At 43.8% G+C, this 71,644-nt stretch overlaps 2 protein-coding genes across 2 annotated transcripts; one reads left to right on the plus strand and one right to left on the minus strand.

The window, feature by feature from the left end:
• Positions 1-3,309: 3,309 nt before the first annotated feature.
• HEPHL1 (hephaestin like 1) lies at positions 3,310-37,050 on the minus strand. Its single transcript, XM_072855071.1, has 20 exons — positions 36,881-37,050; positions 27,285-27,529; positions 26,284-26,496; positions 24,294-24,473; positions 23,010-23,264; positions 21,800-21,968; positions 20,947-21,086; positions 20,644-20,775; positions 17,680-17,891; positions 17,093-17,243; positions 15,643-15,855; positions 13,254-13,467; positions 11,472-11,611; positions 10,600-10,740; positions 7,338-7,444; positions 6,666-6,888; positions 5,779-5,918; positions 5,014-5,173; positions 3,592-3,672; positions 3,310-3,512 (listed from the first exon to the last, which is right to left on the minus strand). Exons 1-20 carry the CDS (start codon positions 37,048-37,050, stop codon positions 3,310-3,312), a joined length of 3,489 nt encoding a protein of 1,162 aa, XP_072711172.1.
• An 18,543-nt stretch (positions 37,051-55,593) lies between these two features.
• Positions 55,594-66,469, plus strand: LOC140648789 (transmembrane 4 L6 family member 1-like). The gene is made up of 5 exons (XM_072855085.1): positions 55,594-55,764; positions 59,283-59,348; positions 64,817-64,962; positions 65,750-65,936; positions 66,449-66,469. Exons 1-5 carry the CDS (start codon positions 55,594-55,596, stop codon positions 66,467-66,469), a joined length of 591 nt encoding a protein of 196 aa, XP_072711186.1.
• Positions 66,470-71,644: the final 5,175 nt, after the last annotated feature.

A 71,644-nucleotide genomic window follows, 5' to 3' on the forward strand; every position in this document is an offset into this window, starting at 1 on the left:
GCCACTCAGCTCTCCCTTTATTAAACCTCTATCCTCTCTGCTTTCAGTTGGCCTTTCTGTTTTTCCAAGCCCCAATCCAAGGAAATCGTTCCTCATATGGAAGCTGTTCTACAACACCGATTCCCTTTCTTGTTCGTTCTGTGTTGTTCCTGTGCTGCTGTGTCCTCTCCCGGATGGGGCCGGGGGATGTGACTCACGCTGCATTCAAGGTGCAGGTGCCCCAGACATATGTACTGGTACTAAGTTTGCTCTGTTCCTCTGGTGTGCTCAGTTCGTAATTCCTACCGATTCCTAATATTCAGTTGCCTTTCTGCCTGCTAAAAAGCGCTTGAGCTAACATTGTCATTACACTATTACAAATGAAATCCCATTTCTGGGTTGCTTAGGCAGTATGATGCACACAGGGCTAGGATTGCTTTTTTCCCACAAGTAGTACTGTAAATGTATCAGTACTAAATGTCATCTTTTTATCACTCATTTTTCATGCTACATGCACTTATGATTGTCGCTCAACTTGGTCACCCTTTTTCACACCACTTACAGAAAATAGTGAAGAGGTCCTTGCAGCACCCCATGTGTGACTTCCACTGTGAAATCTGGCCACTTATTTCTGTCTTTTGACCAGTTATTTAGCCTCTGTGGACCCTTCCTTTCATCCCGTGGTGATTTCATTTCTTTAAGAAGCTTTAACTAAGGACCTTCTCAAGTGTCGTATGGAAATGTATTCATCCAGAATATTCTGGATGAATTCATCCAGGCTATATTCATCCAGGTCTCTTATCTACATGTTGAGTCCTTCAAAACCTCGCCGAGGCACAATTTTCGTTAAGAAAAAAAAAAGTATCTATTCTTCCATGATCCGTTTTGTTCCTTCGGTCACTTGTGGGGTGTTTTAGAACAGTTTCTACAGCTTGCGTTCTGTGGATGTCAGAGCTGCTTGTTCCTCTGGAAAGTTTTGAAAGGTTGATCGTACATTTGTCACCTTTTGAGGTGTTGGTGCTAGGACAGATACCAACCACTACCCGAGTTCATAATCCAGATTCTTCATACCCACGCTCTGGAGAACACACCTGGCCGGGTGACTTGTTCGTTTTCTTCCTTTGTTCATTTTGTTGCTTTGCTCTCCATTCCTGCTGCTCCTCCAGCCCAACACAGATGCTGTCCTTCAACACAGGTGTCAGGGCACGGCTGGCCACGGGGCTGCCTGCGCCAGGCAGGCAACGTGAAATGCAATGCTTTACGCTTTCTGTGGTGCTTCATGCTCTCTGTGGCAGGCTGCGTCGCCTGGGCAAGCAGCGGCGACAATACACATATTTGCCAGCAAAACAAGAACCATCACCAGATCGGCATGACTCAATTATCTATTGCACCAACTATTGCGTCATGTGCCGCGGGATTATAATGTACATTGTATTCCATCATTGACTATCAATAAACTGACTTCTCCCCTATCTATCAGGTGGGAGGGGCCCCGATAGACTGACTAGACAGACAAAAGCTTGTGTCAGGGCATAATAATATGTAAGACTTTGTGGGACTCAGATCATGACGCGTCATCAACCCCGCCTAAATAAATTAATTACCGGTCTTTACCCAGGTGGACGGGCCACCTTTACTTAACCCAGAAAAGAAACATGTATATTTACTATATATGTGTCTGAGGCCCTGAGGCCCTTTGGAGGCTTCGTTCCTGTTTCACAGCCACCATCCAGCTGCGAAGTGTGCCAGATGAAATGAACTGTGCCAGAAGGTTCATACAAATAACTGCATTTTTATTATTGTTGTAATCACTTTGGCTGGCTAGTTTCTACCATCAAAATGTATTTATGATTCTGTTTCTAAAAAGTCAGACACATTAGCTACTCTAAAAGGAAAGTACCAAATAATTTCCTTTATTAACAGTATGTTTAGGTGAAAGGCTTTAATTTTGTATGTATACAGAGAGCAAATGTTCTGCACAGACAGACAGTGGTTTTGCACAGAACAGGAGACCTCAATTTTAACGTTTATAAAACAGAAAGATGAAGAGCATGTGTTTTGCTTAGAGTGGCTTAGAGTATGTGTTTTTGTCAGCTCAAAGGGCAGATTTAGAGAAGGAATCTGGAAGTGTTTATTGCTATGGTGTAACTCCTATTTGGGCTCAGTCTTGCAGTTCTACCTCACGTGTGTGCTCTTAAATGACTGGGAAAAACAAAGAATCAAGAAATAACTGAGAAGCATCCAAGAAACTTCAACATATCAGTTAACTGGACATCAATCCAGGACACCATTAAGCTACAATAAGAGTGATGGCAGCGAAGTTTCCTACATTTGAATATACTTCAGAATACAGAAGTGGAAAAATAAAATAATTTAAAAAACCCAGCAACATGAATTTACATTCAAAATCAAATTTGGATAAACAGTCTCACAGATGTGTTTGTTCTGGAGCTCCTCTGCAAGAGCTGTAGCTGACGTGAGCAGGCAAGAGTGAGCACTATCTAATTAAAAATGAGCTATAAACATTCAAGTATCACTAAACATGGCCTGATTCTGCCTGTCTTCCTCGCAGAGTGCAGAGATCAGCCTCCTGATGGCTTCATTACAGGTAGGGAGTGAGGTGCTACTCGGTGCAAAGAAGAGGTACAGAATCAGGACCACAATGAGCAGCAATTACAAAGTCAACTAACTTTCTCAGAGGTTGCTCAGGGCTAGATTTTTAAAGGTATTAACAAAAGCTGCTAGAAACTAATAGCAGGGGCACTGCTGAACTCCATCAGGTGCTCAAATATATTGGTAGGTCCCTAAATGCCTTTAAAAATCTGTCCCCAGTGCACAGTTTCCTCATTTAACAGGGCAAAAAAAAGAGATTTACTTAAATGTTGGTGAATTCATTGAGCCAGACTTTGGGAAACGGCAGGGACTTCCACATTGACACCTGCTCCTTTAGAAGCCGGCACGCTTAAAACAGTCCCTGGTGGTATTTATTCCCTAGCGTGAACCCCATGTTTTTGCACAGAGCGCATGGATGCCATGCTGCCCGCTTCGTACTCCCGTGGATAAATCCTTTGCAGCCAGTGTGGATGTCGAGAGCTGTGCTGCTCTGCTTGTCTGCCAAATTTGATCTGGGGCAAAGCTCAACTGAACTCTGGAAGAGTGGAAACGGTGATGGGTGGTACGTGGCTCTCGGAGCTGAACCCTACAGCTCACGTTCACTCTTGTGAGTGCTGGCTACAGGGTAGGACTGTCAGCATATGTTTTGCTCCAGTTTTATTAGCAGCATGTCATGACATCCAGTGCAGCTCTGTGAATGATGCAAAAAGCGGGGATCTACAGGGAACCTGTTAGAAGTGCACTTTTGTCATGCAGAGCTGTGTAATGGATCCTGCTTCCTTCGCGGGTGATGAGGCAGAAAAAGGTTAATGCTGTTGACAGCAAAACAAGTCCAATGAAAAAAAAGGCTGCGAGTATCAGGCTGGCTTCTCCAGGACTCAAAGTTTTTCCAAAAAAATTGCCCCCTTTGCTGTCATAATCTGTTAAAAGAGAAGTAGTTAATGAGAAATCTATGCGTTAATCTGAAGAGTTTTAAATGACATTTTAAGAAATCCTTACCCTTTTCAGTGGTCCTATTTTTTGCAGTAGTTTTATCGTATGCTCCAGTTGTGAGTCCTCCTTCTGAAGGAGCTTCCCGCTCTGTGAGGAGAGAGAGAAACCATAGTTAAGTTGAAAACCTTAATAAACACTTTTTTGTCTTCTGGAAAAGTAGCCTTGATTTTATTTAATTCCTTCTACCTTGTTGATCTGAACAGAAATCATTATTAGATCAGCACAGCTATTGCTCTGGGCAGCTCTGTGGCCAATGTCCTTCTCTACAGGCATCTTTGTTACTTCACTAATTGCCATAGTGATAGGATGAGGGATAACAGTTTTAAACTGAAAGAAGGTAGATTTAGATTGGACATAAGGAAGAAATTTTTTATGATGAGAAATTTATTATGTGGTGAGACACTGGAACAGGTTGTCCAGAGCAGTTGTGGATGCCCCATCATTGGAAGTGTTCAAGGCCAGGTTGGATGGGGCTTTGAGCAACCTGATCGAGTGGAAGATGCCCCTGCCCATGGCCGGGGGTTTGGACTAGATGATCTTTAAAGGTCCCTTCCAACCCAAACCATTCCGTGATTCTGTGATTCAGTTCTGCATTTGCTTGTTCATTTGAAGTTTCATGGCCTGAATGAATATGTGTTATAAAATAAATTCACCTTGTCCAAGGAGGGAGTATTTTGGCTACATTTGGCATTACATTTGTCATCTTGCTGCTACAGGGTTACAGGTACAAGGTGTGCCTGCTGGAAGTGTTGCAGCCCCTGTGGAGGAGTGTAGCAAGCACAGCAGGGACCAAGGCAGGAGATGCTGGACCCAGATGTTACGTGAAATTATGTGATGTGGAGAGGCTCACAAAGCACTTCTGACTTCACTCACAAGGTGTGGAAGGGACCAGCACCACTCAAAAAGTTTACGAACTTTTCTTAGTCAAAAGATCAACTATTTCTTGGATGGGATGAAAAATCATTTTCTGGAGCATCTTGTATCTATCTCAGCTGGTCTCTGCCCATGCAGGAAGGAGCTCGAATAGCCCCATGAGCCAGCAGTGATTGCAGGGAGGAACAGCACCGTGCCAGTCTGCAGACCCTCCCGCACATCACGTGGCAGCAAGGGTAAAAAATAGCTTTGCAGTTGTTTTCTGCACCACCTGCAAGTGACTAATGGCTGCCACTGTCTTAGAGGGGCTCTTGTGAAGCACCAAGTGTTTTTAAGTTGCAGAGTGCAGCAAAGATTACTGTCTTTGCCATGTCATTACGGGTGTTTGTCCTGTCCCTAGACAATGCTAACTGGCCATGGCAGTAATTTACAGGTGCTTCCCACCAGCGTGCAGGGTGCAGTGTTGACATTAGCTCTCTTCCTTTCCCCCCTGCCTTCCATCCGATCTGCTGCGATACCACCTCCAAGTCCTAGGACGTGTTTCTGATACTGCACCTGATTTATTGATGGTGTAGGTCGTCTCCATGCCAGCGTGGATGTGATCAGCTACATGGCAGTGCAGAAGCCACGTTCCAGGGTTTTCTGCTACGAGTTCAACTGTCTGGAAAGTCCCAGGGAAGAGGTCATACACGTCTCCTCTGTGGTCCTTGTCTGTCTGTGGCAAGGCAAAACCAGCATCGTAAGAGTCTTGCCTCAAACGCCCCCCACAGGCACTGAAATATTCCAGTTAGACTTTCAGCTCCTCAAGGCAGATCAAATGCCTCTTGTTATATGTTTCTAGTGTGCCTCACACAGTGAAACTGAGGTCTGTGGATATCCCTCATTTAATCAATTACTTAACAACAGGAGACCCCTCCTAAGGACTTCAAGTGCTGGTTGAGCATAGGTGTTTCTTTCAAAGACAGATAGTCCTGCCAGTGTCAAGCTGTCACAACATAAAACCATACTGTAAGCAGGCATAAATCTCTCTGATTTCCTCCCTGTATCTTCCCTTATACCCATGGGTAAATATATATTTTAACCCACCTAGTCTTGTCCTCTAATAGTGCATTTATTCATGTTTCATATCAGGTTCAGAGTGGTAGAAGCTTTGCAAGGATGTCATTCATTTTGTATTTCCTTCACATGCAAAACTCCCATCGATCTCAGCATCAGCCCAGGGCTCCATGCCCAAGCTGCAAAATAAGGCTAGAACCTGGACTTTTTTGCAGAAATTTCCCATCACACTATAAATATTTTATTTTGATTAATTTTACCAACCTTAAAGATGAAGGTCTGTGCATGGAAGTGGACTGTATGTATATCCACTTCATTGCCCATTCCTATCAAATACCAGTTTGTCCTATCACCTTCATTCATCGTTAGACCCAGGAGACTGTTATAAATCTTCCCATTGATTGCTGAAAGAATGACAAAAGAGGACTGATTAATAACGGGCCACGGTACGGGGTGATGATAACCTCCACTTCAGGCACCCTTCACACTTTCTGTCCGGGGAGAAGGGTTGCCCAGGCAGAGAGGGGACCCACACCTGTGGCCTGGGCAAGGGCTCTCCATAGCGACCACTGCCACTGCAGGGAGACAGTCACATTTTTGTTTCAGTTTCCAGATCGTCTAAGTGCACAGCAGCACCTATTTTTCTGTCTTGAAAAGCATCGGATAGGTTTTTTACTGATTGAGATCAAATTCCTGAACAAACAGGATTTATGCTGAGAAGCTACATGGAAAAAGAGGGAATAGAGTTGTTGCCTAAAATGGGTAACATCTGTAGAAAGAGAAGTTTGCTTTGCCAGGGCTGTTCCTGCCCCTGTCCAGTCTGTTCTGCCTGGCTCCTGGGCTCTTTGCTGCTACAGCCACAGTTTTAAAATGTCATCCTTACGCTCCTACAAAACAAGCCTGCAAAGATCGCAGCTACCAAATGATGAGGGAAGTCAGGCAGGGCAGCCTCTTCCCATGAGTATTATATTAAACTGTCTTGTTAGAAAAATATCTTGGCTGAGCCTCATGAAATCTTTTTGTTTCCAGGGTTGCAGCTTATGAAGTTGTCATGTGGTGGGGCAATTGCAGGCTAAGTCCAGTGTCTTCCTAGAAGGGCTGTGAAAGATAAACCTCTGTCCTCTTGGCTGCTGCCACCAAGCCCTACATACCATGCTTGCTGTTGCCTTCTTCAAAGTTCTCAGTGGAATTAAAATCATCAGGATTCTTATGAAGGTATGTTTCAATATTTTCTTTCAAATACCAGGATTGATTTTCATCGAACACCATAAACAGAAGGGTAAATTCACGATCAATGTCTTTCCTTAGACCTCTTTCATCTAGAATTCCTTTTCTGCAAACTACGAGAGGCCCAATCAGACCGCTGTATGTGTCCTGAAATAAAATAAATATATGCGTTACAAATTTTCTAGTTCATTCAGTTATGAAATAGATACAGATTAACTACAGATTAAATAAAGATGAAATTCCATTTTCCTATCAGATGAGAAAAAATCATGACTCTGTCTGATTAGAGATATCTTTCTCTACATGTCCCTATGTTAATGTACTAAAGCAATGTTTTGCCTTCACACAAAATCCCTTCAAATATTCTTTAAGGAGGGAATCACATTACCGTGGTGTATCCCTGAGGATTTCAGTAGATTAAATTACCCAGGCACGTGCAACTGTTACCAAAGACAACAAAGCATCTAGCTCTGTAAATCGTTCCTCTAGCCTGTGGTCCTCGCATAAATGAGAAGCATGATCCTTTCAGAAACATTGTGCAAGGCAGGATGCTTTATCCAGAGCAATGTAATCTTTAATGACCATTTCTTGGTTACCTTTACAAAATTCACTGTTGAATAATAAACCCAAGTGATACAGTTTGGATCTGTTTTACCAGGGCCAGATCTTTCTGGGACGTTCCACCTGTAGGTGTTTATTTCCCCTGAAACAGAGAGAACAATTTTACCAAGAGCAGCTGGGTATTAGAGGCTTTGACTAGTATGTAACTGAGATGTGCTGCCTTCCTCATCAAAAAATGATCTGTATCAAAACTATCTGTGTTTTGCAATGCATGCAGCAATGGGATGTGGGCATGATTCTGCCTTCCGGAAGGTCAGTGAGGTTCCAGTGGTGTAAATGAAGGCAGACAGCCCCCAGAAAAGGATGTCTGCAAATGATGCTGGCAACAGCAGCATCCCCCAGAGGGAAGTCTGGAGATAGGAGTTTTCATCTTTCTCTGTGGGCAAAACTTGTAGCAGATCAATGATCTTGGACGCCGATGCTTAAGGTCAGTTGAAGGTGTCAGGAGCCAAGCTCCGGAAAATATTTCCTGAACTTTCTCAGTTGAAAAGGGCACAGAGATGTGGCAGTTGCCCCTGGGATTTTGCAGATGGTGCTGCAGCAGCATATCAGCTCTGGGCCAGGAGAGGAGAGGTAAGTACGTACCAACCTGCTGACTGGGAGCAACAAGGGCGTCCTTCCCTCTTCTAGCTAAGCCCCTCTCCTCAGCAGTTACTGGAAAACCCCTGTCCCTTCCTGAAAGCCATCACCTCTGCCATGTCCTCCCTGAGCAGAGATTCCCTGACCTCTGATTTGATTTAAAAAACCCAGTCTGGTGGGGCAATTATCTATTCGGGTGAGGATCAATTCTCAACACTGAACACAAACACACGTTCAGATGAACTGCCTGCACTGTGTTTCCCTGCTTTGTTTTTTTGCAAGTACTGCATGGAAGGGTAGGAGACCAAGATGTGGTCAACACCTTGACCTTTTAAGTGGTGGAGAAATGTTGAACAAGGCAATCTCTAGCCCAAAAGTCTTCCAGGGTGACAAAAGCCACGAACAGCTGGGGACACACTACAAGTCAGGGGAAAGCAAGGAATCACAGAACTCTTGGCCATGGTCTTAGTACAGCCACAACCCGACAGCTGCCAACAGCTGTGGGCATCAGGGTAAAGGAGAGTTTTCAGTCTTAAATGGTTGTGAAGTGACTGAGCCTAGTTTTGTGTCACTGAGCCACAACACCGTTTTGATGGATCATGCAATGGTGGGTTTTATTGTAAGACAATAACTACAGAAAAAGAAATGGTGACTCTCAAATATCATGCTGTATGAGAGCAGTCTCACGCATACATTGCAATATCATTTAATCTTATAGGACAAGCACCTTCTGTTCATTACAGCGCGGCTTTACGCCCTTCAGCAGAGATCAGAAAGGCTTTCAAGACACAGCACTATACTAACAGGACAGAAAACATGAACAAGAAAACCCCCAGTCTCAGAGGCATTCATGGCATGGAGACATACACCAGGGAAGAGTTTGTCATCCACCTCTACCTGTCATCATCCCTTTTTAGAGGGCATGATGCGAGAAAAGAGCCTGGTCATGGTCCTTCACCACTTCCTTGCTTTTTACTCCTCACTTCAGGATGTTTGGAGGCTGTAGGTGGAAACATCTCCACTCTACTTAAAACCTGAGATACTTCAGATGGCATCAAAGACCTATCTTTGAAGTGTAAATGAAGCATAACCCCTGAAAAGACTGATAAACAAGAGGAAAATGGATGTTTCCTTCCTTTTTGCTGCTGGGTAAATGGAGGAACGGACAGGGAGAGGACAAAGCTGTGGCAGCTGAGAGCTGTTATGGCTTAGGCTGCTATGGGTCTGCTCTCTGCATCTCTTTGCTATGCCACCCACAGGCTCTTTAGGAGCTGGCAGTGCTCTCAGGAGCACAATTTAGCAGGACATAAATCTGACAGATGACTGGTTCAGGATTTAGTAGAACTAGATGGGCTCTGGGGAGCTTGGGGTGAGCAGTCCAGCCTGGCCTAGGAAGACAGACAGTAAGGGTTTTGAGATGATGGTGGTGGGGACTGAAGTGCCCAGGAATTATTCTTGTTTTGAGGGACTTGTTTTCCATGTTAACTGCTGCTTCCAAACTCCTAAGGAAAAGTCTGTCCTTAAATCTTGCTGAAGAGTCCTTTCCTTTGGCTTACTCTCAAACACAGACACTTTCCCTCATCTAACTCATCCCAAGCCTGCTCCCATGTGGACAGAGGAGACATGACAGTAGTGTTCCCAGTGTTACACCTGGATTGTCAACAAAACAGCATCGACAACATCATGGGGCAAATAACAAAACAAGGGAATCATATAAATCAGCTCCTTTTTCTTCATATATTAACCATAGGTATTCATTCATCAAACTCCAGCAAGGCAGACGCTGGCTCACATTTGGCCATGAATTTGTGTGTGATTGTACTGTATCGATACAGCCACCTACAGAAAAGAGATTTCCACTTCCAGAGAGGTTTAGGACATCAGAATTTCTTTTCATTTAGTTTCACACTGAAGCTCACAAATACCATGAAAAAAATTGCATGGGTGATGGAAATAAAAAAATTGCATGAGTGATGGAAAGAAAAGGTATATACATTTTGGATTGACTACAACGCCTGGGTTTGAGTTTAGCTTCCTACTAGAATATAAAACCCAAGATAAAAATTGAAGTACAAAAAATTTAACAGGCATTTTTCTATATGAAAAATTTCAATTCCATGAGAACTATTTTCCTCACTAGAAACTGAGACTTGTTTGCTACACTTCTTCAAAGACTTTTAAATCACGTGCCAGTGACATTTTGCATGTTATGCATCAGCTCTGAATGCAAATGCCAGTTCTGTGTACATTAAGAGTGAGGCAGAGTTAACATTGCCAACTGCAACTCTACCACTGAATTTCTCAGTTTTTAAGATGTTGTTAGAGCCTCAGTCTGGAGCAAATGCAGCACTGGCTTACGCTTCTCTTGCCATGATTATGGGCCTGCTTCCGCCTTTTTTGGAGGTTGTTCAGTGATTTGCATTACTGTTTCTATCCCTGATAGAACAAAGGTTCATTCTCTGCCCAGACATGCTCACTTGATCAAGAACCTACATGTATAACAACACAGAATTGTATCTGAATAAACGCTGAGCGTATTATGTCTGGAAGAACATATAGGTATGTGTTAGCTTGAAAGAGGTATTATCATTCATGCGTTAAAATGCTTTTATATACGGCCTTTGTAGCTCAAACTGAAAAAAAAAAGAACATCCTTACCAGGGAGAGTAATTGGTGTCTCAGGTTGTTCTTCACAACCCACTTCTTCTATACCATGTGCACTTACTGAATAAGGCCTGCTGGCTTTGTTCTTAAATACGATCAGTACAGAGTCACCAACCTCGGCATGGAGTAACGGCCCTAAATTAAAACAGGAGACACTGCTGATTTATGCTGCTTTTCTGAATTTTAACGGACTTTCAATAGCTTGGCCTAGGAAAGGAACAATGGTCTTTCTCAAAACCCTCAGGCTTTTCTGTTCTTTTAGTGAAGCCATCAAAACTGGTCTGTTATGTTAGCTGATGAAAAGCTCCAATAAATAATCCAATGAAAAGCTCCAATGAAAATATTTTTTCTTTTCAGTCAATGAGAAGAACTGTTCACTCTGGAAACAGGTCTTTGAACAGCTTGTTTTTAAGGAAAACTTTTGTGGATGGTTTTTGTATCCCTCAAAATTTTATTTCTTAAACTGGTAACGGCTTTTTTTTTAACTATTTTTTAATTTTTGCACTGCAAAAAAGGAAATTCCTAGAGAGTGTTGACTACTTTATGACCAGTTGTTGCCCACTTCTCGTCCCATAAAAAACATGAGCTGATGGTTATTTTATGACACGCGCAACATTTTGTCTTGCCCAATTTCAGATACAAATCCAGCTCCTTAATATTGACTTAGTCTACCTACAAGAGCCTCCACCATGTTACATGCTCTGATGTTAAGGTGAATCCTGGAATTGTCATTTTTGCATCCTCCCTGCTAGTACTCCTTAAGAAACTCTTTTTACCATGTTAACAACACTAGGAAAACTCTTTGGTTTTGGAAAGCAATCCTCCCACTTATCAGGCTCAGTCTGTGAGCCATGAGAGCTACTTGCCCAGGATTTCCAAGTGTTCCTCCTCCTCCGTCCTCATTTTGCGCTGTGTGAAGTTGCTGTTTGTGTACTCCCTGTAAACCACTTTCTTGTATTTTGAACCGATCAGATCTTCTGCTTGGCTCAGGAAAACATGCCCATAACTGCAAAATAAAAAAGCAAAAATCAAAAGCTCTAAACCTTACAAATCTAAAGGCTAGTAACTGTTGTGTTATTCACAATAGAAGTGATAAGAATACACGGCTTGGTCCAATGTGCTGATTGATGTGAAGCCCTGCATGCAAGAGATTTTAAACAGCAAACAACAAGGATAATCCTGACTAAATGCACACCCTCTTCAAACAGGTAAAGCTGAGGATATGTTGCACTCACCACAAACTTTTGGAAACACAAATCCTTCACCAGAGCTGTCAGAGCAGAGATAAGTTCAAGGTAAGAGGGGGTTTGGCCACTCTCTCCAGCTGCATCCTCCGCTCCAATAAAGGATACTGCCTGTCCCTGCTAATCTGAATCCTCTTATCACGATGGCTGCTTTCACTATCTTGGCTATTAGTCAGCCACAGGAAGATGATAACCGAAGCCCAACCTTGCAAAAGCAAATGCCATCATCTCAGATAAGAGGGGGCTGCTTTACCCTGCCCTCCTGCTGCTATGTACTGCACAGGGCTGGATGCTTTCCCAGCATGAAGATAAGGTGAGAAATGTATTTTCCCTTCTGCACCTGGCAGAGGATGCTTTTATGTGCCCTCCAGGTTTGTGCAGTCACCCACAGCTTGTTGCTGCTCCTGTGGGATCCCAGAGGGCTGACTCGCCAGCAGAGGACACTCGCCACCAGCTGCGGAGCAAAGCCTTCACCCTCTTCTGGGAGCAGCTCAGTCTCCTGGCAGCTCATCTCCAAGGTGCCCCTGGCAGAGGAGTTGTGAGGTTGGCTCACAACATACTAAATAGAAGCGAAAAATCCCCCAGGAACACCACTTACTGTAGTAATACACTGTGTGCAACAGCAGCCTTTAACAATACTGGAGTTAGTATTTTCTTTAAACATGCTTCATCATCTGTGACTCTTCAGGTATGTTTTCTACCAACTCCATTGTACTCTTCCTCTTTGCAGGGTGCAATTTCCTGGCCACTTTTCTGAGGTTTATTTTTGAAATATGTTCACTGTTCCTTTTTGTTTTCACCAAAGTGGTCGCAGAGACCTCCCTATGCAATATGATCTGGAACACGTATGTTCTGCACATGCTTTTTATTCCTTAGCACAGTGCAGTGTAGATGTGATTCACTTGTGGCTGTTACTGCGTTCTGACTTTTCCAGGGGAGCCATGGGCTACCACGCTGCAGTGAAGCAGGCTCAGCACCTCCCTAATGCAGCTTCACTGCTTGCGGGGGCTCACGTCTGGGACAGGTACCTGGGTTTTTTCTCTGTGAAAACCAGAGCACTGGAATGGGGAGACTGAGGAGGGTGAGGAATGGAGAGGAGGGGGTTGGGGGGCATCATTGTAGGGTTGAGCCAGGGCTGGAACGCACACATGGATTTAGGGACTTGGAAGCCTTCTTGGGTTCAACAGCATTACAAGACGCTCTAAGATGAAAACATTTGAAAATGCTGCCTATGAACTAGTCTAGTCTGAGAGGCTGTCATCTGATAAATAAGTTTTCTCTTATTTTGTTTGGCAAAGAGTGCCTCCTAAAAAGTACGAGGCTGGCTTCATGAAAGGATGCTTCAAAGTTCCCCCTCCATTATGAGTGTGCCCCATGCCCACAAACATTTTTTGCTTTGAGTACCTTTCCTCATTGCTGCTGATGTTGTAAATCTTCGGTGCTGAGCTCTTATTTGAGGCATAGTCCCACTCCACCTCCTCCGCAGCGATGTAGTAGAGCCTCATGGCTCCGTGCTGCTGCTGGGCTCGGGTGGTATTACGGCAGCTGCTGACCTCGTAGAGTTGTTTCATCCCACCGACAAAGTGATCAAAAGTCCTGCAAACCACTTTGAATGTGCCTGGAAAGGAAAGCCATGAGATTTAGGCAATGCAAAAAACTTTAAAAAGCGGCTTGGCAAGTTAGGTCCTGTGCCTTGTACATCTCTGATCTGTCCTGAAACAAACCTAATCTGTGATGCTGTATGGAAAGCCAAGCGAGGGGATACTTACATCACTCAGAGCTTGCTGGCTTTGAAAAATTAAGGGGACTGAAGGAAAAACAAGTTGATAAAATGGATGTGCACCAATAATCTCCTTTAGTCACCACATACTCTATGGTCCCAAGATGTAAGAGGATGGGGATTCAGGCTGACATTCACACACTCAAGAGTAAACATGCACATAAGACACTGCAGGGTTGTGGCCTGTAACTCCTACATTACAACAGTTCTTCAACTAAAAGAAAAATGTGAACGCAGACACAAATGGAGATCCATAAGCCAGCAAGTAACTTTTTGCTCCGTAGCAAACACTAGCCTGCTCCATCTTCACTCAAAAATCTCCATAAATTACTTCTAACTATTTGAGTTAGATTAGCTTAGCCAAGGGAGCTCTGAAAAGCAATTGATTAGATGTCTGGCAGCAGGAACAAACTTGCCAGTAAGCCTTCACCTGTGCTGCCCATGCTGCATACATGCCCACGGGGAGCACGAGAAGACGTAGGAGGAGTGTGCATTGCAAACACTGATAAAGGCATGGAGAAACCAGGTGTGTGTTTCAGAGGTGCTGTTTCCTTGTCCCTGAGCACAGAGCCACTGTGCCAGCCTAGGGTGCATGAGACCCTTCGCTGAGCTCCTGCAGTTGTCCGGTGTAATCAGGCTAATGGAAGCCTCTTAGAGACTTTGCAATACAGATACAGACCCATTATAGAAGAATGCCTCTAACAAACGAGAAGATGCTGCTTATAACCATTTGTTTATGTGCACCTATATGGTATAAAAACAACTGAGTTTAACCGCAACTTTCTGACCCTTTGCCTTCCCTCCACGAAAGGCCAAACCACCATGGGCCATTTTTTTGTAGCTCTGATGGTCAAAGGCCGCAGTGACAGTGGGAGCATCTTTTGGCATGTCCATGGGCAGATTTTAACACTTGTACTCTCCTTCCCATTTACTCAAGCAGAAGCTGACCCCAATGTAGTCCTGTGTAGCTCTGCCTGCTAGCACTCTTGTGAAGGAGGAAAGCACTCTCACAGCTGCTTTGTATGTGAGTCAGTGATGGAAACAAAATCAGACCCACAGCTCTGTCCAGGCTGGACCTCAGTCCATTCCTTGTGCTTCTAGGACAAAAGTGGTGAAAAAAGTAAAATAACATAAATTTAAAGAAAATCACTTGCGTTGGTGATTGTAAAGATCTGATAATTCATTCCATTTCCCTTATTGCCAGTAGAAGGCTAGCTGGCAAAAATTAGTAATCTCCTAGAATATATTGTTTAGTGTGAGTCCTGCAGTGCAGTTTCATGACAGATGGTGGAAATGTATGGGATATGCATAAGGAAAGAATCTGCTGTTTTATAGACACCAGCAACAGAGGTCTAACCTGGCACGTACACAAGGCCAACAGATATTTCTATCAGGTGCTCTGGCCAAGGATGGCCCTTGACATAGCCTTGTACAACTCTCATGGCTCTGTTGATTTAAGCAGAGTTGCACCAATGTAAAGAGAAGTAACGTTGCACTCTTTGTCATGAAGCTTATCTGGTGTCTCCAACAAACCATTCACCCTCTCTGAGTTTGAAGAATGTATCACTGGATTATATACGAGAATAAAAATTATCTTTAATGTATACACTTCTGAAGAAACTCCTAAAGACTAACTATTATTGAAAACCTATTATTGAAGTCCTGAAATACCTTAAATGATGCTGACTATCTACATAGCAGTGAATTTTATCTTTGCTAAAAAAGCCTGTTTTGAGAGTTATGGAAATTCTGTGAGCATCCCCTTAGCTACCCCTCTGCCTGCTGGTCTGCCTATCCCAAGGTCATCAAAGCCTCCGCTCTTTGGTGCACATACATATTTGATTTATAGCACCTTCCCAGAAGAGTAGCCCAGCCTGAATTCTCAGCTACTCCAGGTCCCCACAGTCTCCATGCTTTCAGGCTCCCTTGTGCAGAGCAGAGTGTCTAACCGACTTATTTTGGCTGCCTGATTTCTGCATGTGGCACACCACCAAGATAAGTTCATGAACATACCCACACGGTCTGGCTGCATCAGCGCTGTCCCCGATAAATGAGGAAACAAGGCCAGCCCGTCCCTCGTCGTCCCTCTCAGGTCGATGGTGTTTCCTTGGAAATGAACCCCGTGCATGTCGTAGTGACTGCCCAGCCCGATGAGGTGCCAGGAGACCTTGTCATCCTTGCACATGGCCAGGCCTGGCAGATTACCGAACAAGTAGCCATTGACAGCTGGAGAAGAAGGAAAGAGCCGAGGTGGCACCAGGTCGATAGAAACTCATCACTCATCACTCATCACCTTCCCAGCAAGAGACTCGTGACTCAGCAAGTCGCGGCATTAATTAAAGGGGCATTTTGTGAAGCAAAGGTAGCACTGGATGACACCAAATTAATATCCAAATGCTATTCCTATAAACTCTGAGCTTCTACCTTTTTTTTAGTCTGTAAAATCTTGTAATAGCCCTTTGCAGTGATGTAGCACTTCTCTGAGCTTTTCAGGGTGCCTCACAGACACCAGTTAAGTTTATAAATTAGGTACCTCCTTTCAGCCTGGAGAATGTATAACTGGATCATTAAGGCCATGGAGTGGGCCATAAAGCATCGAAGTGACAAATTCGGTTCTGATAGAGCCTTTTAATGTGATTTTTTACTTTTGATTTCCACTTTTACTTCCAAAAGGTGTATCTCTTTCTTTCACAAGGGTGTTACAAGGCTAAAGTCCCTAATTCTCAAATGCTCTCTGCAATCACTGGGTTAAAGATATTATGGCAGAACAAAACTTTAGTATGAGATACCACCTCATAACAGAAGAATGAAATAGATGTGTCCAGAAAGCCCTAAAGTTCTCTAACAATATATATTCTCAGTGCTCTTCAGAAAACTAAAGCAAAGAGAGGTTATGTGATTTGCTCAAGTCTGTCATGTCAGGAATAACTTGAAGGAGGTCCATGCTGAAGTCAGATACTTACATCCAGAAGTGGTGTTTTAAAATATTATTGGCCATTCCCCTAGTCTTTGCCTCTCCTCTTCCAGAGGTGGTCACTTCCCAAGTGGGAGCTGGCAGAGCGGAGCACCTTCATTGTCTTCATTGTCATGGACCTTCATTGTCTGAATCAGTGCCAAGGCCAGCAGTGAAATTTAAATCACCAGTGAACATGGGCCTCTTCTGCAGTTGGTGCCTGACTCTGGCATTAAGCTGTTTTATAGACCCAAGTGTTGTAGCTAAAAGCTACACTCCGTTCCCTTTCTCCAGGTGTAGTTGGTAGGTGGATGCATTCATTGCTAATGTGACTGGAGTTTCAACATGCACTGCAAGGGCATCAGGAGCTGGCCACAAGCTGACTGACAGCTTTCCACCTCACCCACCAGTGCACTGCAGTCAGCTATGAATGATGATAAAATCTGCCAACTCATCTTCCTAATATGATTGAATAAAAGGTACCATTAACAGATATTAGATATTTCATACCATGCATTTTGTTGGATTCCTTGAAATCTGCATCATTTTCATCTACTTTTGAAGGGTCTCCAGTAAATGCTTCAATATTCTTGTTCAGATACCAGCTGTCATTCTCATCGAAGATTGAAAAGAGGAGGTAAAATTCTCTGTCTATTCCTTTCTGTAGACAAGAGGGAAGCCAAGACATTTAAAAAAGTCTGTGCAGAATTACCCAAGTAAAAATGATTATTTTTTTTTTAACAAAGCTTTCTTTCCCCAAAAAATTGCAGCCGCCTTCTTACTATGTCCTTGTAGAGACAAGGATTGGCACTCTTCCATCAGCCAGAAGGATAAATATAAAGTGTCCATTACTTACTTAGGGTGGGAAGATACATTCATTGCTAATAAGTGCATAGGAACACCTAGGGATGAGCCAGAATACTGGGGAATGACAGTTTCATCTTCCTAACCATCCCCTTAGGTCAGCTTTTACCCTGAGGAATGACATTTGTTTAGTCTCTTAAAACTGATCTGGGAACTGGGCAAATTGGCCCATATGGGAACTCCCCAGTGCACCACCCTGCTGTTAGGGACAAGCAGATGTCCACGTTGGGCACCTGTGTCCCGTCGTGATTCAGTGTGTTCTTCCGACAGACCAGCAAAGGCCCCACGAGGCCAGAGTTGGTGTCCTTGACGGCATCGGTAGCCGAGTAGTACAGATAGGTCAGGCATGGGGGGTCACTTTCTGTTGGACCTCCATTTGCAGGTACCCTCCATTTGTATGTGAAGGTTTCACCTGGCTTAACGTGGGCTCCTGGCTTCATATAGCCTGCAGAAAGAAAATTGAGAAGCACCAAGGTTACAGGAAAGTTTTGTCTTCCTGAATACAAGTGTTATCTGGGAGTCAGACATAGCTGCTGATTTCTGTGGACAAGCTCCCCCTTGCAGCCACAGCTTGAGCACCATCCCATAGTCTGGGCACTTATGCCATGGGGACATCTCACCGGAGTCCTGTGCCATGGGGACAACCAAGCCCATTCCCCACAGAACAAGTTTAGCTGCTTCACCCAGACACCTTCCAACACTATCTGAATTACCTGGATTCAATCAGACAAGACATGCAGAGCTCATCCTTGTGCTTAAATGGCTTCAGCTAATGTTTGTAGCTTACCTGCCCTATTGTGAGATTCATCTGCGGCATGAACGCAGACTCCGGCTTTTCATTAAGCACCAACAAAACAATTACATCAGTGAGCGGAGCTGCAGCTGTGGCTCTTTAGAAATTCAGAACAAATCTGATCCTGGTAATTGTTTCTTTTTGATTTTGTAGCAATGCACAGGAACCTCTGTCAGAGTCTCCAGAGGCCAGTTGCTATTACTTTTTTTGGAAGCTACTTTTAAAGGATTTGGGCCATTGTCTGCTGCCTTGCGCAGGGTGCACGTATCACCAGTCGTGTAATTTAGCCACTGTAAAAGTGTTGGTATCCACTCAGAGGACTTACAAAAGGGACTTGAAAGGAAAGCTGGGAAGAGGGGTCAGCCCTGCACCCTTTGCAGAAAAAAAGTGCTAAGTAACTGTTCTGGTCTTTGCTATGAGGAAGATCAAATCAGAAATTTTGTTTAACGCTTAGGCATCCATTGACTGGATTTTCTCAGGTGTGTCTGGCAGCAGCAGACTGCACCAATCTAATACTCCTCTCTAATAGTCCAAGAGAATTCTCTCAAAAACTTAGACATGAGTGAAAATAGCAGTATTACATATGAACACATACTATTTGCCGCAAACCGCAATACAAAGTAGAGTACTGCTTCAACAGTATCTGATACTACTGGATTCATCCTGCAACAGTGCTCAATAAGGAGAACATTGATTTGGAGTTAAAAACCCTCTGAGATTGGACAAGTGTCAAATGCAACATGGAAGACTATTTCCTGAGAGCATAACTGAAAAAAGATGTCTGCAGACATCTGTAGATGTCTGTAGGTGTGTTTATGTACAGTATTTTCACACAAATAAGCTGTACTCAGACAATGCACAGCCTTTGAAAAATCATTTACCTTCAGTGTAAACCTACAGCCCCTGTAGGGCCTCTGCATGTATACACTTGTAGATAGATATGATGGGAATCCAAGACACAAGGGTTACAAGGAGAGAAGGGGCAGAAAGATTGTTGATGAATCTGGAGTCAGGTTCCTCTCCAAAGACCCAGAGGTGTGCAGCACACACTGCTGCTGAATTGTAGGATTTGGTTTGATTTTGCTCCACACCAAAGCATGCAATGCTGATGGGTGCTACTACTGGGGAGCATTAAATGAAAGCATGGCAAGACTGTGAGCAGAGGGAAGCTGCACTTCCACCAGGGAACTACATGACATGGGTGGCATTAGGATGTGTGCAGATAACTTCAAGGCTGAACTCAAGCCAGTTGTTTCGTGATGCATTGGGGCCTGCTGGCAAATTTGTTGTGTTGCAAGGTCAGCAACTAGAGACAAGAGAATTTAATAAAGCCTTTTGTATTGATTTTATTGTACAATGTTACGAGTTTTACATGTTGACCTAAATCGTTTAGCACAGTTCTCAAAAGAGGGATTATGTCCCATGAGTTGCTTTCTGATGTGTTGTAGTGGGAACAAAGCAATTTAGACAACAAGAAACTTACTTTTCTTTTCAGTGCTGCAAATACAGCAAAAACTTTTTCAGAGACCACAATATTATCTCTGTAGGCACTATGGATGAGATGCAGCTCACCTTACTTGAGCCATCTAAAGCTTAGTCCCTAACCCAAACTCTAGGTTTCTTCTGTAGTTGATGGAGACAGAAATGCATCTCCAGAGGGTGACCTACTGTCTCCTAAAATAGGTGTTCAAAGTAAATGGGACTTCTCACTCTCTGAAGGGTTTGTTTCTTGTCACTGACTGAAAAAGGTGCCTACCAATTAAACATGACATTTAACATTTAATGGTTAAACTTAGGTGATAAAGATCCTGTCCTTGCACAAAATGAGAGGAAGCCTTTGGTAAATGCTCAATTTAATAATTTACATATTTATGAGGATTAATAAGGATTATCGCTGCTTCACATTCCAGGTCAATCAGATAAAAGCTGCCTCCGACACTGACTATTCTGAGAGTGAAGCAAGGGCAATGCCCAACCTCGATTAAAGAATCAGGAGTGAAGCAACCCAGACCATGTGGATGGCTATACCCAAAGGCTCAGCAGGGGCATCAGGCCAGATCCTAAGCTTCGTAATTCTGGAGCATGTCCAGAGGACATCCACTGACTGCAATTGAGTGATATTAGATTAGAACTAATATAAATTGGATTGTGCTTGTGACTTTTGCTCAACATGGACTTCAGCTAGTTTTAGATGCCTTGTCTGACACATGTCTAAGGGGCAGAACCAGCACATTGGCAGAGTGGGGAGTCCCGTGGGTTGTGACATGTAGGGTAGATACAAACTAATCAAATCGTCCCTTCTGTGCCTTAACATCCACAAAAAGGGCAAACCTGTAGAGCAACAGAAGATCTTTAGACTCAGGTATTCTGGATGTGGCGATACAGCGGTACAGTCAAAACTTACCATCTAAGTAGGGAGCACCTTCCGACAGCTTGCTGAAGCTTACACCATGGGCCATAATGCTATAGCTTCTTTTGGCTTTGTTGGCAAAAGTAACTAGCACTGTATCTCCCACTTCAGCTTTTATAATGGGGCCTTAAAAAAAGAGGGTGAGGGAAGGTATTAGAAGAACTACTCTCTAACATATTTCCATCTAAACGAGAGAGGGCTGACTTGGCAGCTGCATGCACAAAATTCCCCTCTGGACCCAAGTGGATCTGCATTCACAGCCAGTGTAATGACAGAAGGGGAAAACATTCACTGTACCAAGTATTCCCAGGTGCTTCATGTCCTCTGACAAAATCTTCTTCTTACTGAACGTTGCGTCAGTATATTCCACATAACGAACTTTCCAGTATTGCCCTCCTATTCTGTCAGTCCCTTGTGTGAAATATATTGCAGATTCACTGTGGAATTAACAAATCCGACTGGTTAAATAATTGGAGGTTCAGGCAGAACGCTTCATTTCGGATAAAGTTATTACTCCAGACAGGAGAAATGACCCCCCAAGTTACTAGTTTGCATACACTTTTCCAGCAGACAAAGGGAGGTATTACTGGTCTGAATTACAGTTATAAATTAATTAACAAATGGGCATTCATTGTGCATTAGACTTTCATGTGTTTAACCCCAATTTACTTAGAGAGACATCTATGTCAACTTACCTCTAACTACCTTAGGGCAAGACCTGTGCCATTACCTGTGCACAGTGTGTCTCTCATCCTCATTAGCTTTCCTGGGAGATACTGTAATACAATTTGTCTTCATCAGTAATAACAGGGGGAAAAAATCTACCATTGTGGCACCTCTGAGATACACCGATTGTAAGTGTGAAAGCTGCCTGAGGAGTCTCGACATAGGGTCATTAACTCTGTTGAACTTTGCATACCTCACCAGGGCTCACTTTCTCTATGGACTTAATGGAGCAAGCTAAGTGCTTCCAGAAGGCAACTCTGAGCATCGCAGTTATGAATCTAACTTCCTGACAAGGTTGTTTAAATTCATTCTTCCCTGCCCCTTTCAATTAAAATTAATAACAGTGCAGGACCTAGCCCTGGTGAATCACTGGGGAAGTCTCACCCAGACTCCTGAAATTAAAGCACAACAGGAGAGGACTTACCTGCCAGTGGCGTTTAAACCCTGCCCAGTGAATTTATCATAACCGTCAGGTCCATAATTCCAGAGCACTTCTTCAGCAGCGATATAGTATCTTCTCGTGTGACTGAGTGGTGAAGGCCGAGACAGGTTTTTTTGGCAGATCTGAACATCATACAGTGCCTCCATGCCACCTGGGAGGAGAAAGAGTCTGGAGACAGTCCTTGGCCAGCTGCAGAGTCAGCAATCTCATGGATACAAAGGCACATTCAAAACTCTCTAGGAGCTACATGGATTAGAAACCATTACTAGGGTAAATTTCTATTTTTAAAGACTTCCTCTGCCTACACTGGGCCAGATGCTAGCACCCTTCTCTTGCAAGGTGGTACTTTATGCCACAGGTGAAACCCACTGACATCAATGACACTCTTTAGTGGGCTTATTTACTCAATTCCTTAATCTGGGTAAGGACGGTAGAATGATTCTGGGGGGCAGAGTGCCTCCTGAAGCGTGCAAAATGGCATCATCTCCCCTTGACTTTCATTGAAACAGGGAGGCTGGTTATTACCACGCTAAAAGTATTTGTTGCTTGCCAGGATCAAGTCTGTTTTGCCTGATCCAAATCCCACTGAAATCAGTGTGCAAGTTCTTAAAAGTAAAAATTCTCCCAGCTCGTCTCGGATGTGATAATTATACATTGCCTGCTCTCGTAAGACCTAGTTTATAATACGTGCTTTCAGGCTCTCACATCACACAGACATCACAACATCACCATCAAATTCCTTCACGTAAAGGTTTCTGAACACACTGCCATTTTTGTCTGATTTCTGTAAAGGAAAAAGCTATGAAGTGTTCAGCTGGCATGATTTTCTCTATGTGTAAGTACTTATCTACAACAAAAAGTGATGATGAAGGCTCCTCTCATTGCTCATCAAAATCTCCATTTTACATAGAAAGCGTGGTGTCAGCACTGGGTCTAGCAAGCCTTCCTCATATGAATTACACAGCTAAGTCATTCGTACTAGCTGAAGATTTGGCCCAACTTGTGTAATTTCCACTGGTGACTAAACTCATATTCATGATATTTATCTGGTGAAATAGTTCCAAACTGTTCAGTTAGTCACAAAAAAAAGTGTCAAATCCTGCTTCCCCTGGAAACATCTCTCAGTTTTCTTTTCCCGGCATAATAGAGGCTGGAACTTCTGAAAGGATCAGGGAGATCTACAGCAGCGTACCTCGTAAGTGCTCATTAACCTGGCATGTTATGAGCCACCTCCCAGGGTTCCCAGGAGTCATCTCTGCTGTGATGAATGTTGCTGGGAACAGACCGATGACATCTGCCCTCTGGTCTCTGTTAGTGAACGTGTGGCCGTAGAAATACGCAGCGTGGATATCTATCTCACTTCCCATGCCAAACAAGTGCCAGGACATGGAAGTGTCAGCACACATCTCCAAGCCGGGGAGATTGCCATAAATATAACCGTTAATAGCTAAAAAAAAAAATATGAGACTTTATGAGAGGTGAAAGAGAAGTGCCAAGTGCCTCTGACCCCATTTCTAAGGGTGATCCTTTTCTGGCCCAGAAAATAAACTGTCTGAATGTCCACATAAGGCCCTCACAGGCTCCTTGATGAGGAGTAACATTTTGAACATACAGCTTACACCCTTGGATGATCAAATGGCCCAAATTCTCTGGTTGGGTCTGTGAAAAACTTCCTGGGTGATATCAAGATGTTGCAAAGGCCAAGTCATCACCAAAAAGGCCTGATAATGAAGTTAACTTGTTCTGCAGCTATTTAGCATGTCTGAAATCTATTTCCTCTTATTCTGAGTCACAAATATGCCATTATATGCCAGGCTTAAGCAATTTAGATTTGAAAATTATGATATCAGTCAAATCAGTCTAGTCAGCTGTCTCTTCCTCAGCTTCCACACTTGACAATGTATCAGGACACTAGGAGAATAAGACTCATATTTTGCAAAATATTTTAGCTCCTAGGCTCCATGGAACGACCCAAATACAGAGAAATATCTGGATTTATCTTAGACCAGATCTCCAAATGGCACAGAGTACTATTGGCCAATGGATCTCTGAAGGGCAGGAGTGGTTGTACCAGACAGCCCACCATCCACAAGGCCCTTTGAGAAGTGCTGGACTCTTCCAATATACACATCTCAAAGTGCTCTGCAGCTTGCTTTTCTCTTTTCACAGCTGGTCAAACAGCCACCAAATGGCTTAAATCTGTTGCCTAAGATAAAATGCTAAATAAGTGGCAGACCTGGGCATGAAAGCCAAATCTCCTTTCTGCAAACCAGTGCGTTGTGCTGTATTTAGGGAAAGGCTTTTTATCAACACAGTACTTCAACATCCTGACCCATTCCTTGCTCATACAGATAAAGGAGAGACATCACAAGGGACAGAAATGAATTTTCTGGACAGAAATTTCATTCAGTCCTACTGAAATGAAAAGAGCCTAGTCTCTGCTGTAGGTCACCATTTGTTCAAGAGTCCTGCTCACCATGCATTCGATTGCTGGTCTGGAAACCTCCATCCTCTTTGTCAACTGTGGCTGGTTCTAAGCAGAAGGTGTTTATATTCTCATCGAGGTACCAGCTGAAGTTTTCATCTACAATGCTAAACATCAGGGCAAAAGCGTTAGCAGCACCAGTCCCTTCTATTGAGGTCTCATCTGCAGTTCCTAAATTGCAAACGAAAAGGAAAGTGATAAAAAAAGCCTTGGAGGGGATTGAATTTAAAAGTGACAGTAACTTCAGAGCACTCGAGGAAATATGGTGCTCTGCCCGTGGTCTATAGGGCAGGATGAATCTCACCTAATTTTGCTCTTCTAAGACATCTTGACCCCCCCTCCAACAGCCTTTGAATGGACGAGTGCCTCCACAAGGCAGTTCATCTTGTCTAAATCAATCTGCTATTTCAGGATCTCTTTGATTTGACATAAGCACAAGTACCTGCCAATATCTGTGGTCCCATTTTCCCCATCTTTGGCCCACTGCACCCAACCCTGCCCTTTAGTCAGTGTTAGCATCTGTGTGCTTACACAGTGAGCCAGGTCATGGGCCTGATCCAGCCAGAAACCAGTGACTTTTTTTTTGACCAGGAATTAAGGAGAGGCAAGTGGTAGCCTGCATTTCTGTTGCATTGAAGCGACTGGTGAACCGTACCCTCAGAATGGCCATCTAAATGTGTCTCACTCTCCATGGACTGACGAGTAAGCCTCGAAAATTACCTGGGACTAGATACTTAGATTTCAAAAGGCTGAAGGCAGGATGAATATAATCTATTCAGGCTAAGTATCACTAGCTGAGTGACCATTTAGGGAACAACCTGAGACTATAGGAGTGGCAATATTGAGTAGTCTATTACTAACTGTTGGCAGGTTTAGACTTAATCTAATTGTCTGGTCTACTTCTGAATCCATGAAAACTTTTGCTTCCCCTGTATCCTATGGGAGGGAGTCCCAGAGCCTTGCTGTCAGTCCTGTAAGGAGCCACCCACCACCATTGGACAGAGGACTCCAGCAGTAGCATCATGCAGATATCCACCTTGATGACTTCAAGACCAAACATGCATATAACCTGGCCTTTCACGCTAGGATTGTTTTGAATGTGCTGTCTCCTAGCTTGATGTATTATCCCATAGTTATCAGCTCAGTTTCACATATTCAGGCAGTTCTGCAGATTGCAGAGGCTCTCCGGGAGAATAAAAGTCTGAGACATTTTAATTGTGTGAGTTAAGCTGGAGACCAGGCCTATCCTTTCCATGTTGAAGTCTTTCTCTTCTTCATATATAAAACCTGCTTCACTTACATGTTCTGTGTATGAAATCAGGACTGTTTTTGTACTGTGGGAGGTACTGGGAAGAGGTGGCAGAGTTGCATGTGTCTCAGGGGACGGGGGGTGATGGCTCAGCTGATAGAGGGGATACATGATCCCTGATGGCTCCAGTAGAAAATTAGCAGACTGCAAAGCACATGGGACAGGCTGTCACCTCAGCTGCTCAGCACATGTTCCCATATGGTTGTGAGATACAACTTGTGAGCAAAAATAAATATATAACACATATGGGGAAAAAATTACAAAGAACATTGGGGTTTCAAACATGTAAATGGCAGTGCTGAAGTCACCCACCCAGCCCTAATTGCATTTCCTGGGCAATGAGTCCTTTGCTCATCCTGAAATGATCCCTGTTTGGGAACATTTAGTTTTGGTCTTGGCCACAACCGGCTGGCCACAGAGCATGCTGCAGTCCCTCCACCAGCTGAGGCAAATCTCTCGTGAAGCCAAAGGGGAGCAGGAAGGGGGTTGTCCCAGAGCTACAATACCTACCCTGGGATGCTCCTGGAATGGCCCAGCTATTCCTTGCCCCTTTTTATGGGCTATGTAGGGATAGACTCTAGACCATCATGTTTATACCTGTAAGCAAAAATGACTGTTAAGATGCCAAGCTTGGCAGAGGGGCTTGCTTTATCAGTGTTTCTAGCTCAGTACCTTTTTTACAAACCAGCAGTGGCCCAATTAAACCAGATGCAATATCTCTTGGTGTGTCAATGTGAGAATGGTAAATCCAAGTCAAGCAGTTTGAGTCTGCCAAAGTTGGGGAATAATCTTTCCTTACTGGCCATGTGTATGTGTAATTTCCACCAGGAACAACAAAGTCATCCTCCTTGCTTTTACCGCCAGTTCCATCAGGGTAAAGTGCTCCTAATACATTAAAAGGAAAAAGAAAGCTTTTAGCCCCACTTTAGCTGTTTTCCTTAAATAAATGTGTAATTTCTTCTTTTTTTTAATCACAGATTTATAAAATAATAGCAGCACTCACAAACATAGAATCACTGGGAATTGTGAAAAAATTGAGAAGTTCTGGTAAAACTGTCAAAAAAATGTTGAGAGTTAAAATCCATTATTTATCAGTAGACAAAACTTTAAAAATGCATTAACAGGCTCTAATTTTTCCTTGGGTCTTTACTCTCATCAGTCATCTACACATTTTGTCAGCTAACATTGTGTAACTTCTCACAGAAAACTGATGAGAGTAATGAATGTAGGCAAATCCATACAGTCCTCTAACCAAAATACACATGCATAGGTTTGGGATTCTGAAAATTTAATCATGCCTGTTATAGCCCTATAGAGAGGAAAACATTTGACTTACAAGAACTCCATCCATTCAAACGATCTAGAAGTAGAAGGAAGGAGGGAAGATGCTTCAGTGACTTATAATTCAGGAAAATAATTGAGGAAAAAAGACCTACCTAACCTGTTTCAGTACTGGCTTTATCCCAGGCGTCGAAGGTTTGTGGCAAAAAGTTTTAAGAGACGAGGCTGTTCCTGTTTTTAGTCATCAGCTGCAATTACTGATGAGTTTATGAGAGGGTGATCTAAAGTCCTCTGATGTCAATGGCCAGAACAATAAATACTTGGACAAATTTTTAGCCATGATATTAGCTACTTCAGGGGAAAAGGAGAGGAAAAGGCAAACCAGCTTTTACCTTCAGAGTCCTTGTCATAGAAGACCCCGTGCGGATGCACAGAGTATGGGCGGGAAGCAAAGTTTTTTAGATGGACGATAAAGACATCCTCTTCTTCTGCCTTCAGGACTGGCCCAAGGAACCCCAGCCAGGCTGCTTTGGGGATCTCCTGGGAGTAAGTGTCATCTGTGAATTGCCTAAAAATAGCCTTTTTGTACACACGTCCTATCCGGTTGGCTCCTCTTGTGGCATACACACTTGCAAACCTAGTGTTGGGAAGGGAAAATAATTTAGAGACAAAAAAACTCCTTTAAGAGTTGATCAAATAACTGGTACTTGCAGCGCAGATAAATAGTTCCCTGGAACATATCACATAGCTGGTGGAATAAAAGCTGAGGAGTAAACCTGGACAGTGCTAGTAGGGTCCAAGCCCCTTTCTGTACAGTAACAGTTATCCTACTTGCAGGCCTGGTCTTTAGCATGGTTACTACAAGTCTTCACTTGAGGACCAGCCACTCAGGCCTTTCTGTACAGTTTTAGCAGCTTCTCCCTCTTTTGAAGGTTTGAAACCTCACATCTGAAAGCATGACTGTTCAGAAGGAAAACAAAACCAAATTAAGTTTTTTCAAAAGCCAATAAGAAGGGTTCTAATCAACTAGTTTGACACCGCAGAAGAGTAGCATGAAATATTTTTTGCATGAAATGCATCATTTCTACATTTCAGAGTCTATGTTTATAGCAACTTCAAGAGGTGGAGAACCCACCATATGGTCAGTGGTTGACATATTATAGCTATTAAATACCTGCTCCCTTCAAATCCTGAATTGCATTTGTAGTCTAATATCTTCTAGCTCCACACTCCAGCCACTGGTTCCCATCAAGCCCTCTCGCAGATCAAAGAAGCCACATACCATCAAGAGCTTCTTTTCTATGCAGGCACTTGCATAAGTTTTAATTAATTGACTAAATTGCCTTCTACCCTTTTTCTGGACAAACCAAGTACATTGACATTCTTTATGCCACAAATCTTTCCCGAAGCTCTTTTCTGAAAGCCTTCCAATATTGCTCTATCTCTTTTGAAGTCTGAACACAAGAACTTCATGCAATAGGCAAGTAGTATTCCAGCTAAAGCCAGACGTACTCCCACTCAATATTTCTTACACAACTGAGAGTTAGTTTTGCCCTTTTAGCTATAACATCATACTGGCAACCCATGTTCACCCCATCTGTTATGATATAAAATCTTTTTTTACTTCTCTCCAGGTTACAGCTGACAAGTATGATACACATTCTTCATCCCTAAATATCCCACACAAAGAGGGTAGAAATGAACCCCTTTGCTACACAACCACCAGTGGACTCTGACCAATTTCACCATAGTTGACTGCTCCATGACTTTTCGCATTCCCTGAAGGTTGTTTGAACTTTCATGCTTCCTAGCAAACTCATAAAAAAGCTGAGCTAAATTTTCATGAAGTATCACTGGCAGAAATAGAGCAATTTCATATTTATAGTGAGTTTTTGTGACTGGCCAGTTCACCTCCTTGAACCCATTTTGTTTAGGTGCTTTTGTGCAGGGACAGCACCCTAAGTGTTGGATGTCACGTGAGTTGAAAGGTATGATTTGCTATAATTCCTTCACCATAAGATCCACTACTTCCCCTTTTCAAGCCATCTCTGCTTGACACCATAACTCACAACATCCCCCATCTGTGGTCATTACACCTCCATGGCCACTGTCTAAACCAGATCCCTGAAGTGATCCAGATATAAAAGCCTCCAAAAAGAATGCTTTTTCATTTGGAAAATGTGCTTTATAACAAGCCAAGAGCTATTTGGCAGAAATGAAAACATTGCCAATGCTACTGCTGTGGCAGAAACAGTTGGCTAGGAGGGAAGGGAAGGGACAGAAACTTCTCAGTCTACTTCTTCACAGAATAACGTATGTCAGATAAATATACCCCAAAAGCGTGGTTGAGGAATAGTTGCCAATAAGTCTGGATTTTCAGTGAATTAGCAGGTCTGCGGTAACTGTCTGTGTGCACAGCAAGACCTGGCAAGTCACACCATGCTCACCAAGGAGAAGATACCTTCCCTGCCTGGGGGGAAGAGCTGCTACAAGAGCCCTTACCACAGAGTAGTAGGTCGTGTCAGTAGTAGTGCAGTGTAAATGCACATGCTTCCTTACCTCATGGCGATGTATTCATGTGGCTATGCCCTAATTCGAAGTATAAATTGATTTTTAAAATTATTTCTAATAAATTTTCTCTAGAAAAAAATCAAATAGATTTTTTTTCAGAAAGTACTTATTTTCAGGAGATATTTCTCAGCAGAATTTTTTCCATTTTCATCAGCCACCAAATATTTTAAATGAGGTGCTGCAGTGGCACCATGCTTTCCCCATTATGACAATGCCCTTAGGCCCTTGGCTTTCTGGCCAGACAACATTGCACACTCTCCCATAACTTCACACCCATGGAATAAGCTGTCTCTCCTGCAGAAGGAGAACTGTACCCCCAAAAAATGCACTTCTTGATCAGGCTTTGGCAAATACTTGACATAAGCCTAACTCCTTTAAATGCATAGATCAGGGACCCCAAAATCTAGTTAGGTATTGAGGTTCAAGAAATCGCCCTGAGAAAACCCTGTAGGTTTAGGAACCAGAGACTTCCTCGGTGCCTAAAGCCATGCTGTAGCATCTCTGTTGGCTAGATCTGTGCCTGTCTCCTACTTAAAGCCATCTAGGAGTCAGGAAAAGCAGTCTTTTTAGTGCCAGCTCTCTGAAAGGAGGCCAATTCAAATCCTCCACCCATTCAGAGCTGCAGAGCCCGCTGTCGGTGCAATGGGTATCAGCTGCAGCCAGTCACAACGTAGGTGATGCTCTTCTGTGCAGGGCATCAAGCAATGCAAGAGTCATGGAGCCAGAAAGGGGTCACAGCATGAAAGGAGCAACCTGGCCTCTTGGCCGTGGTTAATTAAGGGGTTTGTTTAATCATTGTCCAAAAGAAAACAACCAATCAACTCTGGGAGACAAATCCTACATGCCACTGATGCCCTTGCTGTTGCATTACAGACTCAGGCTCTTTCATAGCTTCCTTTCCTTCTAGATCCACACTCTCCAAAGGGCAGAAGAGTTTCCTACCCAAAATGCCCTGATGTTTGGGAGTTTCTTGGAGTGCAGACACTTCAGCCTCACTCCTCTTTCTGTCTGGGAGGGGTAGAGCCCAGTTCTTCTACCTATACAGAGGCATGTATGTTCAGCATGTCCTTTTGGTTGCCCTCAGTACCCGAGAACAGAGCACGCTGGTTGTTGTGAGTCCCACTCTAGGTGTCCAGGCTGCCCCATTTCCTCCAAGAGGACTTTTGGGTGCCCACCTCAGCCTTGCAAGTAGCTGGTAGCTCTGTGCCTCTACAAGTGTTGCTGTGCTGCACATTACAGTGCTTAAAGTCCTTTGCAGAAAGACTACCCACACTGGAGCTAACAGTATCAGCCATATGAAGCTCATAGAAAGGATGCATGGGTAATGAGTGACTTCTCTGCACTCCCAGATGCCTGGATCATGGGCATGTGGCCACACTGTGGGGCTGGTACCTCTACCCAGTGCCACAGTGCAGCCAGTGGATGTGTCAGAGGGAGCTGGCACAGGCTCAGTGCCACGGCCCCTGCTGCTCCATCAGTGGGACACAGGGGTTTCCCCCCGTCCCTCTTCTTTCTTTCAGTGAGAGCTTCTTCTCAGTGCTCCATGAAGTCTCTGCTGCCAGTGCCATCTGTACTAGCACATCTCCCACCCCACAGTTCCTTACCACCTTTCTCCAGAGTCCCTCAGAGATTTTCTTGGCTTCAGGATAGTGTCTTGATGACCTTTCATCACCTATCTTTGACAATAGTTCTCAAACACCATTCCCTGTCTTCTTTTGATGGTGTCTGCTTCCTTGGGAAACACTTCACATTTTCAGTCACTGAGTGAAATATCCCCTTCAACTGCATCTCCAGTTTCATTCTTTCCCACTCACTGACTTTCCAATATGTTATTGCAGCAGTGGCTTCTCCAAATGCTGTAATGGTTAAACATATGCAATTATCTGAATGTGCCTTTGCCTCTTTCTTCCAGTGTTCACAATGTGCCTAGTCTACTGGGTACCCCTTGCCAAAATGTCTCCTATCTGTCATTCCTCTCTTGTCACAAGAAGACAAACCTTCTCCCTGCTTCTTCATGCTCCCCTGCTCACTTCAAACTGTTTCATTCTCCTGGTGGCTTTGTGATATCGCTGCCTGAATGTCTTCGATCTTTCTGGTGTTGTGCAGATGTAAGATCTGCTCTTCTAAATCTTGACTATCTCCCTCCAACTCAGTTGTCAGCCTGTACTTTGTGCGCAGAAAGTCGTGATGATCAACCAGTCCCACTTCTTACAGGAAAGGGGAATACTCTATCCTCTGGAGCTGTACCCATGCAAGCTTCCTAAATTCCCTCCTTCATCCCCTCCAGTCAGGCCATTCTTGAGGTTACATATAGAGGTAAGCAGGCTTGTGAATCAGGGCATAAAAAATCTTCTTCAGACTACGAAAATCATGCAAATCCTGCCTTTATTTTTGTGCCTGATTTCATTTTGCCAGTTGACCACTCTCAGCAGTTCTTAAGCTCCAACAAAAGTTAGCAATGCACATGAGTGGGACAGGGAGTTATTAATAGGGAATTAACTCTAATTCCTTAAAATAAGTATTAACATAATCACAGACATCCATCTCCCTGCAATGATGAGCACTACGACTCTTCCAAATGAGAGAAAGAGTAAAACAAGAGCGTCATGTAGATTCAACTTCAAATCAAGACTAGACATGCAGATAATCTGCCATCTCAGGGTAGGACCACGAGTTAGGGTAGGACCATGAGTTAAGTGTAATTTCTACACCTATTTCTTTTATCACACAGAAAAAGTATTTTGCCAATATTTTACCATGTTTATGTTACCTTTTATCTTAAGAAACAAAGCTACAAGCTAACAGAGGTTATTTTTTTCAAGAGGTGCTTACATGAGTACTATGTTACATTGTGCAGTAAGAAATGGAAAGAGCTACACATTGCATGGCCAAACAGACAGCTCCTCGGTAGACTGGAGCCAGATCCCTTGCTGATACAATTTCGAAGCCTGCTGAGTTTGTTTGCTGCTGTAATCACCACTGAAAAATCAGCACTTCGAATAACTACCAGATGTGGAGTCCCAAATTTTCTCCTGTAGTTAACATGCCCAATAGCCACTGTATGCTCCTGGGTGCAACTGTAGGCAAATGCAAACTTTCTTTTATTACCATTGTTCCACTTAAGTCCCATAGATTTTACACTAACAACCATTTAAACAACTATTTTTATGGGTTTTTTCCCTTTCATCTGTTGGTGGTGAACCCTTGCTCACTCTCTACCCTCTTCACATACTCTACGGCTGGGTTTATAACAAGATTTTTTTCCTCAGAGTTCCCCATTTTTCCTGTGGCTGGAGTAAGCCAGGACAGTGCCCATGGCTCCAGGCTGCCCCAATCATTTTAATCCCTGGGTCATGTAACTTGTTCAGGGTAACCCTCTGCCAAACCATGACTCCCATGCTAAGGCCGATGCAATGTCTGTACTAGAGGGATGGCCAGTGGAGGGGGACTGGTGGTGCCAACTCACATTTGTAGATAGTGCCCTGACCACAAAGCATTAAACAACAAAGTAAGTTGTGTGTCCTCAAAAGAGAGAGACGCAATGTCCTCAAAGGATGTTTTAGGCCTTTTCTGACCCACACGAGCCACGGAAGAGGTCAATCAAACCCATAAAATCTTAGACGAAGCTCTGAGTCACTAGTTAAGTGTGGCCATAATGGTTTCTCTCCTAGAATAAACTTCTGCTTCCCCTGAAGTCAATAACAAAACTCCTCTCAGGCTTCATTAGAGCCAGGATTTCACCTCGAATGCCCTTTTGACGTTGACCCTTCCCACAATGATCGTCTCCGCTGATGCAATTGGGTCATTTGGCTGCATGATGACTCAGTTTAGCATCTGTGATGACTGTTTCACTGTCATTTATCTGGGTGGGATCTCCTCATAGGCAAATTGCACAAACTGTTTGATGCTGTGGTAACAAAAAACACCCGTTAGTGTTGGTGGGTGCAAGACTTGGCCCAGATAAATGTAGGATTGGTGGCCTAAAGAGAAGAGATGAGCTATTACATCATGCAAAACTTAACATCTACCACCAGCAGAGCAAGACTTAAGTGTCCATCATATAAACTAGTACCAAATTAATTTAAAGGGATTATCAACCAAACTCTAAACTTGAGGGCTGAGCCACAGTAGGGAGGGAAAGACTGACGTATGTCAAGCCACAACACCTAGGTGTATTTTTCTCTTGCAAGGCCATTGCCTGTGTGACCATTAAAGGGAGCAGGTAATGTCTGAGCTCACCCTCCTACTACAGCAATATTCATGCCCTAACCCACAAAATCTCACTGGGATCTGCAGCATGTCCAGCAGCACTGACAGCACCTTGCACCCTGTGTGTCCAGTCCACCATGGTTTAATGATGTCAACTCTTTTAACAGTTATATCAGGTGGGAGGGGATGCTGAACACCTTCCCAGCTCACTTATACTCAGTGGCCAGAATTTGGATCTGTGATTTCCAAAGTCCTGTGTGCTTCAGAAAATGTCAGCTTAATTTATGAAGGGAGAACCAAGAGTGAAATGCCTTAGTTTCATTCATAACACTCCAAATTATGAGAATTAGTGGAACAGCTCGAGGCTTCAAGTAGACAAGACAAATGGCAGAGGCGAACAGACTCATTACTCTCTTTACATAAGAAGCACTGATGCACAGCAAGATACTTGCTCTGTGCAAGCAGCAGGCTGGCCCTTGAGCACTGCAGCAACACAAGGCATAATAAAAATTAGCATCCAAGCAGAATAGTTATGTTAACACAGGGCAGTGTTTGGGTTAATCAGCTCTGACGAGAGGCAGCCTTTTCAGCTCACGCCCAGGGAGGTGCTGATGCAGCTCTATGGCTGCTGGCTCAGGAGGCAGCTCACTCAGCACCGGCACAGTGGGAACTGAGCAGCGTAGCGGTGCCTGGTGCCAGAACCAGCTCACCTGATTTCCAGCTCCATGCCTCAGCTACCGAAGTCTCCTTTCTCCTCTTTACTGCTAAAAACTAAGGCTGAGGAAGGTATTATTGACTTTGGCACAGCAACATTGAAAATAATCTCATTATCTCAAATCTCGTTACGTAATGTAACACTTTCCATTACACGCTTGCTAATTCAGCATTTTTATTAAGTAGTGAAGAATAAGTGATTTTGATTATATCTCTGTGGGCTAGCTGGAATCAAAGGGAGCATTCCTTTATATGTATGCACTGACTCTTTTAAAGATAATCAGTTTGTCTGCAACCTCTTTATCTTCACTTCCCTATCAATAAAACTGGGATAGTGCCCATCAGATGGGTGCTGTGAGGATGCATCACAAGGTGAGAAGTGCTAGGCTCAGCGAGCCTCAGCATTGCTGCTTGCAGAACACAGCTGGCTCAAAATGCATCCCTGTTTCTACCGAGGAATGGATCCTTAAACTTTGTTTATGGAACTACGTTTTTTGTAATATCCATAGGAACCAATTAATTAGCTGAAAAGTAACCCATTAGTATACTGCTTTAAATTTACATTAGAGGTTATCCTAAAGAGCTAAATAGTCAAAGTAGCTATTACTGGTTCACTATTTAGTCCACATGCTTATGCAGACACACTATTATTCCAGAACATAGCACTTCATTCTGGCTCAATTCAATACAGTTTGGAAATGGAGTAAACTAGTTGCAGAAATCACTTTATTATTCTGCAGCAGAAGCCTTCATGTAGGGAGCTCATTACAAACAGCTCCCCAGCTTTGAATGTATAGTCTACCTTAAAAATCCAAATTACATTTCCTCTGTCAGTAAATCCTTTGGAATTATTAACATTCTGTAATTATTACATTACAGCGATGACTGAAGACATAAGCTATCATCCCTCCCTGTCATGCCGTGTAAAAGGCATCACATTCATGTCACAGACTTTAAAGTAAATGTGCCACTTGATGTTCAGGGAACACAAAGTGCAGACGGCCTTAAAAGTACAATTTACAGAACAGATTCCAAGTCTCTCTGTGGTATCAGGGTGGATTTACACCTACCTGCCCTTCACTTAAAGTAGAACTATTTTTAGTGAGAGGTCTTCCAGTTTAGGGAGTGGAGGAAGATATTCTCTGCTAAAAAGAGTAGGGAATTGAAAAATTCAAGTGTTTAACAAACTGAAGAATAACCTTTCCAGCAGAGACTGTTTTCATGGGCTAGGAACAAACTATTACCTTGAATTTTACCTGTAAAAGTAACACCTATTGAGTTGGATGCTCTCTGGGACCTCCAGTTGTTAAGAGCATAAGCATAAGTTTGTGTTGAAAAATAAAACTCTTTCTTGCCCCCTGCTTATGGCAAAATAATTTCCTTTATGAAATCCAACCAAGAGTGATTCTGAAATTACCAGCCACTAAAGAAAAGTTCGGCATTGCCTGGGATTTCCTGAAAAGTCAGAAAGGACATTTCCATTTCTAACTCCTGGGACACAGCCTCCAGCTCCCAGTGTGCCTCCAGACCTGGTATGGACACCAGAACCTCCTCACTCGCTCACAGCTCCCACCCCAACCCCAAGCTTAGACTCAGAGGAAGGATCCCCAAGGTATCTCTAGGGTGTCAAAGATATCAATGAAATCTTAAAAATATTTCCATGCATGTTCGAAGCCCATGCTGTAAAGAGGCACCAAAGGTCTGTGCCATCCCCATCCAATGTCCAGGCCAGCTCTCTCGGTGTGGGAGGAACACGCAACCAACCCCAGCAGTCCAGGCATGAGAACAGATGCCTGTTTGCCACTGGCCAAGGCACAATTCATCACAGTGCTTACCTACGCACTCCAGTTTCAGCATGGGTGATCACCAGGACTTCAGCATGACCATTCACTGTTGTATATGTAAGCACTTATCTGAATAGATTTCCTCAATGGAGGTCTTGCATACATTGCAGGGATTGCATACATTGCAGGGATATATGGACAATCTGCTTGTATCTCATTCATAGGTACTATACACATCTGACTTCTACAATGTCATACCAAGCCCCCCAACTTTTATTGTCTCACAGGGAGAAAACTTACAATATTTTGCCAGTTAAACAGACTTCTATGTCTTATTGCAAAGACTTGTGCTTGATTATGGCAAAGTTGCAATTTGCCTTTGGACAACAAGTCCCAGAAATACCTGCGTCTCCATGAAACACACACAGGGGATTTTGAACCCACTACCTGAGGCTTTTTTGAGAAATATCAGCTCCTTAACATCACCTTCAGATACACACTATCAGCTTGCTTAATCAACCACAATGGAAGAGAAGTCAACCAAAGTCTACTCTTGCCTTGAAGCGGAAATCCTGCCTATGACAACATCATTGGAAGAAAAACAAGAAAAAGGCCATCTTAAGACATTTACAGCAACATCAACCACATTAGTCAATTTTCTTTGGAGCTGTCGATACACCCCCAATTTATCAGAGACCCCAGTGACTTACTTGTCCTCTAAGAGGTTTTGTCCTGTGATCAGATTTTTCCCAGACGGTGCATAGTCCCAGTTCTCTTCCACAATCCCGAGGTAATAGGTTCTGGTCTTTGCTTCCACCACTGCAAACAGCCAGAGGAACCCAAGAGCGCAAAGGCAGCCACCACGCTGCGCAGGAGGCATTTGTGGTTGTGATTGTGAGGCTGGCAGCGGGCAGGCAGCAGCAGGATGCACCACAGAGAGCTCACCCCTCCCTCCCAGCTCTCAACAAGTTATAAATAAGGAATGGACAGAGCAAAGCTCCTCCTTTTCAGCAGGTAGGACTGGGATAGGCAGAGAGCCTGGCTATGCAGAGCAGGGCTAGGGAGGAGGTTGCTGCCATGGCATGATCTTTGCCAGTCCTTTGGTGAATGTATAAATTGCTCACTTACCTGTCCAAGCTAGAGCCAGTTGGTGTTTTTTGGAAGTTGGGTTGCTTTTTTGTCTTCATTTTTCCAGAGTAGGTGGTATGGCATATTGGAGCAGCTTTTTTTTGGTCTTTTTGCCATCCCTGTCAAAACCCTTTTTTTGTAGTTTTAAGTTAACTCTTTTATCATGTCTGAGATTTCTAAAACTAGCATCTTGCTGCCTTAGTTGGATTTTTTCAAGGGCATAACACTAATTTACAATCCAGCATTATCACAGAGAGAGAGAACTCTCTCGTACCTCTCCGATTTCCAGGATTTTATGACCCATTTATTAAGATGGCACGTGATCTGAATGTATTCAGTTTTAGAGTGCCCAAAATGAGGCCCCTTTTTACAAACATTTCTGGAAATTAGAGCCCTTGTAAAGTCTTTCCATTTGGACACCTAAGAATTGAGGCACACAAAAATTACCCTTTTATTAAAATTGGTAAGTAACGTGCCCACGTAGCTCTCTAGAAAATCAGTCCCTCCCTTTATAGCTTAACTTCCTCTAAGAGGACATGTCTTTTACCACCTTGGCAAAGCAAAGTGTGAACCTATACAAGTATGAATTGATAGGATATTGTAAACCATTTAGGTAACATCCCCTAGGTGGCAAGACACTCTGCAAAATCATACTGCTCTCTTACTCATTTTCAACTGACTAAAGACATTAAAAAGTTGCAGTTCTGGAATACAGCATTACCCTTGAGACTCATTGCCAGGTTTAACAGTTGTGAAATTCCCCTTTCAGCTCCAGAACCATCTGACCTCTTCCTGCTGAAGCTAGTAGTTACTCATGGCTAGGGGTATAAGAACCTTCTCAAATGAATTTGGTAGCCACAGGTTTAACTTCATCAGTCAAAACCTAGCTCAGTGATGTGAATGTTTTTACGTGGCAGTCACATGAGGTTCACCCTCTGGCATGCGATAGCGACAGCTACACGTACGGTCAGCTGTGCTGAGTGCCTCTACCCATCACTGCTGTGCAGGTGGCTCTGCAGTCACACACAGAATTCAAAAAAGCAGGTGGGGTTCACAGCATCCCAGCCTCCAGCCACCTGCACTGTGGTGAGTCTCATCTAAATTCAGACACAAGGCACACAGACACACGGAGTAGCTTACTTAAGCTTTCGATTTGTGTAGGCTATTCATTGCATCTCTTTATCTGTGAGGACTGAAAGCCCAGTACACATGGGTAAGGATACAGTCAGACAGTTGCAAATGGTCAGCTTAACATAGCTGTAAAAGCAAGAGTCCCTCAGCTGTAAGCTGCTCTCTGATGCATGCTGATGTTCATCTTCTCAAGTCAGTTAATTGACAAACAATGAGAAAGAGGAGAAGTGATAGGACAATACAGATGTTCTACAAACAGAGATCCTGATCCTCAGAAGTGGCACCCACAGACTTCCTCATAACCTTGAAGACCTTGCTCATCTCTTCATTCTTCTGCTGCAAACCACACGCTGCCCAACCTCTTGGCATCTCACCTCAATCTATGCCCTCTCTTCCAAAATACCAATAGTTAGAAATCATCTTCCTTTTCCACTGCTTTGTTGTGTCACTCAGTCACTCAAATGATGCCAACTAATAGTACTGTGATTCTAAAAGGCATAATTTGAAAGCAAAAGAAAAGACAACGACTGCAGGACAGGCAGAGGCTTTGCCGGCCGGTGGCACAGCTATCAAACACGCAACTGTGGTGGGACCGAGAGGCCAGCTGGTGGGCTATGAATCTGCGAAAAGGCCAAGGTGGCCTTTTAACAGGTTAGCAGATTCCCACTGTGATCTTTGCACAAGGCTTGGGACCCTGCAGCCTCCTGCAGTGGATACTTCCCTTGCCCAGAGTAGCTGTCCTGAGCCAAGGCAAACCACGAGCTTCATCTCCTGTCACTCAGGCACCTGAGTTTACAGAACTGGGTGCCTGTTCATCGTTATAATATATGAACATTTGCATTTGAATAGGAAATATGTTTATTTAGAGGGTAACATGCACTTTGAATCAGATTGTGTAGAGCTCAATTGCTTAAATCATCCATTTTCACAGCATTAGACATATTTAAAGGCCAGGTACAGTTTTGTCTGTACCTTCTGTCTATTTGCTTTTTGTAACTGAAGAATTTTGTTATATGTTTAACATAAATCTATAGATGTGGACTTATATAACTCAAGTGCATTGAGCTAATGGGGAATAGGAAGGGGGAGTGTCCAATTCTGAGCTGGCACCTGACTGCACTATAGTAATTTAAATAATAATAGTGCTATGTCCTAGTTTTTCCATTGCTTCTCATGTGCCCAGGATTAGGTCCTGGTTGCTTTCTTGCTAGAATAACTATTCAAAATTCAAATATGAAGTTAATTTCTTTGTCTATTACTGTAAAAGTTATTTGTGTAACAGGAATAATGTGTGGGCATTAGCACCCTATATCAGCAATGTGTTGTAAGTCTGGTAAACGCCTTAGCTTGGCTTCAGCATTTACTAGATCTGGCAACTTGTATACCCTTTGCATCCACGTATTAACACTTAATTACCTTGTCACATCATTAAAACCAGGCACATTCACATTCCAGAGAGGTGCTGTGGGCATGACTCAGAAAAAGATGAAAGAACAGCTGTTTTGCCCTTGCTTCAGGAAAATTTCTGGGAAGCTCCCCTCTGGCAGTGAGGTAATGTGATTAAGTTTGTCCCTTTGTTCAGGATCCTTTCAGCAAAAGGGTTGGATACTGGTTCCTCTGAGACTTTCTATCCCTCTGAAGGCTAAAATTAGTGCGTGGCTGAGTTTCGAAGTTTTGTAATGAGGAGCAATGTTCACAGGTCTGAAGGGCAAGCATCTTGAGTACCAGTTTGTGAATGAGCCCTGAAACATCACCAATAGAGCTTTCTTTTTAAGTACATCAGGAATGATTGCAATAATTAGCTTAAGTTAATCCACTAAAGCCTAGACTTGTGCCAACTAATGTTAGTGAATTAACTAGAATAGCTAAGTTAACCTGGCAATGGCCATAAGGTCAATGAAGAGATGTTGGATGTGCTGATCTTCTGCATTGACTATACCTCAGTTTCTTGAAATTAGGTGACATAAGTTCAGAGAGTTCATGAGTTCATGAGCACTCTATTCAGACTGCCTACTACTGAAACCCAGCTTGCATTCTCCATTGAGCAGATGATGAGCTGATGTTCAAGCAGATTGACTACCCTGTTCCCCCTGCTTCTTCTTGATAGCACTAGAGTTCCCATTTGTATACACATGTTCCTGGTCCCTCTGCTTTGTTGGTTTGTGTCTGTGTTGCAGTCCAGGTGGGAAATTAGTCTGCCTGTTTCCAGCATAAGACTACCCTTCAGCTGGTATTGCCACCAAACCTGGAGCTGTGCCTGTAGCGACCATCCCAAGGCAACAAAAAGTGCCTGTGGTAAAGCTGGGAACTGAGTTACACCCTCCCAAGTTTCACACCACTCTTTCAACCAAGCCATTCTTCCCCTTTGTCGGTTTTCCCACACTCTCCAGCCATAAACACGTATTAAATACAAAAGCCTCATAGCACATCTGTGAAAAACAATTTCACTTGCAGTTTCTAATCATTTTCTGAGTTGCAGCAGTAGTGAGCAGAAGGTAAACCTCATGTTATAGTCTTGGATAGTCACACCAGGTGTATCTGAATTAGTGGAATCTCTTGAGTTCATACTGATAAGTTGGAAATCTCAAAAACCATCTGCCCTGAAGGCTTCCACCACTTCTATTTGCAATTCTGGATAGGACCTTGGTGAGAAAGGATTCTTTGTCATATACAGCACTTCCCAGGAGCACTCCAAGTTTAAGCACTGAAACAGTTGGAGACAGAAGGACAAAAAAAGCTGCTGAAACTCCAAGAATAGTTACAAGGATCTGTGATCAGTAAGGATATTAGAAAGGCAGCTGTAGCCCATATTAGAGGTGGCCCAGTGTGGACCTGTCTCATGTCTGCACAGAAGTCCTTGTGGCAGGATGGAGACTGAACCCAGCCCTCCAGATTCCCATGTCAGAGTTCGCACAGCTATCCAGCATTGCCCTCCAGCCATTTGGGCTCAGTCCATGCACCCAGCTCAGGGTCACACTTGGCATTTACCACAATGGTTGTCTGGAGATCAGTAGGGCAGAATAATTTTCTCTGTACATCTCTGTGCAGACGCTCTCCTTGCAGAACAGCTGCTTTGGTACATTACCAGCTGTGGACAAACCTTGAGCCAAGCTGTGAAATCGAAAAGAGGCTCCTGTTATATCAGAAGCAGCCCACCGATCCTTTCTTTTCCATCATGGGTTTGAGCCAAATCCTATATCTGCCACACCGACGACAAAGGATGATACTGTAGCTGAATTTAGACTTTAGAGAAATTAATTATACATTGGAAGAAAAAAAATATTCTTAAATTCAAACATTATAAAGGGATGCAGCAATGAGAAGGAAGGCGTTTAACAGTGTACTGAAAGGAGCTGCAAGTTTGAAGAGATTATAATAAATTGCCAAATAGACTGGGCAAGTGTAATGTGTTCAGCCTCAAAAGCCATTACAGCAAGGCTAAAAAAAGGAAGTTTTGATCCTAATTAAGAGAAGCTTCTTGTGTGTGGTAACTCATGTAATATCTGCACTGTTAAAACAAGGCTAATGCCTCGACAGAACTTCAAGGTATATTATTTATGGGTTTCTATAGTGCTGCCCATTGTGGCACCTAACAAACATGAAAGAGCTTAACTTTACGTCATCACTGTGGGGCAGAGCATGTTTATTAACCCTATTATACAAATGAGGAAAGAGGAAGGCTAGGTAACTTCCAGGCACTCATGCAGGAAGGCAGCCCCGTCTCCTGGCTTCCCATCCAGCGGTGGAAGCAAGGTGACAGCCCTCCTGCCCCACCACCTTCCCTCTGTGCACAAGGGTGGTGGAGGCTGGTGTCTCATTGGACTTTCACTCTTTGTGGGACTGATGTTGTGACCCAGTTGCATGGCGAAACCCTTTCATACCCACCTTTGCTGCCTGCTTGCAGGAGTGCCAGCACCAAGGGCCACCTCAGCTCTCTACCGAGCAGCTCCGCTCCCTGCCCAGCCTCCTCCAGCTGTCCCATGGACATCATGGCATCCTCTTCCATCATGTCTCATGGCACTGACCTACTTACTAAGTCTAGAGGAAATGTGGCCCTTTTGTTTTCCTCCTATGAGATCATTGCCCCATTTTCTCTCTGGGTAAATAGGGGAGTTGCGGTAAGAAAACCCAGCATGGGAAAACTAACCGGGACTATTTAAAGCAGGTAGCAGAAAGGAAGGTATCGAGCATTGCGGGAAGAAAAGAAGTGATGTGATTGCATCTGCACAAGTGGCTTCCAAACTGTTGCAAACTCACCTCTGCCAGGCAAGCCATCCCCAAGAGTGTTATAAACCTCCAAATTCCCAGCGGGCTTGTGACTCTTTGCTTGGGGTCTGCTGATTAAATGGGAGGGTGTTGTTTGTGGTGGAGGAGCTGACAGAAGTTACCTGCTGTCCAGACAACTTCTTCTGTCCAGTTTCTCTGCCTGAAAAGGAGCAAGTGGAGAAAATGTGATGACCTTGTGAATTTGAAAATGTGAAAATGTGATGACCTGGATGGCTACCCACAGTGAAACGATGTGATTTATGGGATCTGCAGATGAGTGCCAACACTTTTAGTGCCTTTCATCTGTGTCTACAAAGCTTTGCAATAAAGAGCAGACCTGCTGCTCTTCAGTGACTCTGTTGCTTCCTATTTGAAGAAGCCTATGTTACAGCCAGAGTGCCATTGGATGCAGTGGAAAACTTTCAGGTCTCCTGGAAAAAAGGAAAATAATTTCTACAAAGGAAAATAATTTCTACAGAATTAGAATAATTAGAATTAGAATATTCTACATAATTAGAATAATTTCTACAAAGGAAAATAATTCCTACAGAATTAGAAATTCCATAGCCTATGGAAAAAACCCTGTCCCTTCCATCAACCCAGTTATCACCTTTAAGAGCTTTCTGTGATCTTCCAAAACATAATTTGCTTTTGTTCTATCATTCCGAGTTAGAACTGAATCTTATGTAGTCCCTACTGAGGATTTCTTCTGTCCTCTGCCCAGCTCTTGCCTAGTCTCTCCTTTCCCCTGCTGGGTACAATGCTGGGAGGTGCAGAGCACCCTTGGTTTAACAGAGACATGCAGGAGACAAGATGACTGTGGATTAAGACCCTGGAGTTGGGTCAGGGCTCTTGGCATCTTACTTTGCAAGTAAGGGCTTGTGAACACTGTGGCAGGGATGCAGCCTGGTAAGCCTGCACCATGCATACAAGACTGAGCAAATTTGCCAACTCAGATGCAGTTCCCTCTCTGAAAGGGTTATGAAGTGAAAGGCAGCACGATGCAAATGTGGCTGCACCACCCCTGGGTCCAAGCTCGAGTGTTTCTGCAGTGAGTCCGCTTACTTACATTTCTGAAAGCAGGACTAACTCGGACAGAGTCACCCTGGCTTTGCCTGCTCACAGTGATGCCAACACAGTGTAAGCAGAGCTTCCTCCTTTCCCAGGCCAGGCTAGTGGTTCGAATGGGAAACTTCATCAGTCATGGTGCCTGAAAAGCCTCCTCTAGCTCCTGCAGGACTTGGGGCAGATCACGCAGGTCCACAGTCCGTATGTTTTGGAATTAAAAAAGCGGACATCTAAACCCACCGTTGGGCACCTGAGAAAACAGCTTGAGCCTCAAGAAGTGCTAAGCAACCTCCCTCAATGGAGACAACATGGTTTCAGCTGACTAACTGTATGCACTCAGTTAGCCTTCACTTCTCATGGGTGCTCATCTGCAAAGTGGGGATCATTATATCTGACTCCCTCTCCAGGTATTTGGAAGCTAATTTAGTTAATGCTTGTCAAGCACTTTAAGGTTTTCAGATGAAAGGAGCCGCAGATAGGCAAAGCATTGCTATTACTATTAATTATTTCTATTGTGCAAGTAGACATGAAAGCAGCAAGGGTGATGATTACTCGCTTCCTTTACAAGTGGTAAGACACAGCGCAAATACACAGACAGGGACCCTCCCTGCCCTGCAGTGCTCCTAATCTTACCAGCCAGATAAACCAGATAAAGAGCAAGGAAAGGAGCACAAACCCAGAAAAAAGCAATGCATGTCGTGACTTACCACACACATGGGGTTTTTTTGCAACAGCTGCTTTTTAAAAGTGCCCTGTTAGACAAAAAGCACAATATAACTATTCTGGGGTATTTAAAAATCACAAGTCAGGCTCCCAGAAAAGGAAAAGCTTCTTACAAAAGACAGTAAAAGCTAATTCTCCTTATTTGGCCTCTGATTTTTGAGCAGATCAAGCTTTGAAGTGTTTTTCTGCAGCCACAAAGACTGAAAATATTTCACTCATTTAAAAAAAGTCAAAATTCTCAAAGAACAAGTTGAAGTATGTGGATATATAAGACAAATTCCTGGCGGTAACAGACATGGCTGTCAATCAGCTTCTCAGCAGGAAGGAGATGAGCATGGGCTTGGTGGCAGCCCATCCCTCTTCCCTCCCAGGCTCCCGGTGAGTCTCTTACAATTAGTTTTCATTCTCCCCAGGGTGCCAGGGGCTGGGTGCACACCACAGAGGAGTTTACATGCAGCAATGAGATGCTCCGCAGTAATTTGTTCCTTTATCTAATGCCTGACTAGACAGGCAGATAGATAGAGGAGAAAGAAAACCAAGTGGCTCCCGGCCAGATGCTGAAACCTCTCACACGTGGCTGCGAAAGGGCTGGTGTTGGCTCAGCAGAGAGGGTGGGAAGCATGACCAAGGCCACCGGTATAGCAGGACTGGGATGTTCTGGGGCAAGATGTGCCAATCTGAGCCATCCCACCTTTCCTTCAGTGCGTGAAGGGTCGCAGGGGCAGATCCTGGGCCAGGGAGTACCAGGCTAGCCCAGCAGTTGGGCATCTGCATCCCTCGCCTCCTTCAGAGACAGTTTCAGCCCACCTGTGGAAGGAGGTTGTAGCTGGATCTGCAATGTCCTGGGTTAATCCAGCAACCGCTGAACCTTCCTCTGACTGCTGTATGAATCTATGTGGTTTTCTTGTTTGCTGTTTTCCAAGTAAAAGCATCCACTTCATTTAATATCAGCTGGTGAACAGGCCTGGGACAACATCAGCTGCATTTTTTGGTGAGCTTATGGTAGGATGAGGATGCCTGATGCAAGCTGTTATAAAACTTAAGCTACTCTTAAAAGATTCTCAGCCTCTTTCAAAAAGCAATTCTTGTGAGGAAAAGACAGCAATGCTTCTGTCAGGTCATAGGGAAGTGCATCTTTATCTCACAATAAACATATACAATACTACAAGCATCATAAGGATATCAAAAATAGGTTTAAAAAGCTGAACCAACTGTCCTCCATGCACTGCTTCAGTTTTCCAGGTCTGCATTTCAACCTTGGGCTCTCACCAAGCTCCCTCTAATGGCCACAGACATGGTGTTTCATTGCCTCCCTGTGCCGCTGGCCAGGCACGACACAGGCACGAAGCCCCGGCGGCGAGATGTGCCTACCGGAGGAGGCCCTCCAGGTTTTTATTTTTTTAATGTGTGTGGGTTTGTCTCTCACCTAGCTCTTTTATGATTCTGTCACCACCCAGTATCTTCCCTCTTAACACTTCCCCAGGTTCTTACCTTTCTCCCCGGCCTCTGGAGACCTGTTGTCATCGGCAGAGTTAATGCATGTCCTGCCCTTAGCTCAATTTGGGCACACACCCTAACATAAAGAATGGATTACGCCACCAAGGAATGACAGCAGCATATGCCAGACAGTTTGTACATCTTTTTAAGTCCAGCTTTTTGATGTCTTCCTCATGCCAGCTGTGGAGGAGCTGCGGACTCAAGCCAGCTCTGCTACAGGGACTGGGGACCAAAGCCCATGGCAGCACGGTGCCACTGCTGCTAACGTGACCACGGTGTTCGGTACAAAGGGCAGTGCAGCTGGCCCTGAGCCACAACAGCGCTGTGCTGCTATCCCTCTCTGATATATCACAGTCCTTCACAGAGCCACATAACCACAGAGCGGCTGAGGTTGGCAGGGGTTGGACTGGAGGTCATCTGGTCCAACCCTCCTGCTCAAGCAAGGCCACCTGGAGAAGGCTGCCCAGGACCATGCCCAGATGGCTTTTGAATATCTCCAAGGATGGAGACAGACAGGTCACACCTTTTCGGAAAGGACCTTTAATTATGTCTCCTTTTGGTACCTAATTTTAGACAACAAACAAAAATGCCTGCCTCAACATCCCTTCACCCTCAAAAAAGCCTTGAAACTGCCTTGCAGTGGACATAGAAGCAGAAAAGTATAAATAGTTTGAAGATGGAGCTTGCTTCATTTCTGGGAAAATTTTGTGATGCAGTTGTCTGTGCAAGCACAGAATCACTTTCAGAAACCCAAGCAGTGCTAAGGAATGTCCAAAAGCACTTCCCACTTTGGGAAATATTGCCCTAATTGCCTCAGGCCCTTTTGCTACATAAGATATGTGGAGATTTAAAATACTATTCTGTCCCACAGTGGGCCCAAACTAACAACTTCAGGGTCAGCAAGGGGATGGATTGTCCTTTCTTCAACCAGCCAGCACCAGCTGGAAAAAACAGAAAGACCTCAGGATCTGAAGATTTCCAAAGGCTTATCCAATTTTTCCACATATATCAGTTTCTCCGATACAGGTAAGGTAAGTAGTAAGTACTTTTACTAGCAAGCAGTAATTCTGGCTACAAACCTGGCCTCATGTACGTGTTTGAAACATTACAGCTACGCACACACAACTAGTATTGATTTTCCTTTTTTTTTTCTTTTGGCACAAAACCAGATGGGGATAGTTAATGAGAGGACAGTCCCCCTTGCAATAACAAAACATTTAATGATCGCTTCTAACCACTCGGCTGTTGCCCTCCTCTTTCATTCTGGTGGGAGTCGCTGCTCCAGGTGCCTCAGCCTCACATGGAAGTTTTTAATCTCTCACACGTTACCCGGCCGAGCCACGTGTCTCTCAGTCTGACCAAACCCACGACCCTGGACTACAGAAACCTTCCCTCCTGACAGTGTCAAACAGCTCTAAAAAAATGCAGTGAGTTTTTTGACAAAGCCCATGTTTCTGCAGTATATTCCCAATATTTGCTCTTCATTACCGATGGCTTCCTGAGAGACCCAGGGCAGTTCAGGGCCAGTTAGGAAGGGAGGAGAAGGATCACCAGAAGAAGTAACATTTCTCCTGTTTGGTCAGGTGAATAGGGGCATTTTCCAGTGGGTACTGCTTTTAGCTCCTAATTCACCTGCACCCTGAGCAGGTGCACTTGGACAAACCCCAGTGACAAAAAACAAGGATGAGAAATGCCTTTCAGCCAAACCCAGAAATAAGTGTTGCACGAAACCAGCAAAATGAAAGCACAAACCTCTAATTATTTTAATATTGGATAGTGACAGTGTCGTTCTGTGTTAGGAGCACAAACAGCCCTTGGCCACAGGTCATGGTTCGTTGCCATTTTAGAAAACAGTGGGGCTGGCACGGTGCTGTCCCTGGACAAAACACTCCGGTAATTAAATAAAATGAGCTTTGCGATAAATCAGATGAACATGCATACACACAAGCCAGCAGTGGGTAATACTTTGCTTGGTGGGCAGAGCTTGCTGGGTGTTGTTTCGGCACCATTCCCCCTCATCCCAGAAGGTGCTTCTGCAGAACATTGGCTGTGCAACCCAGGGCTGCCCTGGGCTCACAGTGTCACTGATAACCATGGGGTTTATTCCTAAAGGACTGTCTCTTTCTGGTGGCACTACTGTCCCAGAGTCAATGATGTGTGCACCATCATCAGAGGGGGAAAACTGCTCAGCAAAGACTCTGGATGTCATCTCAGGGAGTAGAGAGAGCCTAAGTATGTAGGCGAGGGAGTTGTGCATACAAGGGAGATACAAGGAAAAAGGAAGAAGGAAAAAAAAGTCAGAAAAATAGGTAAAATAGATGAGAAGATCCATCCTTGTGATATTTAAGCTGTTGTCTCTGTGAAGTGCACATTCAGAACAAGCTGTGTGTTAGCACCACACATGTATGACGGTACCGTGCAGTGAATACACCCCAAAGAGTGCAGAGACCCTATTTCAAACTTGGTCCAGAACAACTTCCATTCCACCTCTTCAGGCACATATATATTCTTAATATAAGCACCATAACCTGCACCATGCAATTATTCAATGTAATTTTTTATGGCTATCTCTGATCTGATTCAAGACTTGAGCCTTTTTGCATTGAGCTGCTCCTCATCTTCCTCGGTGCCCTTGCCATACGATCAGCTCTTTGTTGGCTGGGATTATGTGGGTCTGGGATACTCTGGATAAAGGAAAACCTGAATAACACTGGTACTGCTGTTTCCACCTTGCTGTTTCCACCGTAACGGCATCCGCGCACTCCTGGATACAGGCAGGCGTGTTAACCTGGGTACCTGCTGCAGGAGCAGGGAGCGCCAGCTGGGGCTCCGGGGCAGGTTATCTGTAATGCCCAAGCTCGTGAACCTTCTCAGAGCCAGCTCATCTTGGAAAAAGCCTCTTAACAGCAGTTTGCTTCCTGATTCTTCCTCAGGAAAATCAACATCCCTTTCCCTCAGTTGAAGAAAACATTAACAACAAACATAGGAAACAGCAGCAAGAGATAATTTGTGTCATGGTGCCGAAGTGGAATAAATTAAATTGAGTCCAGTATCAGTGTGTACTTGGAAAAAAGCTTTGACTTGAGAGGAACCACTTAAGATTTGTACTAGAATAAATGAGAGCAGAGCTGCCTGGCTCCTTTTTACACAGGGTATCAACAGCAAAAAGGGCATTTTCTCATCAGCGCACTGCAGCTGCACTCCAAATGGGGCAGATCTATTAATAGAGTAAGTGGGCAGTCAGATATGCCCTTCAAAAACCTGCATGGGGCTGTAATTCTTCCATTTCTAACTCACACATTGCACCAGTCAGGGAAATTGTAGGGCTGGAACGTTTTTCATTTCTAGCGTGATGAACAGGACTTTTCGCATATTTACATTTCCTCTCTCAGTACCCGTGCTACTATGTGTAAATGGAAAATTAATAAAGAGTTTATGGCTAAAAAGATAGAAATAAAAGGAGGACCAGAGCTGATGTACAGTAAGTCAATATAATCAGGAGGCATTGATCAGTGGAACACAAAATGCTTTCATTGCCTTCAAAATCAATATTGCAGGGGGAAAAATAGATGTACACAATTGTATACACTCAGCTTAGCCACTAAACACTTCAGAGTCAAAATTCAATTTTTCTAAGTATTTTATGGCTTCTGGGGTTTTTTTTTTCATTTCTTTAGGACTTCACTTCAGAAAAACAAGTAGGAGTCAGGCTCTCTGGAGTTAATACAGACTTTTATTGTGCTCTTCTTTTTGTCATTCCTTCTGTACCCCACAATAAGCAGTATTTCAGGCGAGAGCATTGGTTCAAAATCCCAGAGACTGAGTGGCATTGTTTGCACTTAGGAGTCTGCATTTCAGAATTAACCAACAAGATCCTGTTCAGGCATGAGAAATAAGCTCTTGCTTTGCTAATAATTTTACAGTACTATGAAATCCCATTAAATCTCACAAATACTGAAGCCTCCTGCACTCTTCAAAAGAATTTAGCTCAGTTCTCATCAAAAACTGAATGTAGAGCCTACTCAGCAACAGCAAATCTAAACATATTCTTGAAGCGGTAAGAGAAATGTGTTTAATATAGCTTACCAGTATTTTTATTTTTCTGTAATGGCTAGAAGCACTTGAGTGCAAAGTGTTGCACAAACATGGATGAAAACATTGAACTTGTCCCAAAGAGTTTAAAATCTATGTAGTAGAATAAAAGACGACAGATTGCTGTAGGCAAATGGAAAAGCATAAAACTAATACAATATCGGTTCTGCTCATTGTGCACTTGCTTGAAAAACTGTTAAGCATACAGTGGAGAAGGGCACTGAGAGTTATCTGAGATTAAGAAACACAATCAAGTCTGGGTATCCAGTCTAGGTACTAAATGATAAGTGATAGATGAAGTATGGTAGGCCTATGGGATAGGCTTTGGAAGGTGAAGAGAAGAAAAAAGGTCAGTAAAGGAATGTATAGTGCTGGAAACACAGTACAGATGAGAAACTACAGAGGTGAGCCTTGCACATCGCCCTGGAGGGCTATGAGCTGGGCAAAATCAGAGAAAAGCAGAATCAAAATCAAGGATGCTGAGCCCAAATGAGAGTGTTAGCTGTGTGAGCATGGGAAAGGTGGTACCTTAGAGATATTATAGAGTAAGAGTCTATAAAAACTCCAACCAACCAGGATGTGAGACTTAGGGGGAGGTTCATCCTAAGAATCATTACAAAATTTCCTTATTTGCTTCTTAACTCTCTGCATATGCTGGCAGGTCCCGCCCAGGTGCCCCAGCTGTCAGTGCAAATTGCTGATGGTCTTCAAGTTGTTCTAAATTTAATTCTTTAAATGCTTTAAATGCCATTAGACCTTGTGCCTTTGCCCTGTCTGAAGATTGTCTGAGACTTACTTTGTTCCTTTTCCTTGAGGTTGAAGCACCACCACCTAAAACATGGTGAAATGCTGTTGCCACTGATATCAGTTGAAGTTTGGGGCATTGGGTTCAGTGGCTTCAGCTCAGTTTCCCTCCTTTTTGCCATTTATACTGTAATGAAGTTTATTTGCCTGAGACCACTCTATGGGCTTTTTTAAGATTTTTCACTAGCTGTGAGTCAGTGATGAAGACAACTTCCCCTGCATCTACTGATGCTGGTGGTATTAAATATGCAACCTGGGGACCGAAGTCCCAGGCTTTGCCCTTGTGCTTTTGCAGCCACCCTGCCACACTGGTAGTCCTCATGGATGGGATTCATCTGACCACAGATGCCAACATTTAGGTCTGAACAAGTGTTGAGATTCTTTCACCGTTAATGATTTATTGTAACCCTACAGTAGCTCCTAAAATAGGTCTGGTCATTTTTTTCCTTAAAAGTGTCTGTTTCTTTCACTAAGAATAAAGGCAGTCTAGGGTGACATCTACTTCATGGACATCTAAAGTCACATGAGATGAATTCCACCCTACACAACCAATCTTTCACAGTGAGAAATTTTCTCCAAAGATGAGAATGAAGATGAGAGACAGCAGGGTGGAGATTGGAAGATTTTGCATTTTTGCTTTCACTCATATGTCCCTTTCATTGATGTTTTTGTGATCAAGTCATCCTTCCATCTGGATGTTGAGAACAAGGCAGCAGCAGGTGCCTGCCAGAGGGGACATGTTTTCAGTCGAAGAGAGAGCTCAGCATATTCCCAGCATGATTGGGGCCAAATATAACCTACTGAGTAACTTACATATTTATGTTTTAGTGTTTTGACATATTTTAACAGTTATTACTATCACATTTTCTACAAAAGAAAATGGCTACATCCCTCTTTCCTCAGTATGAGTCTTCTCCCAGTTTAATTTTAACATTACTTCATACCCTTTGCTGTGTTTTTCATTTCTTGGCCCATCCCTAGTGTCTCTTCTACCTTTCTCTTCTCCTTTGCCAAAGCGAATCTTCAGTTTCCCTTCCATATTCCCACTGTCTCCTCCTTGGAATTGTGTTTTTCTTTCCTTGTTTCCTCACTTGGTCACACCTCTCCCTCTGTCCACCCTTCTCCCTCTTTTTCCCCCACCTTACTGAGAATTTTCTTTCCTTTTCTTCCCGTCCCCACTCTCCTCACTCAGCTCTCCCAGCAGCATGCTTTGGAGCAAAGCCAGTGCCAAATTTTGTGCAGAAGATGACTCCACACCGACGGCCGTACTTTGCTGTGCCACGCGCTCGTTGTTCCTCTTCATGTGCTTGCACACCTGCCATCTCGTGCCTCTCCTCTTCTGCCAAACTGCACAGCTGAAATGGTTGCAGCAGTAAAAAGGTCTCTGCTGCTCCAATCTGCGTGTCCTGGGGGCTGAGGCATTGACCACTGGAACACTGCCTTAAAATAATCAATAACACCGGGTGGCATGCCAACCTCGCGCTGGCCAACCAGGGATAACTTGGGGTATTTCCTCATTCTCCAGACAGAAACAGTTATTTGTTTAGTAGAGGCGGTCACCCAAAAACATCGCTGTGCCTCCCTCAGACCACCACGCTCCAGGAGAGAGGAGCTGGAAAGCCTGAAGCCAGCTGCAAGGAACTCTGGAGCCTGGAGGCCATCTTAGCCCCATGTAGAAGGTAAGCAAACGTATTTACCTGCTTCCCTCAGCATTAAAAAGCAAAACTTTCTAAAACCCTAGTTAAAAATTAGAAGCTTGCTCTAGCCGCCTTGCTTAACGAAGCTGTAGAAAGTGCTTTTGTTTGCTGAATTAATAAAGTGTTTTGAGTGTTTCTGGCGATCCCGAATGTTTTCTTAAGCTGTAATAACACTGTCAGATCCTCTGATGTACACAGGTTGCAAAGTGGCATTGATTTTGGTGGTGGAGCTCTCACTAGGTCTGGTGATTGAGGTTTAGGTAAGTTCTCCTAGCAGTTTGAAGTGGTATTGAGATAGGTCAGAGAAAATGGGCTGTAAACCCCTGTTCTTCCAGCCAAAGAAATGTCGTGTTCCTTCGCGTCGGGTGAGAATTGGGCCCTCTGGCTATGTGTGAAAGATGCAGAAGAGAACTTATAACTCACCTACAAGACTTAGCTTTCATAGAAGGAGGCCAGGCTGTGCCTGTGCTTGTTTGCTTCTCTCTGGGAGGGAGGGAAGTAGGTGAGGTTGGGCAAATGCATGGAAAAGCAAAAGTTGGAATGAGACGGGAAAGCAGACAGGCAAAAGTCAGTGTAAAAACATAGCAAATGCATTGGGCACTTGACAGAAAGACAGGTAAATATCCAATATTCTTTCCATTTCCTTCCACTGCCTCCCCACTTCATCTTTCATTTGCACATTGTCAGCCTGCTTAGATTTTTATCTCTTGAGCTGGGGCTTGTAAAATGCCCTGCCCAATTTTGAGCACTCTATAAACAATAGGTAATGACTGTAAACAAAGAAGCATCTCTGTTAAAAATGTTCCCTTCTGGAATAGTTTAATGCCAGTTAACTTGTTTTAAAGCTGGATTAAAAAGCATAATGTGATTGTAAAGTGCTCAGAAGGTAAGGCATATAAGCACAGTGCTCTTATTTAACTCGTAGCAGTAGAGAACACAAATTTTTTGCTATAGAAATGCAAACTCAGAAGAAGTATCTGGCAGTCTCAGCTACCTCACAGCAATATACGGCATCCCATAAAGTCTTTCTGTTTTCTTTCTCAGTTACAGAGGTCTGAGGACATTGGTCTGTCTTCGTGCCTTACCTCACTTCTTCGCTGTCTTCATTCTGTCAACGAAGCAGGTTTCAGCCTGTCTCTGGCTTTCTCAAATATCTTCATACTGTCTTTCACCTGGGCTTTTTTGCTTGGGAACCCAACCTCAATTGATTTCCGTACTCCTAGCCCGCTTAATACCTTCTCAACACCAACTTCTGTCACAAAACTTTCAGGATTAGCCAATGCACATGACTAAATTGAGGGACATTTCAGTGTTCACTGCCTTGGTTATTACAAAAATTATTTGCATGTAGCAAGCGTAGGCATGCGCATGTGCATGGCGCGTGTGTGCATGTGTAACATGGGTGTGTGTACTGAAACGGTGTGTATCCAGGTTATCTTCCTTCTCCTACATTTTATAACAGGCTCATGGTAGAGCAAAGCCATCTTTGTCATGAACTGTCAGCTTTCTCTGAGGACAGAAACCTGCAGATTGACATTTTGTATTTTTATGCATTTGAAAGCCTTGAGCTGGAGTGAAGCTATGATAAAACATCATCAAGAAGCTGTGATCAGTTTATGCCATAAAGTTAATGGCAGTGTGAAAGTTCAATAATCTCAGTTACAATAGTCTGAAATTTCCAACCTGACATGGAGAAATATTTGTGGATCCACTTTTGTATTGCTCAGCCTTTTCTCTTTGGCTATAGGTCACAGCATGGGTGCAGTATGAGCTGGGGTTGCTCACTTTGATGAAGGGGGATCTAATAGCAGCCTACATCAAATTTGTAAGGGAGTGACAGAGGTGATGGAGTGATGGGAGAGGACATAATGAGGAGCAACAGCCACGTTTACAGCTTTGGAGATTCAGGTTGGACATGAGGAAAGACCTCTTCACCAAGATGTTGGGGCAGCCCTGCAAGAGGTCACCCACAGAGATGGTGGTAGCTTCATCCTTGGGGGTTTTCAAGGCTCAGCTATGCAAAGCCATGGCTGACAGCAACCTAGTGTTGGTGGTAGTCCTGCTTTCAGCAGGAGGTCGGACTGGAGACCTGCAGAGATCCCTTTCAACCAGTGCTTCATTTATGTTGATTCTTTGAATTTAAAAGAGGATTCTTTGATTTTAAAAGAAGAACCTGACCACTGTGAAATATTAAGCTGCTGTTTTACACATTATGGCAGATCTCTGAAAATGAGGTGGGATGGCTTTGTGACCTGCCCTTAGCAAATAGCCACAGGATTAGACATGCTTCCAGTTTTTCAGGTATTTTAGCATGGGTGCCAAACAGCCCCGTGACCCACAGTCTTATCTACCCTTATGTGAAGAATAAGCACGTCACAGGAAACAGTAATGAAAGTTTCTCCAATTCTTGCTGACAGTGTAGTTTTGACTGAAATAGAGAAAATGCAGCTGGCAGAGGCCCTGGTGAAGCTCCCCAGTCTGCCCCAGCACCGAGGCAGGGTTGAACGTTTCTATGGCATTCCTAGCAGTCATTCCCTGCTCTTCTAGACCTTCAGTGCAGGAGATTTCAAATCAGCTTCCCAAGACAGTGGTCCCAGACAACCCAGTGCATCCACCTGCCCTTCCACGCAAGGCCTTAGCCCCACCATGGGGTCTGCCAGCCAGGGTATCAGTTTGTGCAGCCATGGTTGTGTTACTGATGTTCCAAATGGACAGACAATTGTCCATTAACAACTACAATGAAACTCTCTGTTCATTTCATACCAGCACATGTTTAGTCCTGATAATTTTAAATGAATTCAGTTAAACATCCCAGGTTTTAATAATTCCGTTTTAAATAAAGTCTCTGAAGGGAACAGGCTCTGTAGAACAGGATTATCTGTGGAAGTCTTAACTGAAACACTTATTGCTTCAAAACTGATTCTTCTTTCATTAAAGAAGAAACCTGCTGAAATCCCGTGCTCCCTGCGCTGCAGTAACCCAAACCTCCCTGCGTCTTTCCTCAGCAGAGAGCTACCATGTGCACAGGGAAGTGTTCGAAATGCATTGGGATCACCCTGTTCCCACTGGCGGCATGTGCTATAGTCTCCAACATCCTCCTGTACTTCCCCAACGGACGAGTTCTGCAGCTCAGTGAGATAACTGATCTGGTCTGGTTTTTCCACGGCATTCTGGGCGCTGGGATACTGGTAAGAGAGAAGTGTTGCTACTGTTTATTATGGGGTGGGTTTTGTTTTGTTTTGTTTTGTTTTGTTTTAAATTCAGGGCTAAGAAAACCTCCATTAACAAATAAAAAAGTCATAGAAATGTCTTTTGCATAAACATGTGAGCAGCTTAACTGGGAAGTTGGGGTTCAGGGCTGAGAAAGTACATTCAAGACTGAAAAAGTCCCTAATCACAGGAATACGAGTTATTCCTGAAATAAATGCCAGGACTCCAAGTCAGGAGGAAGCAATAGGACTGACTTCTCACTGCGGAGAAAGGGTGACATGGCTGTTCATGTCTCCATGAGTCAAAGCAAAGCTGAGGTCCTAAGCTCAGCTGGAGGTGGTGAGTTTTCACTATTGGCTGCACACCCTTGTTACTCCTCTAACTGATTTCATGCTCACACAATGCACAAAAAACATTAAGGGCAAAATTGAAACATGTTTCAGTAGGTGTTCAGTAGGTATTCATTGAGTGTTGGCTGTTCACCAGTCAACACTCATTGAATGTGGAGCTTCAAATGGCTTAAATCCCAAATGCCCCCTGTGTTCCCACACACCGACCTACCTCCTTTTGGGTTTGATCTGGTTTGTATGTGCTCTTCTATAACCAGTTCTCCATTCCACCACTCAGGAAAGATCACTTTTATGTGAATATCCATAACTAGAAGGGAACAAGTTTGGGAATAACTGATCCTTCCAGTTCATTAGAAAGCCTGCTCCCTTTACGCTCTTCCAATTATCCACCCAAGTGCAGATAAAAAGCCAAGTGAGTAACATGCATATGACAAGTACTGGCTGTTATGCAGCCTAGGCAGATGGTAAACTGGCACAGAGCTGGCTACCTGCACGTCAAAAACATGAATGTTTAAGAATAATTAACCTAGAGAAAAGTAAATCTCATTCACAGTCAGGCTATGATGCAACTGCCACTTAAGTCTATGGAAAAGGTACAATGGATGTGGTTCAGACTCATATTTCCCAAAACAGAAACACAGTATAATCATTCAATAAATTGTTCTCCACCAGCAGCTTGCCTGCTTCTTCTTCCAGCTGCCACTTGGGCCTATTACTCATGCTGAGCTTGAACGTAAGCATGAGTTTGTGGAAGGAAGCCTAAAGGAAGAAGAGGTACTACATGAGAGACCTGTGGAAAATTCGTATCACTGCAAGCCCAGGAGTCATTGGCGTTCAATGAAAGGAAACGCAGATGTTAGGAATGAGAGCATCACAGGCTCATTGAAAACGTGCCTTCTTTTAAGGCTTCCACAGAGGCTTGCCTGTGGCCAGCGCTGAGTACATCAAAAATGAGAACAGCAAGTGAGAGGGGAGGAAAAATTTGCATTGACCTTCAAAACACAGCTTTAGGAGTAATTATTGATCCACAAACAATGCTGTTGAGTGTATGTGTTTTCCAGAAAACAGCATGACAAATGCCCACAGGTGAAGAGAAGGGAAAAGAAAGTATTATCATCAGCTCCGTTTTCCAGGTGCTGGAAGCATGGAAAAATGAAGACTGGCTTCTGGGCCTCATAGGGAGCTAAGCAAGGGGCAAGAGTGCCCCATGACTGGAACCTGGGCTGTATCCTGACTCCACAGTGGGGACAGACAGAGCTGCACTGTGTTTCCCCATGCAGCCAGCTTCTCCCCAAAGGAAACTCAGGAAAGTCACGCCAACAGGTTGCCCAACCTTGTAACCAGGACACAGCCTCCGGAGCCAGGACTGTGGGGGAAACTTCGTAACAGCCTGGCCTGCCTCTGTGAGCCAGAAAACCTGCTTCCACCTGGGAACTTCATCCATAGACTGATGCCTAGATCATCAGCACACTCTTTGGCTGAGCAGCCAGCCCCACCCTTTCCTCCTCCTCTGCTGCTTCTCTAATGGAACTTTATATGACGTGAAAACCTCTCCATTTCCTTATTTCAAAAGTTTAGGGTGTAAAGAGAGGAAGACTGGCTCTGTGTGTCATAGTAACATCTTTCCTGATGGAAAGCCTATGTGCAACACTGGGAAATGCCTGACTGAGCCATGGCTCACGCACAGCCCTCATTTTACTGACAAGAGCCAAATCTAGCAGATTCTCATTCCCATGTCAAAAGGCAGGTGTTTATAATCAGGCACTGCAAAAAAACAAAGCTGCCAAGCAAACCCTTCATCCTGAGCCAGGCTAATAAAGGACACAAAGGTGTTCACAGCTTAGATGGGAAACCTCCAAAGAAGAAAGACAGCCCTGGAGGAAAGGGAGTGTTGGTTTGATGGGCAGAGGTATTAGCTCTCCTTCTGAGTGCCAGGCAGTGGCACGCTGGGGCTGAAGCTGCCTTGGGGACCACCTGTGATTATTTAAGAGCTGACTTCTTTCCAGGAAGAGGAATGTCTTTTTAACTGCAATGCTCTACATCTGCAGGCCTCCAGCTGTGGTCCAGCGACCACGGCAGGTGCTGGAGGCTGCCTCTGGGGTGTGCATAAAAGGCAATGGAGAGAAAGTCCTTTGAAAAATATTTAGGGGCCTGCAAATCTAAGCAGGTTTCATAAGACTGTCCTACACAGTCTAACAGAGATATTCACACTACACACATAAATTCCCTGGGCTTCATTCACCATGGGCATTCTGCTCTTCCTGCCCTACATGGAACAATATCTCTCCAACATCTAGTCAGGCTGTTTTTACAGCTTTTACCTTGTTTGTTTGTTTGTTTGGGGGGGTTCTCCTCCTTCCATTAACTTCATAGGGACCATTTCCTACTTTCTCAAATACTCATTTTCTTACGTTGCTCTTTGAGATGCCTACACAAGCAGTGGTGGGCAGAGGCAAGGCAGCAGGAGTGCTCTGGCTGCACAGCTAGACCCACAAAAGCTTTCTTGCCCTCTAGCTACCAAACTAAATGCAGCTTTTCCTATCTCCAGAGTGCCTCTGTAAGGTGGCATTATATCCTGAGACACAGATGGTTGCTGACTCCATTGTATCAGTCCAGCTCCACCTGATAATTACCATGGGGAAAGCTGATGTGAACTGGGAGTTCCCTGTCGAGTGAAGTCTATTTTGTAGGTTTTCCAGAAGCTTAGCACAAAGAACCAAAGTCAGATGTGTTTCAGGAAGTTTAAGACTGATTTCCCAATTATAATCCACAGCAGGATACTCGGAAGACTTAAAGTGACATAATTCTTACTCCAGTGATGTGTCTTTTCTGAGCAGAAATTCCATTTTCTCAAAACTGACATGTTTGTTCCTGAAAAAAAACAACAAACCCCTGCTGAAAAGAAGCAGTATAGCTTCAGCAGCCAGAATTACTGTACCAGAAACTTGCCAGCCAGCTCTAGCTGTAATCCCACGCTTCTTCCTGAGTTACCCTTCAGCAAGCATCAACATCTAAGTAGATGTAACTCACAGAGAAGAGGCAGAAGGTGGTTTGCATTTGAGGAACATGATGCCCCAGCTCCTAGACTTTAAAAACCATGCCAGCAGAAGTACTGCACACCAACTCAGCTTGTGCTTTTCTCACAGGTTATTTTGCCGGCATTCATGATGCTGGGAGCAGGCGGAGCAGGATGTTGTGCTAACAGATGTGGGGTAAGTGGATATTTATGTGTTGATATAGCACTATAGAGTTTGCACAATAGCTCTTAAATGGCTGCTCAGCAGGTGGAAATGTACAATGACAAACCATCACACCACCTTCAACAGCCATGTCAGGGAAATGCAGAAGAAGAGCTTGATCTACAGCGTCCCTGGGCTGGGGCTGAGAGCTCAGTTAGCCAACAAGAATGTTATGATATTGCAGCCACTGATATGAGGGAAATGATACTCAGCCAGGGCAGGTACTGGAGCATTTAGCCACATTGCTGAGGGCAGAAGGGGTCAAAGCTACTTCACTTTGCCCCACATGAAGTAAAGCACGGCTCCAGCTTCCTCCCGCTCGAGGTGATCCTAAAGATTGAGACAGCTGCCTGTTCCTTCTGCTTTCACCTGGTCCTGTTTCCTCCATACCCTTCCATCGCAATTTGCTTTTCCTCAGATTCATGCCTGCTTACCTCTGTAGGGGCAGATAGGTCCCCTACTTTGCAGGCCCATGCTAAAAGCTGGAGCTGCTGCTGCTGGCCCTAAGGAGCCAGCACTGCTTCCTGGAGGCTGGTCCCCATGGAAGGCTTTCACCTGTAGCGTGCATTTGCCCAAGCGTTATGCACATGAAAGGTGCAAATGCAATTTCGACTCTCTGTCATCCAGAGCAAGGCCAGAGAGACTTTTTCCCTTGATAATTAAGAATATTATAAAGTAACATGTTATACAGGCATCTCCATTAATCCTCAAGCCCTGGGCACAAACCTCTGTGTGGCTATCATTATTAGCAAGAATAAACTGACTCAGAAATGTTTTTTTAGTCTGCATCCTTCCCAGAAGCAGCCTGGAATGAGAGATTCCATACAATAAAGCATGTCTCTTCTGTACTCTTCAATTAATATTTAGTTTGATCCATGAGAAGACCTTTACCTCTTCAAGACGTTTTACTTAAGTTAATTCATTATTCATTAGGATGTCAGCAAGTACATCCCAAGGGACATGTCATTACATGGATTTTATCAAATGTCACATGAACAGAGAGGATGCTAACGATGGCCAAGTAGGCCAGTTGCAGAGCTGGGATGTGAGCCTAGGCACCCTGAACTCAGTGCCTGAGCCAGCTGCTTCTCCTGGTTTTGAATGATGTAGAAAATGGTGGTGAAAAACAGCCGTACCACGGGTGTTCCCATGCTCAGCTGAACGTGGTAAGTCACGAGGGGAAATTCAGCTGAACTGGGCTCTGTTCACACAGCACCTCAGGGCTCCCTTCTCTGTCCTTCATCCCAGCACTAAATATTACAGAGCCAAGAGTCAAAGTTCCCCAGGCTGGCTGGGTTCAATCCCCCAGCCCACCGATGCAGGCGGTAGCAAAGTGCCGTCCAGCAGCCCACATCCACAGACCCCCCATGCTCCTCTGCTCCCATCCACCACCCTTTTGCTTTCTGAGCCATTCCTAGCAGCAGCACATGGATGCCAGGTACCCCGTCTGCACCTTCCCATCACTGATCAGTTACCTGCAAGCTGTTCCTCCTCTTCCTTGTATGCTGTTATAGAGGAATACAACAGACATGGTTGAGAAAGTAGTTTGATTATGCGCTATGATATTTGTATAAAGAGGGCTAGCTGATGGCCAGGTGATGAAGCTACTCAAACCAAACTAGAGAATAGGCTCGGTGAGGACAGTATATCTTCGAAAATGCTGTCTTCTGGAACTGTAGGAATTGCCCACCTCTGTGAGGTGAAAAGAGGTGAAGCTCTACAAGTCACTCTATGGTTTAAACAGGATGGGGCTCAATGTAGAGATGAGATAAGGACATAAGCAAAGAGTGAGTGGCTATGAATGGCATTAAAAACAACTGTTTCCCATGCACAGCTCCTGGGGAAGAGTGATTTCCAAGCATGCGAAAAGAGGTGAGTATTGCAGGGAGATCTGAAGGCTAATGATGTGCTTCTTCAGAAGAAACCTCAGGGAAACTTTGCTTTGTGGATAGTGGGAAGAAATGCACAGACACCCACAGCAGGGTTGCTCAGATGCCCTGACTGCATGGGCTGTATACCCAAGGCGGGGTATGGTGTGAATCTTCAGGCACTGGAGAGCAGAGGAGCCCTGGGACTGGTTCAAACATGCATGATGGCAGCAGCTTCCCAAGGGGCCAGAGCTCCTTGCGAGGTGGGTCTGGGTGGACCTGATATGGGGTCCCCAGCTCTTGGTGGCTTGTCCACCAACTTGTACCTACTGGCGGAGAAAAAGCCCACACCGGAGGTACTCAGGAACCTCTGTAATCCAAAGGTTAGTTTGTCCACCTTTCTGCTTTGGGGACCTTAGGTATAAAATTATAATTTACGCTGAATTGTCAGCATTGCTTTTCATAGGAAAAAAAAAAAAAGGCTAAAGAACTTATACTGATCAGAATTATTATTCAGTCAGAACATAACCATTTTCCTCAGGGTAGGGACTCTATCCTATTATATTTTGTGCAATCCCTGGTTTAATAGTTTCAGACTTCATCACAGCGTTTACACACTGCTGAAGTATCAACAACAGTAATAATAATTACTAATTTTTTCATCCTTTTATTCACCTTATTGAGTTCTCCAATTCACAGTGATTATGTGCTGCATTGAGAAATTTTTTTCATTAATCCATTTTAAATTGTTGCCTGCAAACATACCTAGATGGCTTCGTGTCCTTGCATTATGGAGTAATGATTTTGGAAAGTAACAGATTTAGAAAGCTTCCGTGTCTTGCAGCTTAGCATGTACACATCAGAAGGCATCCACTGCACTGGCACAATGAGGGAAAAAGGCCCCCTCAAAATACAGTTTTTGTCATTGCATCAGCAAACATACTCCAGTATTTCTCTCTCAACCTTCCTTAAGAGTTACTAGCAGAAAAAGAATAGCCATAGCAGCTTTCCAGACAAACCTAGATAAGCAAATATATCTGGATAACCAGACAGGATATTAATTCCAAAAAAAAACACCTCCAGAGAAAGAAACAGAGAAGAAAGAAATGTGCACGAAACAAGAACCAGAGCAATAAAGAGCAGCACAAGCTGGGACAGGAGGAACTTGGTAATTTCACCAAAGCAGCTGATGCAAATGCTCAAAGAATGAATGCTAAAAGTCTTCACCAGCTCACCAGAGACAATCCAATTGTGTGAAGGATAAAGCAGGGAAAACATCAACAGAAAATCAGCAAAAAGGATCAGCTAAACCTTTGCAAGAGGTAGAGAACAGGCCAACACCATGGGAAACTAATTTCAACAAACTCAAGCATCCCAGCTTAGATCTCATGTTGCAACTGAAGACACAAATGAGGAAATAAAAAATTTCCCAAAAAAGTGATAAATGAAGATGGTACAGCTAGGGGAAATGCTGAAAGGTTGAGGTGATGCAATAGTTAATAAAATTGTTGCATTTCCATAGAATATGGGACAAGCCTCCAGAAAAGGCTTCAGAAGAGTAGACATAATGGGGAAATGACACTGTGTATCTAGAAAATGCCCAGGAAAGACAATTTAACAGCTGCAGCAACTTCAGATTCCCCTTTCAGTGACAAGCAGTCTTTGATTATATGTGCACAGTAAAGGAAATAGGTGAGATGAAGCTAGCCATACCGCCAATGGCTTTCAAATGAGAAAATCACGTGTCAAAGAACAGTCATCAAAGATAGCACTGATGAGTACTACCAGTACTAACCACTATCATAAAATGTAGTAGTAGCAAAAGACCATTTGACTTTTTCTACCATAATCGTCTTTGGGATGCCCATACTGCTATGCTGTGCTAAAACTAATCATTAGCATAATTAAGATCCTTCAACCAAGATGCAGAATGCACAGTTGAAGTAAATGAGAAAATAGGTGGGGAGGAGTTGTTCAGCGTAGGTGGGAGTTTCAGACAGAGTATCAGTCACTGACCTTCACCGCAAGGCATGGCTGTTGATCTTATTATGAGAGAGACTGCATCAGCTGCAACCCAGCACTGCTTTGATCAGGGACAATATACTAAATACCTACATTTTGCTGACAATGAAGCTCTGCTAAGAGGCAACTCAGCCAACATGCAGATAAAGACAAAGAGAGTGTCCAGCTTTGCAAGAAAAGACAGAGTTATTAATCAGTTATGATGAAATAAATCTCATAAGACATCCCAGCAACTTCTAACTCAAGGATTGCTTTAGAGGCAAAAGGACACACAAAATGAGTCAATTCACACACTGGCAGCATGCAAGGTTGTACAGAACACAGTAATGTCATTGGCTGGCAAGTTGGAAACTGCATTCACCAGCTTGAACACATTTGGCTAGCGAAGAGTTTTCAAGTTTCTGTCGAAAATCTGCAATGTGGATGGTGGATATTTCCATTTGACTCTGTAATGCAGCACTCGGTGGAGCAGCTGGCATTAGGAGAAGGTTTCTACCTTCCTTGTAGGGTATTAGATTTCACTGGTATTTGCTGGCAACAGATGTTGCCAGAGGTGTTTGGCTTCAAACCCAAGTCAGGGACGGGAGTGTTTCCCATGTGCTTCCTCAGCCATGCCTCTGCCCTGACTCTGAGGCAGTCTTACTGGCTTCAGTCCCTGGCAGTCTTCCCCTGGCTCTGTCAGTCTACTCCAGAGTTTCCTTTTCCCTTCTCCTTCTTGGCAGAGTTGTGAACAACCACAGGCAGGAAGTCTTAACAAGACTGGTGGGAATCCTGTCCCAGATACACCACCAGTAGCACCCACCTGAGATTCTTGTTTCTATATACAAATAGCAACACGATACATTCCATCCATTAACAGAAAACTACCCCAAAACAGAGCAAAGGTAACATTTCTGTGGGAGTGGCCAATTTAAAACATACAGGTGCATTGCATATAGTTCGAAGTTGCCAATGGTTCATTGCCATATGCAGCACAATTAGATTTCTCAACACAAGCAGTGGTAACCACATGTCATGCTGTTGCAAAATGAAGGAAAGCAGCAATAAGAAAGGCTCTTTTGCATTCCTCATCAATTAGCAAAAACAACTAATGCATCTTCTGTTGCTTTCATACCTGGTTTGGTAGTTGCTTGCTAGTTTCTCTTGGTACAAGGGCTAAGAAAGGTGCTCTTGGTGAAGAGGTGGAAATGCCAAGGCACGTGATGTGGACCACATCAAGCCAGTACTGGCTTCATGTTGGCTTTTTGAAAGAAGACCACTAGATTTTTCATAATTGATTGATCAAGTATAAAACTCTGAATAATTAAAGCTCTGGGCTTACCCACTTTTAAAAGCAAAACAAATACAGTCTGAAATCCTTTCACATCTACGATAGCTGCACCAGTCAGAAAAAGTCAACTATTTTTTATTCCCACAAGTATCATACTATTATTATGAGTTTCAGCATATAGTAAGAAACAGATAAAGGTCGTTACCTTCCCATTCAGTGTAAGCTTTCCATGCTACTCAGTCTGTCTGTGCATGTGATGTTGAAGGTCTTTTCCCTTTCAGATGCTGCTGTCAGTGGTCCTGGCTGTGCTGGGATTCGCGGGAGGAGCATATTGTGCGGTCATCTCCTCACTGGGGCTGATTGGGGGCCCTCTGTGCGACACAGGTGATGGAGAATACCTCTACCCTTTCAGGAATGACACTCTGGAGTGAGTATGACTTACAGGCTCCTCCAACTTTGCTTTCCCTCTTCCGTCCCTCCCCTCTGCCCCCATCTTTTTATAGCAAATTTGAATTTTTCCAAAGTGAACTGATGGTCCACCTGGTCTACAAATAAATTCACATTTCTCTGAGCCAGCATGTTTGAGCTGGTCATCTCTTTGACCAAGGATCATCTTTGGGCAAACTGCCTGAGTTTCTTTTGTTGTGCTTGTCAGCAGCCCCTTGTGCAAGTTGCACCATGCTTTCAAAAGGCTGCTGAGCTGTGACTCCCACCGGAATCAAAAGCAAATGTTCGATAAGTATGCCACATTAATCTGTTAAGTCATCATGAATTGAGTCTACTCTACCTACTTCTGAAAAGCAAAGCAAAAATCTATTCTAACTCTTTAAAGTTAACCTTGGCAAGCACGCTCTTCAAGCCAGAGCTAGAGATGATGGATGGACTGGGCTGAGATACCACAGCAGGAATGGAGAATATGGAGACACATTTTAAAACCACTAGGGGCCTTTCCATTTAGTTATTAGCACTGCCATAAAACAAAAGAGAGATTCTTGTGCATGCAACAAAGTACAGATATGGCTCTCTTCCCTAGTCATCAGTTGTACCTCTGCAAAGGCAGTTCTGAAGAGAATCAGCAGCTTTTCCCAATTATAGTAGAATTTGAGACTCACTTTTGTGCAATCAAGTTCAGAAAATGTAATGCCAGAACACACAGAAAGCATTCTCAAATTTTTATTGTCTAACACATCGCCAATTATTTTTCTCTATCACAGAGACAATTATTTGTTCAACCAGACAACATGGAGCATTTGCAAAGAACCTGAAAACATCATCCTTTGGAATATCGTCCTTTTCTCTATTCTCCTGGCCATTGGTGTGATTGAAGCTATTCTTTGTTTTATTCAAGTCATCAGTGGACTTACCGGCTTCATATGTGGCACATGTATGAAGAAAAGAAAGGTTGGTATGCAGTAAAAGGTATCAGAGTGCTTTACATTCTTACCGCTTTTGTTTTTAAGGATCTGGGAATGGTACATGATCAGAGAGATCTGCACAGCCCCTGAATGAGCTCCTCCAGGGAGCTGAGGCATGATGCATTTGCACACTGTCTCTCTCTCTCCCTCACATTGTAGTCAGGGATAACCTGGTCCTCAGATATTTCAAAATGGCAGAGCAGTGTGATGTGTTGACCTAGTCAGCTGTATGGTTGTGTTCCTATTCAAGAAGCCTTTCTGATAAAGTGTAATGACCCCCCAGCATCTGTAAGTGAGAGAGATGAGACGTAGAAGTGGTCTGAGTTGGTCAACAGTAGTAAAAATGTCATTTTACAAAATGGAAGAAAACCTCTTTCAAGTTTCATTTATCACCACTGCTTCTTTTTCACTGTTTATTTTCATTGTACAAGATGATTGCAGTAAGTCTCATATCCCTCTGGAACATTAATTAATCATCTTTCATTCATTGCCTTTCAGACAAATATTTCTGGAATGTGAATGATCTACAGGGAATGCCAGGACAAGCCCCAAGTTGCCGATTCACATACAATAAGGATAGTGCGCTGTGCTATGGGGGGGATGGCAAAGAAAGCCCATCTATGGGGGGGTGACAAAGAAAGCCCAAAATGTTCAGGAGTTTCATGAGGCAAAATGAATTTTTTATAAAGAAGTCAGGGTGGAAAAAGACTGGATCATTTAGATCTGAGACTCCAAATTTTCATCTCTCCAAACTTTCCTGCTAAATCTCAGGTATTGGCAAAACCACTAATCTGTCTAGTCCTGACTGCCATACTTGTGCATAAAACACAAAGGTCCCCAGATCAAAGCTCACCACTTGCCCTCTTGTGTATATGGGAAACTGAACCGTTGTTAATGTATGCATTTATCAGCTGCACGAAGCAGGTGCTCTCTGGCTGGATGTAAATAACCTCCCGCCCCCTCCAAATCCCACCTTGAGCTCACCCGTCCGTTCCTATTAACTTGCTACCCAGGCACTCCCAGATTTAAATTAGGATGAGCAGAGAATATATTGAGTGTCATTTGCGACACTGCAGAGGCAATTGAAGCACACGGTTTTCAGTCTCCCTAGGCCATCCTGGAGCCAAATTCCCTTGTGCTCATTTGGTAGCTTGCTATCATGTTTGACAAAGTCCAGTGCACTTCTACACCAGTTCTTCAGGAGCATCTGAGAGACGTGGTAGCCCTGGAGGGGCATTTGGGTCAATACAGACAGTAGGGTCTGGAGCAAGAGTTTAACAATGTCCAGTTTAACTAAAAGGAGGAGAACCTCAGCACCAATTTTGCCCTCACAAGACTGCATAGGAGTCTCACTAATTTCCATGCAGGTCTGTAGGACTGTTCTAGAACAGACAGCAATGGACAAGCAATTAACTGGTAAAGATAAACATTAAATCAATGAAGGTAGTAATTACATGCAGCTTAGTAACAACTAAGAGATATAATCTGAAAGGCAACAAATTGCATCAGTCTTAGTGATACAGCAACAGTAATCCCAACGAGGAAGTGTGTAATTCCCCATCATCACTCAAGATCAAGCCGTTGATGCTAAAATCCATGACTTGCAAATTTCAGAAACGCCATCATTTCAGTGACTTCCTCAAAGGTTAATTCTTGGTCATGCCACTGAATTCCCTGAGTCAGCCAAGCTGTTAGATAATCTTTATCCATCCTGAAGGCATGTAAGAAGTTATGAAAATCTGAACATATTTGAAGCACTTGGAGTCTATTTCTCAAAGAGAGACATTTATGTTTTCTCAGTCAAAAGTTGTTCATATTTCTGCACTGTAGCATGGGAGCAAGTTATTTGAACACAGTTATTGCAGACACACATGGTTAGTTGTGCTGTCCTCTAATGCAGCACACAAACCACTTCATACAAAATGGGGAAGAAAATGACTGTTGTGCTAAGATGAGGAACACATGTACACTTCCTTGGAGAATAGCTTCACCCCTAGAAGCAGGAAATTTGACCATAAAACTTAAAAGTACCTTCTATAAAAAAAGCATAAGACTTGTTGAATTTTGCAATAATGACTAGGTGCATCCAAGCCTGTCAGGTGGCTTAAAAAGCTCATGTTCATTGTCTGCAGTGAAGCCTGGATAGTGCTACCATATAAAGTGGACATCAAAATAAAGCCAAGTGATTCAACCAGGAAAAGAGTCAAGGAGGCAGCTATAAGTAAGGATATTCAGCATGTAGCCAGACCGAGAGAGACTCATTCATCAGCAGAGGGGCTCTATGAGCTCTTCACACCCCCTAAATATCAGCCCTGGCCTCATCCTTTAGTTTTGTCTCCCTGACTCTCATCTCTATGATAAAGCCAGTTTGGGCTGTGCCAGCACCCGGAGAGGGAGAGGTACCCACTGGCACACACCACCTCCAGCACAGGAAAGTAAATGCACTGTACTGCTGCCATCTGCTTGTTCCAAGCTGTCCTGCCCTGGGGATGTTTAGTGTCACATCTGTGTGCTAACGGGGACACCCTCTGTCCTGTCAACTGTGCAATCACTGGCCTCACTGACATATGTAAATATTAAATACTGTTATTCTGAAGTTATTTTCTGGCTTGATTTGTGTGACCTAAAGGACTTGTGGCTTCAAACTAGCTCTAGTAGGAAGAGACATGGAATAACACAGAAAGTAGAGTTAAATTAATCTTGTCTAACTTGAACCTCTGAAAAGGAGTCTTTTCTGGAGTAAGCATCAAGCCATGTAGTCCATGGAGAGAGGCAGCCTTCCCCCAGTTCATACTGAAAGAGATGTCTAAAGCAGGCAGGAAGAATTGCCTCTCCAGGCAAGGTCCAGTTGTCCACCCTAGACAGGAGCATCTGATGCCATTTGAAGTGCAGCAAAGCATCCTGCTTAGCCTCCAGATGCCACTCGAGGTGGCAAGGGTCTCCCACGTGTCCTGTGTCACACCTGAGAGTCACTCACAGCTCTCTAGAGACCCAAGTATCTCAGCTGGAGCTAGCAACACGGAGATGTCAGTGACCAAAGAAAATGCTTCTCTCTTGCAAACACAAGGATGCTAAAAATTAATTTAGCCAAGATACCTGAAGGTGGCTAAAATTAGGTGAAATCATTTCAGCTCATGGCTTTTTGGATCCCCCAAATCGCCTTTTACATGTGTGTCAAAGCCTGAGCTCTCTGAAGTGTCAACAGAGCTTTCTCGGGGAGCCGGCTGGCACATCGCAACAGGGGCAGCTCCTTGCACCGAGCACTGCAGAGGCACCGGTAAGAAAATGGCTATGTAATACTAATAACAATAATTTTGGTTTGGACAGAGAGTTGGCTTGACTAAAGATAAAATATCATGTTTCCAAATTGGTGTTACTACAGATTTTAATTTGTTTTTTTTTCCAAAATGGGAAGAATTATTTCAGTGAAATCTCCTAACAAAGGAAAAGAGGCATTTTGTCTCTGAAATGTTTTATGTATGGTACACATGAAGAATTTAGTAAAACTAAGGAACTCATAATATTCTTCTATATCTATCTTTTATCTCTATTCATCTTCTTTCTATCTATCTATCTATCTACCTACCTACCTACCTATCTATCAATCTGTCTTCTCTATATCTCTATATCTACCAATCTTAAATAATTAATGGTCAAAACCTCACACAGGCATAATGATAAAATATTTGTTTAATTTTTATATTTATTACTCACTGTGCAGTCTCACCACACAGGCTCTCATACAAGGAGTAAAAATGTGTTACTTTCTTATCAAATTATCCCTCTCTCTTCTGCATTTGAAACTCATGCAGATCAGTCACTTGCACATCTGCATTGGTTGGAAGAGATAAGACTTCTAACATGTGAGGAAAGAGTGTTCTTGGGATTGACTTGGCATAGGAATAAAACTTCAGACCAAGCACACCATGTGAAAAATTGTAAATGTTTGGAGACAAATGGCTGGGTGTAAATGTTTGGAGATAAATGGCTGCCAGGATCAAGGACATGATTCAAATACCTGGGTTGGAAACCACAAACTAATTCATACCATCTTATTTCAAGAAGAACTGTCAGATCATTTTGATGCAAATAGCTCAGATGTCTCAGGCCCCAGTGCTCAGTTTTTCTTGGCGAGCAGAGCAAAGGAAACCAGTGAGAAGCTGGGCCCTGGAGACCTCCCTGTGCCACAGCCTCTGCTCTACTGCCCCATCCCCAGCTCCTCCCAGGAGCTCCTCACAGGGAGCCACTTCTTTGCAAAGAAACTTCAAAAAAAATCCCAAAGGAAATAATAATTAAAAAAAAAAACCAACCAAAAATGACCTTTCCAGTTTCTCAGAGTACTTTATTTCATTTCCTACAGAGCACCAGCTCACTGGGATTGTCCCTTTCCGGAGGAGTGACAGGGGACAGCCACCCTTCCAAAATGCCCTTCCCTGCTGGACCTCTCTCACTCCACAGCCCCCCTTTCCTCCTGAGCCCATGGGCCACAGAGGGCCGTCTAAAGCTTGTCATCAATAATGTAGCACATTTAGCCCAGATAGGCAGGGCAAGGGCTTTATCTTAGGCACAGAGGCCACTGTTTTGTCCATCTTTATTTCTTCCTGTTAGCTTCAAAGCTGAGTAGCTGTAAGCACTCACCACGGTGCAGATCATTTCCACCATAGACAGAAAACTTCCCTGGTACACAGCACTCCTCTCTTTCTCCCAGGCACTCCTCTATTTTTATCAACCACCCATGTCAGAGTTTGTTCCATCAAGGTCAAGTGATAAGGAGAGAGTAAGAGCTCAGCTGAGTATCCCCCAAGTAGATACTCAGAACCATTGGAGATACACCAGAATATCCTGGCTGCTGCTCCCAAAGGGCATGTGTCTCCCACAGGGGCTCTGTAACATCTGCTTGCCCACATGGACATCTCAGAGGCTTTAAAGCACCTCAGGTGGCACCAGCTATCTCTATGTGAGCATCCGAATCAAGCCCTGAAACTTCTACTGGGTACAGTGACACCACTCTTAAAAGCAGCTCTGAGTCCAGCAGACTGAGACCTGCCTTCGCCCTGTCCTGACTCACAGGACCTAAAATAGGTCAGTCAATCACCTCCTAAAATTGCGTATTTCTCTGCACGCAGGGAGCTTGAAGTGAGCGGCGCAGCAGCTGGCACCCAAAGATGCAGCCCTCCAACATGAGCGGGGAGGTGAAGCCCACCTCAAACATCTCTCCATTAGTGAGATTTCTTTTTTTTTGGTAAAATACATGCATTAGCTGAGAGTCGTCTAGTGGCAAAAGAGCACAACAGATACAGTGAGGAACTGGTCTTCTTGATATAACCTCATGCTTTTACAATCCTTCCATGTACTGTATATCATCAAAAACACTCCAGCTTCAGATGAACTACCTTACACATACTCTTTCTCTAAGTCTCTTTCATCCCATTGTGTAAAGTTTTCACTTACATTTTGTCCTACCACATCTGCCCTCCATCCCTCTGGGTCTTTAAATGAAGTTTCCCTGAGATTTTTATACCTGCCACTTTTTACTGGTTTTTTTTCAAGAGATGATAAAAAGCAGAGTCAGTCCAGATGTTCTCTGCAGATGTCAAAGAACAAATTCAAATCTTGCTTTGGACAGGTTGAATTTAGTTGACCCTCACATGAAGGATGCAATGCCCCATATTTCCTCCCAGGAGTGCCTGGCTG

This window comes from Ciconia boyciana, chromosome 1 (assembly GCF_034638445.1).
Source record: "Ciconia boyciana chromosome 1, ASM3463844v1, whole genome shotgun sequence".
Taxonomy (NCBI): domain Eukaryota; kingdom Metazoa; phylum Chordata; class Aves; order Ciconiiformes; family Ciconiidae; genus Ciconia; species Ciconia boyciana.

What these genes read in the sequence shown, in the direction of transcription:
- HEPHL1 (XM_072855071.1), bottom strand. Translation starts at nt 37,050, where the DNA reads ATGCCTCCTGCGCAGCGTGGTGGCTGCCTTTGCGCTCTTGGGTTCCTC. An exon ending in AGGTGCTCCCTACTTAGATG is followed by an intron (nt 17,892 to 20,643) that starts GTAAGTTTTGAC and finishes TTCTTTCTGCAG; the next exon opens with GCTATATGAAGCCAGGAGCC. An exon ending in GGAATCCAACAAAATGCATG is followed by an intron (nt 15,856 to 17,092) that starts GTATGAAATATC and finishes CTTCTTCTCCAG; the next exon opens with CTGTCAATGGCTACTTGTTC.
- LOC140648789 (XM_072855085.1), top strand. Translation starts at nt 55,594, where the DNA reads ATGTGCACAGGGAAGTGTTCGAAATGCATTGGGATCACCCTGTTCCCA. An exon ending in TTCTGGGCGCTGGGATACTG is followed by an intron (nt 55,765 to 59,282) that starts GTAAGAGAGAAG and finishes CTTTTCTCACAG; the next exon opens with GTTATTTTGCCGGCATTCAT. An exon ending in TTCAGGAATGACACTCTGGA is followed by an intron (nt 64,963 to 65,749) that starts GTGAGTATGACT and finishes TCTCTATCACAG; the next exon opens with AGACAATTATTTGTTCAACC.